The sequence below is a fragment of the Salmo salar genome, chromosome ssa06 (assembly GCF_905237065.1).
Source record: "Salmo salar chromosome ssa06, Ssal_v3.1, whole genome shotgun sequence".
Classification (NCBI taxonomy): Eukaryota; Metazoa; Chordata; class Actinopteri; order Salmoniformes; family Salmonidae; genus Salmo; species Salmo salar.
In genome coordinates this window covers 38,447,277-38,519,365 of record NC_059447.1, presented here as the reverse complement: position 1 = coordinate 38,519,365, position 72,089 = coordinate 38,447,277, and the positions used below count along the sequence as shown (strand labels likewise).

The 72,089-nt window shown below is 42.5% G+C and overlaps 1 protein-coding gene and 1 long non-coding RNA gene across 3 annotated transcripts in view; both read right to left on the bottom strand.

Annotated features, from left to right (window-relative positions):
- LOC106607350 (uncharacterized) overlaps positions 1–1,864 on the bottom strand; it is a 4,361-nt gene extending 2,497 nt beyond the window's left edge. The window contains exons 1-2 of one of the 2 annotated variants that reach the window (XR_006770407.1): positions 1,664–1,864; positions 1,421–1,488 (exon numbers count right to left, since the gene is read on the bottom strand). This is a non-coding gene — a long non-coding RNA (uncharacterized lncRNA). The remainder of the gene's footprint in view (positions 1–1,420; positions 1,489–1,663) is intronic. The other variant, XR_001329183.2, reaches the window with a different exon arrangement.
- A 47,128-nt stretch (positions 1,865–48,992) lies between these two features.
- On the bottom strand, positions 48,993–69,911 carry LOC106607351 (ubiquitin carboxyl-terminal hydrolase 31). The gene is made up of 16 exons (XM_014204239.2): positions 68,378–69,911; positions 68,064–68,195; positions 65,415–65,509; positions 65,218–65,310; positions 63,716–63,851; positions 62,823–62,970; positions 62,480–62,660; positions 62,183–62,294; positions 60,092–60,186; positions 59,093–59,170; positions 56,631–56,760; positions 55,688–55,807; positions 55,174–55,399; positions 54,887–55,045; positions 54,536–54,691; positions 48,993–54,342 (listed from the first exon to the last, which is right to left on the bottom strand). The coding sequence occupies exons 1-16, from the start codon at positions 68,939–68,941 to the stop codon at positions 52,868–52,870; spliced, it is 3,900 nt and encodes a 1,299-aa protein (XP_014059714.2). The 5' UTR covers positions 68,942–69,911; the 3' UTR covers positions 48,993–52,867.
- Positions 69,912–72,089: the final 2,178 nt, after the last annotated feature.

The window sequence follows — 72,089 nt, the reverse complement described above, 5'->3', positions numbered from 1 at the left end:
ATTTAAAAATGACTACCTAGGGCCTATTTGTTTGATGCTGGGATTCGCTGGGATTTTACTGTAGTAACATTGCCAAGGACATGTGCTCATTTGAATGTCCATTTATCTGATCGGTGCTCTCACCCCCAAAAAATTATTCTCACTTTTAAATACCAGCTTGCAAACCAGTCTTCAATGTCTTCTACAGAAAGATTTTCTCACATTTCATAGCTTCACACCACCTGTGTTCTGCCTCATGCCCACCCTATCTGTCTCTCTCACACCCCAGACGATAAGGAGACGACTGCCAAATGATGATGTAAATGTCTCTGACAACTGTGAAACCGCTCATTGGCAAAGTGAGAGCTGTGTCTACTTTTAGGTTATAGATTTAGATTCAGAATCTAAGGTATGGGCTCTGCACCACAACCTGAAGAAAAGAATATCATGGGCGAAGTGTAAATACCCTGTTATTTAAGGTGCTATGCACCGGGTTGCAATGGTAATTTGGGGGGGGGTCTGTCTATGCCTTGGCAATGCCTAAGTATCTAATTGCTTGGGTCCAACAAAGCCAGTTGTAACGTTCTTAAATAACATTGTTGAAAGCGGTAAGAATAAAGGCTAATGCTATTGACAACTGTTTGGTTATTCGCAAGAGATAAATACTGTACTGCTGTTTTGCTGCTAGCCCCGTTGCAATTAGTAGTGTGAAGCTCAGATTTATAAAGGCATTTCTCATAATACAGAGTCATAAACCTGTCATGGCTGTTTGGAGGGTGTGAATAAAGCCTAATCAATGCCATAAACAGGGTGGGGAGACGTGGACTGCTGATGTAATGTCTCATTGACCCGTAATGTGTATGCAGTTAGAGAAAATACATGGATCATTCAGGGGCATAACTGTCAGTAATTGTGGGTCTAATGGTTTTACTCTAGAAAGCAGGAGACCATTTGTTGCAATCAGACCAAAATAAAAAGGCATTCTGATTATACGCGGCAGGAAGTGGAATTATTGTAGACTTTTGCAAGCTATTTTGTTCTCACACTGCTGGTGGTTTAGTATTCCGTATCCAAGCACTTCCCATTGTGACATTTAATTCCCTGCATGGCATCGAAAATGCATTATTCTCATTCTGTTGAGAAGCTCATATCAGTTATTAGCGTAAGTCATACATTCATAAAAGCCAATGGATTAGCATGGGTGTGAAACAGATGTATTCCTATCAACTATGGATTAATAGACCTCCCAGGATATATTATTAACAATCTCTGTGGTTCTGTCTGCTGTTAATATCCATTAAGGCAAAGAGGCCATTTCACTTTGTTGACAGGACTCAAAGTTGAATAACTTTTCTGTCAGTTTTTCCCCACTGATATTGACAACTATTTAATTACCAAGTAATTATCAACTTCAGTAAAAAGACAGAAGGAAACTGCTCACCTCGTGATGAATCCTAGTCCATTCCACTCTGATTGAGCTCTGAGAGAATCCGTTTGTTTCCTCATGCTCTGAAAGGAAAGCAACACAACCAGAGAACCTGTCCATTTAATTACCAGTGATTGCGCTGTATTCTAAAATCCATTATAATACAGGTTTTTCAAAATTGGAAATAGAATGAATAAAAAAATGTATTTTATAACATAAAAAAGTAGTATAGTAAAGTAATCACTATTCAGATATTACCATTGGAACTACTTTATTGAATAACAGGTCCATAGTTTTTGAAAACAAACATTCCGTAGAGAGAAAGCGGCCTGCCTGTGTTGTTTTTCAGGCGCTGAAGAGCCTAGCATATGGTCGATAACTGGAGAGACATGGCGACCGGCCTTAAAAATGGCCTGAGTAGCGCAGGCAGCACCGCTGAGCATAACAGAAGGTCAGGACCAGTACTTTATTTATAGACCCACATCACAAGTTCCTGTAAGTAATACCTTATCAGTCACAGGTCTGGAACATATATACAGTGGAGGACAATGCTGTATCATTTCCTCATCAAGGGGGCTTTAGCTCAGCTGTGAGCAAAGCACAATAGTTTGTAATTACAAAGAGGCTCTGTAAATGCAAAAATACATCAATCCAGAATATGTGACAGGTGGTACCAAGCAAGTTCCAAAGATAAGCAGATATTGCCAAGAAATTAAACATGAATATTTGTTGACATAATTGGGACTTGGGCTCCAGTGGAACAGCCGGAGTTTGTGTTTGTCATTTCAACATCCCGGTGAGTGCAGTGAGTAATTAAAAAGGGCTGTCAACCATTTTAATACAACATAAGTTGAATATAGATCAGAATGTGTCACAGCATGATTACTATAGAGTATACCCATTCATTTGTTGCATTTTATGTCAAGGGAAGCCCAGGCTCCATTGTTAATGTCGGTCTGAAACCAGAGTCAGCAGCGGCAGAGTCATTCCCATACCAGACACTTACTGAGATATGTAAAACATGCCATGCGTGTCTTAAAAAAGGAAAGGGTGATGAGGAAGATACAAGAATTTGCACTCCACTAAGTATTATAGGATGTTAATGATTGATATTCTCACAGCCTGTCTCCATTTCTCCTCTGATCTCTGTGACAGTTTTAGAATCTTCACAAAGTTTGGAGAGGGACGTTAAAACTGAATTCTAGCTCTCGAACCATGGGAATCTGAGTCCTATCACTTTCACTACGACATTCAGAACGTCAAGGGCAGTTGTGAGTTTTTTCTATTCCCTGTAGGTATTTTTATTCTCAGAAAGTGTGTGTTGTTAGCAGAGCTTTGACATAGACGAAGTTCTCCTGTAGGCTCTGAAGTGAAAGTCTTACTTTGTTTTTCCGAGTCAGCATGAGTCTCCCTTACTGCTCGGGTGGATTTGAAGTGGTTTCAGGCTGTGTTTTTCTCTCTCTCACCAACAGTACGTCCAGTATGTGGTGCATAACAAAGTGCACCATCAGACACTGTGACTATATGAGACCAGGAGTTGAACACCACTGATCCTGATGCCAGAGGCTGTGGGTTAGATGGTACAAAACAGTTCTGAAGTAAGTTCTTCCCTTTGTTCTCTATTTGAGATGTACCTTTAACACTGGAAAAAGTCTGGCCTTGAGGGACCCCCCTTCAGGCCAAAACGAGTCATTTTGACTCCAACATTCTAACAGTCGAATAAATATATTTCATATACCGAACACTATTCCAAAAATTATATTTTGGTTGTGTTCATGAAAGTCTTGAGTAGCATTCCATTAATACACAATAGCATTTTCATTCGTGTTTTTGTTACTGTAGGTTATCTGTTGCCATGTGCTGAAATGTGTAGCGCCCGGAACAGTGGTTATTCTTGGAAAAAGTTCTATTTTGAGAGTCATTTGGCAATGGTAAGTGTTTTGGAAACCTCAGAATCTGCTCTTTCTGATACTAAATATGAATAAAAATGTCTTACCTGCATGTGACTCTGTAGGAGGATTTGAAATAGTCACTTTTTGGTGTCCTCTTAAAACTGCGTATAACCCAAATTATGTTTGTGTTATTGAAATTCTAACATACGTGTGTGAAATAGATGTATTTAGGAAATGTCGAAGACTGAGGGGGGCATGAATTAAAAATATATTTCAAATTTAAATTCATATTGAGTCAAAATCACTCACTTGGCTCTTTTAGTGTTGGAGAGATTATTATGTTTTAATTCAATTGCATCATCTGGTGTGCATCATGTGATTTGTGATTTCATGTGGATTTAAGTCACGATGCCAGATGATGCCATTGGAAAAACGTTTCTTCCTCAGTCTTTTTTAACTACAAAACATAGAAACGCGCCATTTTCACCACGCTGATGTTCGGGTAGTGCAGGAGATGATGAATACATTTCCCTTTAAATGCTATGCTTGGCAAATTTACTAAAGACAGATAGTGGCCTTTGGGATACCCCAGGTTTCTGTCATGCGTCCTTGCACCGAGGAGGGCTGAACCTTCTCCACTGCCAGACATTCCCAAGACAAAGCGACATGTCAGAACTCATGTCCCCAACAATTCATCACAGAAAGGTCACACATACTGTAAGGAAGCATTGACAAGAATCTGGAGACAGTGGTGAGGAGAGAGAAGCTATATCTTAATACAGGTTTCGAAATTGGGTTTTCAGATCATTCTGAATTAGAATTTGAATTAGAAAAACTTTATTGTCCACACAATGTGGAAATGGAAATTTGTCTTTGGCTTCGCAACATGGAAACAGACATTAAACACCATCAGACAGATATCATCCTTGAGATCATGAATTACACCATACAAAGTACAAAAGTGCTACAGTGCACGTGCAGTTTCACGTTAGTATGTATTGCGTCATCACTGGTCTAAAAGCCATCATCGATATCAAGATTTCCTAATTAAAATACATCATCATCTTCATCCCATCATTAAGACGGAAGGGCACCTGGTCATCTAGACGATCGTTCCTAGAACACTGTTTAGAAACACATCTTCCTTTTCCAGCTATGCAGAGGTCTGATTTATTCAGTGAAGCATCTTGCCTTTTTTCGTAGAAGATGTTGTATTAGTAATTTATCTCTGTTTGGTAAGCCTGCCAACACAGCCTCAAATAAGACCTGAAAGCAAAGCGCTGTTATTTAGCATGGTGTCACATACTGGAATGCTGACATTGTCATTCCTCAGTTTGCAAGCGGACAGAATATAAAAAAGGTTATCCTCAAACAGCATCAGTTGGGACGAACAGTGTAATTTAAAACCCTCCAGCTCCAAGTATTCCATATCTACACAGAGACAGACATATAATGTGTCAAGGGGTTATGGAGATTCTCTCTCTGGTATGTGCATTTGTCTACTCGCATTTGTGAGAATTTGAGAAGAATACCAAACAGTATTTGCCAAGGGCAGTTTAGCCATTCAATATCAACTGACGTCCCGATGTACTTGAAGTTCTGCAGTAGAAAAAAAGGGGGTCTCAAGCCACACCCCAAAAAAAGTTTTCTATGTGTCATCTACTAAGTATAAAATGGATTGGACACTCCAATGCAGTTTAAAGGGTCAAACGTGTCACTGAATCAGCAATGCTCGAATTCAGGAGGCTTCAGCAGAAGTGCCTTCAGCTTCAAAGTGAATCAGTCCAGCGGTGTCCTTTTTGATCACTGGAGACAATTGATCTTTGGTCTTCAAATAATATTTATGCTTAACTATTATTTTTTTCTCCATCCCTTGCTCCAGGCTTTCCTGTGGAACATTCCACGCAGCGTGCCTGCCATGGAGTGTGTGATTGTGTTATCAATGTCATGGTGGATAGGAACGATTAACTTTACAATCTCTAATGAGATTTATGTTTGGATTTATCACCAGCTACAAAATCCTACGAGGATATTTGCTGAGCAATGCAGCTCAGGCTACAGCTCTACTGATAACAAATAAAGTTTACTACAGACCAGAGTGGCAGAGGATAATGGACTCTAATGTTATTACTATAGGCACTGCAAGCCAGTAGCTAAATTAATTATTGAAAGTCTATGCAACAACAACTGATTTTGTATTTAAAACATCAGAGCTCCGTGACACTGAAATATGTGTTAAGCTTCTATGGTATCCTTATCGAATACATAGATTATCCAAAGGCAGACCTATTTGTAATTCTCTTTTTTGTATTCAAGCATTGGACTGCCTCCAGCAATGCCCCCATAAAAGTGATAAGCGGTTCTGAGAATCTGAAAAATATATTATTAATTTAATTACGTAGAGGAAAGATGTGTTAACTTTTTGAATTGAGGTTATTATTATGGTGCTCACTGCTGTCAAAGACAGAGTCATTTGTAGTTCATTTTGTCCGCATGGTCTGATAAACAACACCCTCATGCAATCTTGATTATGTTTTGACTGAACTTGACTTCAAATCCAATGAACAGGATAAATAGAATTGTTGAAATGCAGTTGGGAATTCATGTGAATCTAATTTGCCCTTGGGCCTCAGTGCATTCAAATCTAAATGTTCCATAAACTGTGATATACACCACCAATACATTTAATAATATTACCTCTAATAATAGCAGCTTTAAATCAATAATATACTAATTAAACACTGTGAATGGAGGCAAAGCGTGACTTCAACCCATTCTTGGAAAGCGGGATACTTTTAAGAAGCCTTAGGCCTTGCCTTTCAACTTCATTTTCTGCCACTTGTTTGACATGATCTTTTTTCTCCCTTTGTGTTATCCCCAGTCCTTACCCTTACCTCTGACTGATAAACTGTACCACAGCCAACTTTCAAAAGCTTTGATTGAAAAAGTTTCCATATGTCGGAGTGAAATCCAATTCTGTAGTAACCTTCCCAGCTTACAATGTCTGCATCCTCACAAGAAATGACTGCTGCTTGGGATCAGAGGAATTAGTATTTTACCATCTCCCACCACATACACAAACACACACACTTGCAGGCGCTCACAAACACACACACACGCAGGCGAACACTCAGGCGCACGCAAACACTCGCACACACAAACAAATACATACTTACACCTGAGAAAAGATTGATACCTGAAACCTGGTCTGTTTCTAAATTCCGGACTGAATCAAGTAACGAAGAACACTGCTCATCTGAGGTAATTGAATATGCATGTCTGACACAGAACAATAGAAAGACCTCTAAAAACAATCAGAGGGAATTGCATTTGGGATTAGAAAATAGCATTGTTACCCTCTGAAAGCAGAACCTGGCTGCACACCATCCCTTCCACTAGCACTCACTCCGCTCATCTGATTGGACGAGTGATGTGAATTGCAACAGGTCTGATGGATATTCACAGTTTATTTGTACCAGGGTTTGCTCCGTTATATCCCTGTGTGGTAACACTTTCCCCTTGTACAAGTAACTGTAACACTAATTACTGTAGAGACAAGATCGTACTTATGTGCTGTTATATAATAGTGTAGTAATTACTTTGTAACTTCACACAATTGAGTTCAGTGTGGTAAATACGGTTCCTTGTCTTTCCAACTGTTTCGTATTCCACTTGTTTTTCCTTTCAGTGAGTGGGGGTTGTAAGTAACCATTCTCACATACAGTAGGTGTGCTGTCTGGGAAGAGGGAGATTCCAAGGATGAGGTGTATTCGGTGGACCATTCCAAGGATGCTTTGAAGACACCTCAGGGACTTTTCCTCATGCAGCAGTGTCCCTTTTGGTCACAGTACCCACAGACCACCAGTGACACTGACCTACAACCCCTGGCACCAGCCCCTCCCAGAGCCCTACACGGGCATACAATTTAAGCCCTACCCATGCCCGTGACATGCAGGTCCTACCCTACCCAGGCCCGATTGCTTCTGCCAAGTTTAAAGCCCGGCCCTGCCGGAAATCAGAAATAACTTCCTCCATTAGTAAATTCATTAGCAGCTCGTCTGTCTGTCCCTCGCTCCCTGCGCTGCTCGCTCTGCATGCGCTCTGTGCATGGTTCTGCTTGTGTGAGTATAGATAGAAATGCCTCTGCTCTGCTGTTCTGCTCCATGACGAGACAGAGAACAGCTAGCTTTTAAACAACTTTTCATCACTCTAAACCCCACCATGACAAAACTCCATTTAGTGATACCTAATCCCTACCCGTACCCTAGTTATTAATCAAAAACAGGCCCTACCCAGCCCTACCTCGATGTATAATGTCGGGGCCCATCGGGCTCGGGTCGAGTAGCAGAGCTCCTGCCTCTCCACCCTCAGCCCTCCATCCTATTTTGCGTAACATCTCCAGCGGGGAGACACTTACCAAGCGTGTGAGCCCTGGGGCCTGCAGGGTCAGGAGTGGGTGGAATTATTTTCACGCTTGGTTTCAACATCTGGTCTGTTGTGTGACAGGTAATGAAAGCAGCCAGCCAGCACTCGCATCACAATGTAGATTCTCCCTATCTGTCTGCCCCCACACTTCACTGATAGACCAGTGTATCATGTACTTTGTGGTTTTATGGATATATTGCATGATTATAATGCCATGTTGTCAGGCATTTAAAGGGAAATACATTGTAGCTTTTTTTAGGGAATAGAGAGGGGTCAATTATGCTGTCTTAAATTTAGCATCCAGAATGTCATATTGGTAATTGGGTTGCCTTATGCTATTTTCTATTAAGAGAGAAAATATGGTTAAATACTATTATATTAAGAAAAAATTCAGCATCACTGAGTGGATTTGATAGGATATTAAATACTGTTTACTAATCAATAGGGGGCATTCAAAAGATCTCAAACATACTGTCCACCGCCAATGCCTCTGAAGCTCTCTATCGCCCTCCTGTGGTAAGCATTCACTGCCACAATCAACAGATGAGGATCCAATGTTCGTAATGAAGTCTGTATCTATACGACATCTAATGAGGGTTGATCATTCCAGAGATAGATAACTGTTCCAGAGAGAGAACGTTAGATAACTGGCTAAGGTAATAGTCTGGGGGGTCAAATACCTCTCTTAACAGCTTATTCTAAACCTCAAGAGACGAGTGGAGGATAGAAATATAATGCACTCACTAAATTTCTCATTATTCTCCTTTTCTCCAGCAAACCTGAATTGTCTGTCCTTGGCCCTTCATAGGGTGTGATGTGAGTGAGAGACTATGCAGTTGAAGGCTACAGCAAGGTTTTCATGGTGGAGATTCAGCACCATGGAAAGCTCCCGGACTGCCGCACCATGCACAGCACAGACAGAGGAGAATAGGCACCATACAGAGGTTAGGTACAGACGGGTCAGACCACTATTGTATGCAGTATACTGTACATGCCCTCCAGTAATATGGATCTCAGGCAGGTTATTGATCAATCGTGCATTTTGTTAAGATGTGGGACGTGCTGATGCTTAATACTGTAAGCATCTGTTTCTTGCAATGGTTGCTGTAGATTGTGATGATGATGATGAAAATTGAGTTCAATGTATCCTCATTATCGACATTGGAGTGGAAGTACTGGGCAAAGAAATGTTGCAACAATTTACAGACCTTTTCATTGTACTAGGATCATTGGTTACATTCAGGGTCCCTTTTTCATATTATCAAAAGAAAGTGCTTTGGGGGAAATATTACCTAACTTAGATTTAACCTACTTAAAATGTATTGGAACAATTTCATACCACTAAACGTTTGGAGCTGGAAGGGAGTGCTTTACTTCCCTGTGAAATCTATGTCACGAGTGACTGACTGAACTCAATCAAGCAGGCACATGACTCCCAGTGACGCATTTATAACCATTACAACTGTATTACAAGCACAAAAGGGACTATAAATATCATGTTAACTTTCCCCTTATTCACTCCTATTGAGACATCCATCAAACAAACAGCCTTTTACACACCACTGTACCATGGCCAGCAGACGCACTCCACATTCAACATGTCAAGAGAAATATGATAACCTTCAAGAATAGATTGCAGGACGGATTTATGTTAGGATGGATATAAAAGACATGTTAGTAGAAAACTATTCAATCAAGACTAAAAACACCTATTAATGCTTTTGTATAAACGATTCGATTCTCTAAACTATTTCACACAGAAATGCAAGTGTATTGATTGCTTTTCTATTAGATTCATTTGAGAATATGCACAATACAGCAATCTGTAAATACTGCAGATCTAAATCATATTGACTGATACGAATATTCCGAGGATGTCTTCTAAAACAACTATGAATAATACAGTACAGCTAACCACAACATATTACTCATTCTGTCTTCATCTGAATCTTTTAGCCCAAAGCATCCACTGTCATTCATGCATGGATGAGATATTCTTATTCATATGTTAATGTTCACAGTTACTCTTAGATGTCATAGTGCTTCCTGTCTCAAAGTATAAGCACTCTGTATGTACACATTACATGTTCTTATCGAAAAGATGATTTAGACAAATGTGTTCTTGCTCTTGTAAGTGCATGATATTCTTAGTCCCAAGTGTGATGACATTGTGATAGTTGATCCTAGAAAAGAGGGAGCACATGGAAGTGAACCCAGATGTAGCAGTCCCATTTATCCCTGTTGTATTTGTGATACAGGCACCTACATTTATGTTTATTATTCTCTTACCCGGGGCACTGAGACACTGTTACAGCTGTGGCATTGTAAATCTCCCAGCCCCCACCTACGAAAACGTCATTATTGAAACTGTTTGAATTTCATTTGTTTGCTTTTGTATTCCAGAAAAAAGGTCAAACCCAATTACTGATATTGTGCTGCAGGCAGTGTGTGACTCGTTGAACGATGATGCTTCAGCGCCCCAAATTAAAGGTTGAGACAGAAACAAGGCTAGGAAATGAAACCTTGACACATGGGCCAATTTCAGTAATGCAAAAAAATCTCAGCTGTTCCTGTGCATGTCACAGAGCCTTTATTTAGGTGGGATCGTTAGGCCATGAGATATGTCATTCTGATCAAAGAATTATTATCACTTTCCCTCCCACTAAGTCTCATGGCAGAGGTGACATACACCACAGTTGGGCTAGTCACTTCTTCACTGCCTATACCTGCAGCTTAAGAATGGACAAAATACTGTATGACTGAATGTGTTTTGAACTGGATGAAGATAACAGCCTGTGAGGAGTACAGGACTTGAAGAAGCCGTGCTGGTGGGAGAACTGTAGTGTTCCTGCCACGTCACTGACCCAATGGGAGTCCTGCACTACTGGTGCGTTTAAGAGTCGGTAATTGTCCAGTAAATAACGTGTTTTTCATGGCACTGCCTCAGGTGAAAGGGCGCAGCCAGTGACGTCTTACTAACTCAAACATGTACCTTACTCCTCCACCCTCTCCGCTCTGTCACATAGGGTACAGTGAGGAACCAGGTGGGGCTTTGTATAGGTGCTCTATGCAAAAAGCAGAGGAAAAAAGACGTGAAATAAGACTACTCCATGTTGGTGATTTCACAAACACTGAAAAACAGTAAGGTTTCCCACTTGAAAATCCAGGATTTCACCATTCTCTGGAGAAAGCGCCGCTGCCTCCCTCCCTGTCCATCTATTTTTCTGTGTGATCTAGTTGTATATTTGTTTATCTAGTCATGGCGTGGGGTGAATAGGAAATGAAGTGAAGATGTTGTATATGCCACAGTTTTGTTGTTGAAGACTTGATGAAAGAGATATCTCAAAAAGGAAACAGTCGTGTAACTTGTCGCCAGTTATTAAACTGAATAGACATGCTAGTTTGACGTTCAGAAGGTCATATACTGTATATTAAGAGATGTAAACATTTCTGCACGTCTCTATGAGACATGTTCAATTACTGGATGTAAGTGGCAAGGTTTTAGAAGGACTTGATACAAACCATTGATTTACAAAGTGTCTTGGTGACTGTAAATTGATAGATTGACGATGCTGGTAATGGTCGTGTTCTATAACTTTTACGAGGCCAGAGATAGGAGTTGCTCTCAGCACGACAAATGGAACGGAAATATTGTTTGCGCTAGACTAGCTAGAGGCTGCCAAAAACAGTCCCTCACACACACACACGGACACAAACATGCAAAAAAAAACATACACTAGCTCTGTCCAGTGAGCCAAGAGCCCTTTTGGCTGGGATCATTTCATTCAAAGTATGCAGGCTGTTTAGGTGTCAGTATAAATCCAGAGAGAAGAGCTAAAGTAAATGCTTTAAACAGGATTACCTCAATAATTACAGCACGGCTCATGTGGACTGCACACACACAGTATATATATATTCAATTTCCCTGCTGAAAAAAACAGCATTTGTGCATGTCTCCACCCCCCTCCAGGTGTCGCCCATCTTCCTCATTATCCCCAGTGTATTTATACCTGTGTTCTCTGTTTGTCTGTTGCCAGTTTATGTTTTCAAATTTTCCCGGTTTTGACCATTCTGCCTGCCCTGACCCTGAACCTGCCTGCCATTCTGTGCCTTTTGGACTCCGATCTGGATTACTGACCTCTGCCTGCCTTGACCTGACGTTTTGCCTGCCCCCTTTTCTAGTAATATACTCTTGTTACTTCGACGCTGTCTGCATCTGGGTCTTCCCTGAAATGTGATACATATGCTGGTCCAGCATAGGTGTTGTTTTTTCTGGTGACCATCATTTGCTGTGTTTTTGCTGGTGCCTTCTCTGCGTTTTTGCTGGTGCCTTCGCTACGTTTTTGCTGGTACCTGCGCTGTGTTTTTGTAGTGAACAGCCTTCGCTGTGTTTTTGCTGGTGACCAGCCCTCGCTGTGTTTTGGACACTGGTGAACAGCATCAAGTCACGTAATGCTGGCTTGCAAAGTGACATTTAATTCCTATTGGAATCCAGCCAAAGTGGGGATATCCAACAATTATAACTTTTCTTTATCCACAATATGAATTCAGAATGATGCCAAGGTTAGAAAAATGTATAAATGAGACTTCCTAAGCCATCTAAACTGGAACAACCATTTCAGTAACGGGTGCAATAAGTCCAACTAACAAATTGGATTAGTTTAGAGAAATATATGTTATTTAGCATAATATTAATTAATCAATCAATGTACATGCAACAACACAGCAAACAAAAAAGATATTGAAACAAACATGATTATTTTGAAATCAACTGCAGAAGAGCATGCTAAGAAATATGATAACGCCCTTTCGGAGGCCCGTCGAGACCTCACTCAGTTACTGTTGAGAGTTAGAATAATAGAATAGACAAGGTGCAATTTCAAAATGTGGTTGTTCATCAGCAGTTTTTCTCTTGTTATCTCAGTCACTGACAGTCACTCAATTAGCCCATGCCAGCTAAAATGTTTTAGATTGGTAAGTCTAGCGTCCAGCTATGTAAACTTGTAGTATTCATGGTCGAATTACCGACCGGGGAGGCCCCATTGATTTTATTAGTCACTCTCACTCAGATATATTAAAAACTGAAAACATTTCTCTCTGCCCCATGGCAAAATGAGTAGAATTGCATGAAACTAGTTACACAATTGCAAAATGTGTAGGATTGCAGCAAACTTGCTTTAAAACTGCTACATTTTCTGTATAACCCATGGCAAAAGCCAATCCGGCCTGTAATGATGAGTTCATATTTTTTGTGGCACCCACCCCCATCAAAGTTGCCCATCCCTAAGCTAGACCATGCTTGTCAGACCAGCTTGACCAGCATCAGACCTGCACTGACCAGCCTGTTAGGGCTAGGGGGCAGTATTGACACGGCTGGATAAAAAACGTACCCGATTTAATCTGGTTACTACTCCTGCCCAGTAACTATAATATGCATATAATTATTGGCTTTGGATAGAAAACACTCCAAAGTTTCTAAAACTGTTTGAATGGTGTCTGTGAGTATAACAGAACTCAAATGGCAGGTCAAAACCTGAGAGATTCCTTTACAGGAAGTGGCCTGTCTGACTATTGTCTTTCTTTGACATCTCATTCCATTACAAAGGATCTCTGCGGTAACGTGACACTTCCCACAGCTCCAATAGGCTCTCAGAGCCCGGGAAAAACCTGAATGTCGTTATTCCAGCCCCAGGCTGAAACACATTATCGCCTTTCTCAAGTGGCCGATCAAGGGACTGTGGGCTTAGGCGCGTGCACTGGCCGCCCCCGTCTTTGTGTTTTTTCCTCTGTTTGCCAAAAAGGAGATTCCCGGTCGGAATATTATCGCTTTTTTACGAGATAAATTGCATAACATTTTATTTTAAACAGCGGTTGACATGCTTCGAAGTACGGTAATGGAATATTTAGACATTTTTTGTCACGAATTGCGCCATGCGCACGACCCTGATTTACCATTTCGGATAGTTTCTGGAACGCACGAACAAAACGCCGCTATTTGGATATAACGATGGATTATTTGGGACCAAACCAACATTTGTTATTGAAGTAGAAGTCCTGGGAGTGCTTTCTGACGAAGACAACAAAGGTAATAACATTTTTGTTATAGTAAATCTGATTTTGGTGAAGGCTAAACTTGCCGGGTGTCTAAATAGCTAGCCCGTGATGGCTGGGCTATGTACTTAGAATATTGCAAAATGTGCTTTCACCAAAAAGCTATTTTAAAATCGGACATATCGAGTGCATAGAGGAGTTCTGTATCTATAATTCTTAAAATAATTGTTATGCTTTTTGTGAACGTTTATCGTGAGTAATTTAGTAAATTGTTAGTAAATTCCCCGGAAGTTTGCGGGGGGTATGCTAGTTCTTAACGTCACATGCTAATGTAAAAAGCTGTTTTTTGATATAAATATAAACTTGATTGAACAAAACATGCATGTATTGCATAACATAATGTCCTAGGGTTGTCATCTGATGAAGATCATCAAAGGTTAGTGCTGCATTTAGCTGTCTTCTGGGTTTTTGTGACATTATATGCTAGCTTGAAAAATGGGTGTCTGATTATTTCTGGCTGGGTACTCTGCGGACATAATCTAATGTTTTGCTTTCGTTGTAAAGCCTTTTTGAAATCGGACAGTGTGGTTAGATTAACGAGAGTCTTGTCTTTAAATAGCTGTAAAATAGTCATATGTTTGAGAAATTGAAGTAATAGGATTTTTAAGGTATTTGAAAATCGCGCCACTGGATTACACTGGCTGTTACGTAGGTGGGACGATTACGTCCCGCCTAGCCCATAGAGGATAAACCAGCATGAAACAGCTTGAAATGTATGCTGGTCTATGCTGTTTTTTTCAGCAGGGTTAGTTTCAGTAAGAGTAGCTTTCATTAATCAGGCAGATGAAATCAATTAATATGATATTATTAATCATGACATCAAACACAAGTCAAAGAGTATTTCGCTTGAAAATAACTTGTGCATCACAATGCATGGTGTCCATCTAAATAATACTTTAGGCTCCCTACCCTAAAAGGTCTCATGAAAACTAGAGCTATTTTCCATTATTTTAGACAATAGGCCAGTGCATAAAACAGAGTTATAAAACTTTGATGATACTGCAGAGCGAGGCTCATTCACCAGGGCAGATGAAAAGACTAGAGGCACCTTCTAATTCATATCACAACCTCATGGGTCCGAGCCCCACTCCTTATTCATTATTGAGCGTGATGATCTTCATCATTTCAATAAATAACAGAGGCAACCCATGGTTAATGTCTCATCTGGCTCCCATAAAGCACATCAAAGCTGATTTGATTCTCTCTCCAGCAACACAAACGAGTGAGGAGGCCAATTACACTTTATAAGCCACTTTATAGCTACAGACTGTTGCCACTTTGAACAGAGGGTAATCAAAAATACTTAAAGTTGAAGGCGGAAGTTTCCATACACTTAGGTTGGCGTCACTAAAACTTGTTTTTCAACCACTTCACAAATTTCTTGTTAACAAACTATAGTTTTGGCAAGTCGGTTAGGACATCTATTGTGTGCGTGACTGTCACGTCCTGACCAATATTTAGGTATTATTTCTATTATATTTGGTCAGGACGTGGCAGAGGTATATTTGTTTTGTATTATGGGGTTTTGTGTGTGGTGTAGTGGGGTGTATTAGTTTGGTATAGGTTCTAGGTTTGTTTTTCTATGTGTAGTTTTGGGTGCTGGACTCTCAATTGGAGGCAGGTGTTTCTAGTTGCCTCTGATTGGGAGTCCCATAAGTAGGTGTGTGTTTGTTTGGTTTTCGTGGGTAGTTGTTTTTGCACTGCGTGTTGTGTGCCTGCAAAACTGTTCCTGTCGTGTATATTTGAATTAAAACATGAGCATCCATATTCCCGCTGCAGTTTGGTCTATTCAACACGGCTCTTTTTGTGACAGAACTACCCACCACCAAAGGACCAAGCAGCGGAGAAGAGGACAGAGGCAAGTGAGGGAGGAATGTTGGAGGCAGCCCCAAGAATTTTTTAGGGGGGGGCACAAGGGCTATTTGGCGGGGCGAGATTACAGCCCCAGGCCAGCTCCCCGTACCCTTGTAGGGCAGACTGGACAGGTCCCGTGCTTTGGGGTTGGGGCTGTGGTGAGGCCTGGGATTTTCAGGCCGGTAGGCAAGGTACCAGCGCCCCGCATGTGCCAGGGCGAAGTAGGCATCGAGCCGGAAGGGGTGATGCCAACCCTGCGCTCAAGACCGCCAGTGCGCCCTTTCGGTCCGGTGTTTCCCGCCAGACGCACTAGCATGGAGGTGCGTGTCTCCAGGCTGGCACGTCCTATACCAGCCCCACGCATCAGGAGTCTAGTGTGTCAACCCAGCCTCGCCAGTCAACAGTCACCAGAGCTGCCCGCCAGTCAACAGTCGTCAGAGCTGCCCGCCAGTCAACAGTCGTCAGAGCTGCCCGCCAGTCAACAGTCGTCAGAGCTGCCCGCCAGTCAACAGTCGTCAGAGCTGCCCGCCAGTCAACAGTCGTCAGAGAGGTCAGACTGCCCTGAACTGCCGGAGAGGCCAGACTGCCCTGAACTGCCGGAGTGGCCAGACTGCCCTGAACTGCCGGAGTGGCCAGACTGCCCTGAACTGCCGGAGTGGCCAGACTGCCCTGAACTGCCAGAGTGGCCAGACTGCCCTGAACTGCCAGAGTGGCCAGACTGCCCTGAACTGCCAGAGTGGCCCGACTGCCCTGAACTGCCAGAGTGGCCCGACTGCCCTGAACTGCCAGAGTGGCCCGACTGCCCTGACCTGCCAGGGTGGCCAGACTGCCCTGAACTGCCAGGGTGGCCAGACTGCCCTGAACTGCCAGGGTGGCCAGACTGCCCTGAACTGCCAGGGTGGCCAGACTGCCCTGAACTGCCAGGGTGGCCAGACTGCCCTGAACTGCCAGGGTGGCCAGACTGCCCTGAACTGCCAGGGTGGCCAGACTGCCCTGAACTGCCGGGCTGGCCAGACTGCCCGGTTCTGCCAGAGTGGCCAGACTGCCCGGTTCTGCCAGAGGTGCCCGCCTGCCCGGATCTGCCAGGGTGCCCTGCCTGTCAGGATCGGCCCGAGTGGCCCTCCTGTCCTCCGGCCCAGCCCGAGTGGCCCTCCTGTCCTCCGGCCCAGCCCGAGTGGCCCTCCTGTCCTCCGGCCCAGCCCGAGTGGCCCTCCTGTCCTCCGGCCCAGCCCGAGGGACCCTCCTGCTCTCCGGCCCAGCCCGAGGGGCCCTCCTGCTCTCCGGCCCAGCCCGAGGGGCCCTCCTGCTCTCCGGCCCAGCCCGAGGGGCCCTCCTGCTCTCCGGCCCAGCCCGAGGGGCCCTCCTGCTCTCCGGCCCAGCCCGAGGGGCCCTCCTGCTCTCCGGCCCAGCCCGAGGGGCCCTCCTGCTCTCCGGCCCAGCCCGAGGGGCCCTCCTGTCCCCCGGCCCAGCCCGAGGGGCCCTCCTGTCCCCCGGCCCAGCCCGAGGGGCCCTCCTGTCCCCCGGCCCAGCCCGAGGGGCCCTCCTGTCCCCCGGCCCAGCCCGAGGGGCCCTCCTGTCCCCCGGCCCAGCCCGAGGGGCCCTCCTGTCCTCCGGCCCAGCCCGAGGGGTCCGTCTGCCTGGCGCAGCTATCGGCTCCACCGAAGTGGGCGACGCCGAGGGTGGAGCAGGGTCCACGTCCTGCACCGGAGCCACCTCCAGGATAGGTGGGTTGGGGAGGGAGGGTGTAGCACAGTGCCGTCGTTGACGGCAGCCACCCTCCCTTCCCTCCCTTATTGTTTAGGGGTATTGCTTTTTGGTTTTGTTGGGGTAATGGGGATTTTTTGTGTTTTTCTTTTAAGGTGCATTCCGGGGTCTGCACCTTTAGGGGGGGTAATGTCACGTCCTGACCAATATTTAGGTATTATTTCTATTATATTTGGTCAGGACGTGGCAGAGGTATATTTGTTTTGTATTATGGGGTTTTGTGTGTGGTGTAGTGGGGTGTATTAGTTTGGTATAGGTTCTAGGTTTGTTTTTCTATGTGTAGTTTTGGGTGCTGGACTCTCAATTGGAGGCAGGTGTTTCTAGTTGCCTCTGATTGGGAGTCCCATAAGTAGGTGTGTGTTTGTTTGGTTTTCGTGGGTAGTTGTTTTTGCACTGCGTGTTGTGTGCCTGCAAAACTGTTCCTGTCGTGTATATTGTTTTCCAGTGGATGCGTTACTCCTTTTTTGAATTAAAACATGAGCATCCATATTCCCGCTGCAGTTTGGTCTATTCAACACGGCTCTTTTTGTGACAGAGACACAAGTAATTTTTCCAAAAATTGTTTACAGACAGATTATTTCACTTATAATTCACTGTATCACAATTCCAGTGGGTCAGAAGTTTACATACACTAAATTGACTGTGCCTTTAAACAGCTTGGAAAATTCCAGAAAATGATGTCATGGCTTTAGAAGCTTTTGATAGGCTAATTGACATAATTTGAGTCAATTGGAGGTGTATCTGTGGATGTATTTCAAGGCCTACCTTCAAACTCAGTGCCTCTTTGCTTGACATCATGGGATAATCTAAAGAAATCAGCCAAGACCTCAGAAAATAAATTGGAGACCTCCACAAGTCTGGTTCATCCTTGGGAGCAATTTCCAAACACCTGAAGGTACGACGTTCTTCTGTACAAACAATAGTACGCAAGTATAAACACCATGGGACCACGCAGCCATCATACCGCTCAGGAAGGAGACGCGTTCTGTCTCCTAGAGATTAATGTACTTTGGTGCGAAAAGTGCAAATCAATCCCAGAACAACAGCAAAGGACCTTGTGAAGATGCTGGAGGAAACAGGTACAAATGTATCTATATCCACAGTAAAACGAGTCCTATATCGACATAACCTGAAAGGCCGCTCAGCAAGGAAGAAACCACTGATCCAAAACCGCCATAAAAAAGCCAGACTACGGTTCGCAACTGCACATGGGGCCAAAGATCGTACTTTTTGGAGAAATGTCCTCTGGTCTGATGAAACAAAAATAGAACTGTTTGGCCATAATGACCATCATTATGTTTGGAGGAAAAAGGGGGAGGCTTGCAAGCCGAAGAACACCATCCCAACCGTGAAGCAAGGGGGTGGCAGCATCATGTTGTGGGGGTGCTTTGCTGCAGGAGGGACTGGTGCACTTCACAAAGTATATATGGCATCATGAGGTAGGAAAATGATGTGGATATATTGAAGCAACATCTCAAGACTTCAATCAGGAGGTTAAAGCTTGGTCGCAAATGGGTCTTCCAAATGAACAATGACCCCAAGCATACTTCCAAAGTTGTGGCAAAATCGCTTAAGGACAGCAAAGTCAAGGTATTGGAGTGGCCATCACAAAGCCCTGACCTCAATCCTATAGAAAATTTGTGGGCAGAACTGAAAAAGCGTGTGCAAGCATGGAGGCCTACAAACCTGACTCAGTTACACCAGCTCTGTCAGGAGGAATTGGCCAAAATTCACCCAACTTATGGTGGGAAGCTTGTGGAAGGCTACCTGAAATGTTTGACCCATGCTACAAAATTTTAAGGCAATGGAACCAAATACTAATTGAGTGCATGTAAACTTCTGACCCACTGGGAATGTGATGAAAGAAATAAAAGCTGAAATATATCACTCCCTACTATTATTCTGACATTTCACATTCTTAAAATAAAGTATTGATCCTATTTTTACTAGGTTAAATGTCAGGAATTGTGAAAAACTGAGTTTAAATGTATTTGGCTAAGGTGTATGTAAACTTCCGACTTCAACTGTATATATACAGTGAGAGAAAAAAGTATTTGAGCCCGTGCTGATTTTGTACGTTTGCCCACTGACAAAGAAATGATCAGGCTATAATTTTAATGGTAGGTTTATTTGAACAGTGAGAGACAGAATAACAACAACAAAAATCCAGAAAAACGCATGTCAAAAATGTTATACATTTTTTTTCATTTTAATGAGGGAAATAAGTATTTGACCCCTCTGCAAAACATGACTTAGTACTTGGTGGCAAAACCCTTGTTGGCAATCACAGAGGTCAGACGTTTCTTGTAGTTGGCCACCAGGTTTGCACACATCTCAGGAGGGATTTTGTCCCACTCCTCTTTGCAGATCTTCTCCAAGTCATTAAGGTTTCGAGGTTGACGTTTGGCAACTCGAACCTTCAGCTCCCTCCACAGATTTTCTATGGGATTAAGGTCTGGAGACTGGCTAGGCCACTCCAGGACCTTAATGTGCTTCTTCTTGAGCCACTCCTTTGTTGCCTTGGCTGTGTGTTTTGGGTCATTGTCATGCTGGAATACCCATCCACGACCCATTTTCAATGCCCTGGCTGAGGGAAGGAGGTTCTCACCCAAGATTTGATGGTACATGGCCCCGTCCATCGTTCCTTTGATGCGGTGAAGTTGTCCTGTCCCCTTAGCAGAAAAACACCCCCAAAGCATAATGTTTCTACCTCCATGTTTGACGGTGGGGATGGTTTTCTTGGGGTAATAGGCAGCATTCCTCCTCCTCCAAAAACGGCGTGTTGAGTTGATGCCAAAGAGCTCCATTTTGGTCTCATCTGACCACAACACTTTCACCCAGTTGTCCTCTGAATCATTCAGATGTTCATTGGCAAACTTCAGACGGGCATGTATATGTGCTTTCTTGAGCAGGGGGACCTTGTGGGCGCTGCAGGATTTCAGTCCTTCATGGCGTAGTGTGTTACCAATTGTTTTCTTGGTGACTATGGTCCCAGCTGCCTTGAGATCATTGACAAGATCCTCCTATGTAGTTCTGGGCATATTCCTCACCGTTCTCATGATCATTGCAACTCCACGAGGTGAGATCTTGCATGGAGCCCCAGGCCGAGGGAGATTGACAGTTCTTTTGTGTTTCTTCCATTTGCGAATAATCGCACCAACTGTTGTCACCTTCTCACCAAGCTGCTTGGCGATGGTCTTGTAGCCCATTCCAGCCTTGTATAGGTCTACAATCTTGTCCCTGACATCCTTGGAGAGCTCTTTGGTCTTGGCCATTGTGGAGAGTTTGGAATCTGATTGATTGATTGCTTCTGTGGACAGGTGTCTTTTATACAGGTAACAAACTGAGATTAGGAGCACTCCCTTTAAGAGTGTGCTCCTAATCTCAGCTCATTACCTGTATAAAAGACACCTGGGAGCCAGAAATCTTTCTGATTGAGAGGGGGTCAAATACTTATTTCCCTCATTAAAATGCAAATCAATTTATAACATTTTTGACATACGTTTTTCTGAATTTTTTGTTGTTATTCTGTCTCTCACTGTTCAAATAAACCTACCATTAAAATTATAGACTGATCATTTCTTTGTCAGTGGGCAAACGTAAAAAATCAGCAGGGGATTAAATACTTTTTTCCCTCACTGTACACTGAATGTACAAAACAAAAAGGAACACCTTCCTAATATTGAGCTGCACCCCCTTTCGCGCTCAGAACAGCCTCAATTCGTCAGGGACATGGACTCTATAAGGTTTAGAAAACGTTCCACAGGGATGCTGGCCCATGTTGACTCCAATGCTTCCCACAGTTGTGTCAAGTTGGCTCTCTACTCCGAATAGCTTGTTCCATCTCATCCCACAGATTATCAATTGGATTGAGATCTGGTGACTGGGCAGGCCACTGCAGTAAGCTGAATTCACAGTCATGTTCATGGAACCATTCATGGACAGTCCTAGCCCTGTGGCATGGGGCTTTATCCTGCTGAAATAAATCATTAGCAGGTGGATATACTGCTGCCATTAAGGGATGCACCTGATGGGCAATGATATTCAGATATCCTGTGGCATTCAAACGTTGCTCCACTTTAGTCAAGGGGCCCAATGTGAGTAATGAAAACAACCCCCACACCATCACACCACCAGCCTGCAATGTTGACACGTGACATGATGGATGCATGTACTCATGTGGTTTTCTCCATAACCTAGTCCTCCCGTCAGCTTGAAACAGCAGGAACCGGGATTCATCAGACCAGGCAAGGTTTCTCCTATTCTCCAGTGTCCAGTGTTTTTGTTCCTTTGCCCACTGCAACCGCAGTTTCTTGTTTTTCCTGAAAGAAGTGGAAATCTGTAAGCTAGTCAGCTGCCATACCCCATTCGTGTCAAGGTACGTCATGTTGTGAATTCTTTTATGGGTCTTTGGGCACCAATGTTGTACTGGACTGTCAGTTGACTAACTGTAACCCATCTGTTGCTCTGCACAATTCGTGTCAGCCTCCTTTGTCCTCTTTCATCAATGACCCGTTTTCGACTGCTGGCAGCCGTTGGCTGGATGTCATTTGGGTGAGAACGATTCTTTATACACCTGGGAAACTGTTGAGCGTGAAAAACCCAGCAGCATTGCAGTTCTTGACACACTCAAACCGGTGCTTCTGGCACCTACCTTGTTCAAAGTCACTTAAATATGTTGTCTTGCTCATTCACCCTCTGAATGGCACACATACACAATCCATGTCCCAATTGTCTCAATCCAGGTGTCAAACTCATTCCACGGAGGGCAGAGTGTCTGCAGGTTTTCGCTCCTCCCTTGTACTTGATTGATAAATTAAGATCTCTAATTAATAAGGAACTCCCCACACCTGGTTTTCTTGGGCTTCATAGAAAAGAAAAATCTAAAACCTGCAGACACAAGGCCCTCCATGGAATGAGTTTGACACCCCTGGTGTATATAAACGCCCCCCCCCTTGGGTTGTGCCGTGGCGGAGATCTTTGTGGGCTATACTCGGCCTTGTCTAAGGATGGTAAGTTGGTGGTTGGGGGTTGTGCTTTGGCAAAGTGGGTGGGGTTATATCCTTCCTGTTTGGCCCTGTCCGGGGGTATCGTCGGATGGGGCCACAGTGTCTCCTGACCCCTGCTGTCTCAGCCTCCAGTATTTATGCTGCAGTAGTTTATGTGTCGGGGGGCTAGGGTCAGTCTGTTATATCTGGAGTATTTCTCCTGTCTTATCCGGTGTCCTGTGTGAATTTAAGTATGCTCTCTCTAATTCTCTCTTTCTCTCTCTCTCTCGGACTTGAGCCCTAGGACCATGCCTCAGGACTACCTGACATGATGACTTATTGCTGTCCCCAGTCCACCTGGCCGTGCTGCTGCTCCAGTTTCAACTGTTCTGCCTGCGGCTATGGAACCCTGACCTGTTCATCGGACGTGCTACCTGTCCCAGACCTGCTGTTTTCAACTCTCTAGAGACAGCAGGAGCGGTAGAGATACTCTCAATGATCGGCTATGAAAAGCCAACTGACATTTACTCTTGAGGTGCTGACTTGTTGCTCCCTCGACAACTGTGATTATTATTATTTGACCATGCTGGTCATTTATGAACATTTGAACATCTTGGCCATGTTCTGTTATAATCTCCACCCGGCACAGCCAGAAGAGGACTGGCCACCCCTCATAGCCTGGTTCCTCTCTAGGTTTCTTCCTAGGTTTTGGCCTTTCTAGGGAGTTTTTCCTAGCCACCGTGCTTCTACACCTGCATTTCTTGCTGTTTGGGGTTTTAGGCTGGGTTTCTGTACAGCACTTTGAGATATCAGCTGATGTAAGAAGGGCTACATGTATATAAATACATTTGATTTGATTTTGTGTGTATAGACCAGTGGTTCTCAAACCTCTCCTCTTGGACGCCCAGACGTTTCACAATTTTCTCGTAGCCCGGAACTATCTCACCTGATTCAACTAGTCAAGGGCTTGATGATTAGTTGACCAGTTGAATTTATTTTTATTTCACCTTTATTTAACCAGGTAGGCTAGTTGAGAACAAGTTCTCATTTGCAACTGCGACCTGGCCAAGATAAAGCATAGCAATTCGACACATACAACAACACAGAGTTATACATGGAATAAACAAAACATACAGTCAATAATACAGTAGAACAAAAGAAAACAAAAAGTCTATATACAGTGAGTGCAAATGAGGTAAGTTAAGGCAATAAATAGGCCATGGTGGCAAAGTAACTACAATATAGCAATTAAACACTGGAATGGTAGATGTGCAGAAGATGAATGTGCAAGTAGAGATACTGGGGTGCAAAGGAGCAAGATAAATAAATAAATACAGTATGGGGATGAGGTAGGTAGATGGGCTGTTTACAGATGGGCTATGTACAGGTGCAGTGATCTGTGAGCTGCTCTGACAGCTGGTGCTTAAAGCTAGGTGTGCTAGCGCTGGAATATATCACATACATGGAATTGCTGGGGGTCCCTGAGGAGAGGTTTGAGAATCACTTGTATAGACAGTTTGGACAGTACAGTATATGAATCGAAAAGGTGTGTACAGCAGTATTTATAGAAGATGAGCCATGACTAGAATAAATTATATACATTAAAAGTGGGTAAAAAAGTATATAAACATTCTTAAAGGGACCAGTGTTCAATGTCGCTCTATACATGGGGCAGAGGTCTCTAAGGTACAGGGCGGAGTACCAAGCGTTAGCTGGTTACGGACAGTGTCACTAGCCGGGCAGAGTACCGGGAGGTGGCTGGCTAGTGATGGCTGTTGAACAGTCTGATGATCTGGAGATAGAAGCTGTTTTAAAGTCTGTCAGTTCCGGCTTTGATACACCTGTACTGTCTCCATCTGCTAGATGGTAGCAAGGTGAACAGGCCATGGCTCTGGTGGCTGAGGCCCTTGATGATCTTCTTGGTCTTCCTATGACTTATGGTGCTGAAGATGTCCTGGAAGCCAGACAATGTGCCCCCGGTGATGCGTTGGGCTGACCAAACCATCCTCTGGAGAGCCATGCGGTTGATGGCGTTGCAGTTGTCATACCAGGTGGTGATGCAGCCCGACAGAATGCTCTCAATGGTGCATCTGTAGAGGTTCGTGAGGGTCTTATGGGCCATGATGAATTTCTTAAGCCTTCTGAGGGTGAAGAGGCGCTGTTGCTTCAGGTCCTTGCCTTGGTGATGTGCATGCCAAGGAACTTGAGGCTTTTGACCCTCTCCACTTAGTCTGATTCAAGGAAAAAATAACACTTTTAATTGGTGTGTTTGCCTTTCTTTCGGGAATTATATTCAGATTGTGCACATTAGATTCTGTTTGCAAGGTTAGGCTGTAAAAGGAGAAGGTAAAGCAAGGGTATTTTATCTTAGATTTTAAAACAAGGTTCAGGGTTGTTTTGATATGATTGTGTGTTGTCAATTTGCAGTTGCTATTACCACTGTCATGATATTGTTTCTAGCTTTGGTTGCTCGTACTATAACTCCAAGATCAACAAGGAAGTCATATTTTCTCTTCACCTATATGATGGCCTTGTGGCATGTCCATGACAAGTTAAATATCCCTCCTCTCCTCCAACCTTCCCTCACTAATTAACAGTGAGAGGAAGCCCTATCTATCACTACCCCCAAACTCTATTCTGCTCCTTTAGCTAACACGAATGAGAATAATATTCAGGCCAGCCAGCAGAATGAATAATAGATTATCTCATATATACTCAGAGGAATAATGTGAGAGCTTTATTACGAGGTCCGTTTCTGTGGGCATTTACCTTTGATCTAATAGGGTGTAATGAAGGGACACACTACTGTAAGACAAGGAGTTACCCAACAATTCCTTCCTAATTATTCCCGCCCCAATGCCCTAATCATGGTGCAGTAGTGTAGTATGCCCTGTATGTATCAAGCTTTCTCCTTCATTCTCCTCACAATTCCCCAGCTGGCCTTACCCAGCTGGCTTTTCTCAGTTGACATGCACCGCCCTTTGCTTTTTAATGTTACCAATTAAAGAGCAAATATAGCGCCAACTTCCTTTTTGCGATAATTAGAAATACTTGAGACATTCCAGAAGATGCCATGGATACGTGGCTCATAAAGGCTCTCAGCAATAAAATGGCGTGTGATATTATGGGTTGTTAGGCCAGGGATGGGAAACCCCAGTCCTTGGGGGCCAGAGTGGTGTCACACTGTCTCCAAATCCCTAGCTGATTAAACTACACTGAACAAAAATATAAATGCAACATGTAAAGTGTTGGTCCCATGTTTCAGGAGCTGAAATAAAAGATCCCAGAGATTTTCCATGTGCACAAAAAGCTTATTTCACTCAAATGTTGTTAATATCCTTGTTAGTGAGCATTTCTCCTTTGCCAAGGAAATCCATCCACCTGACAGGTGTGGTATATCAAGAAGCTGATTAAACAGCTTTACACAGGTGCACCTTGTGCTGGGGACAAGAAATGGCCTCTATAAAATGTGCAGTATTGTTACAGAACACAATGCCACAGATGTCTCAAGTTTTGAGGGAGCGCGCTATTGGCATGCTGACTGCAGGAATGTCCACCAGAATTGATTGTTAATTTCTCTACCATAAGCCGCCTCCAATGTCATTTTAGAGAATTTGGCAGTACGTCCAACCAGCCTCACAACCGCAGATCACGTGTATGGTGTCATGTGGACAAGCGGTTTGCTGATGTCAACATTGTGAACAGAGTGCCCCGTGGTGGCGGTGGGGTTATGGTATGGGCAGGCAGGCATAAGCTACGCACAACGAACACAATTTAATTTTATCGATTGGCAATTTGAATGCACAAAAATATCGCAACGAGATCCTGAGGCCTATTGTGAGGCCCATTTCTTTTAAGTTATCTGTAACCAACAGATGCATATATGTATTCCCAGTCATATGAAATCCATAGATTAGGGCCTAATGAATTTATTTCAATTGACTGATTTCCACATGAATTGTAACAGTCAACTCTTTGAAATTGTTACATGCTGAGTTTATATTTTTGTTCAGTATAATTGCATTCTAAACTGAAGATCATGATTAGTTGATTATTGGAGTCTGGTTTGTTAGCTCAGCTTGGATCAAAAGTGTGACACCAATCAGGCCCCTGGAAACTGGAGTTGCTCATCCCTGATTTAGGGTATGGTTTATGTTTGTATTTCACACTATGTAGAGGTATAAAATGGAGTATAATGATTGTATGGAAGTCAACCCCAACACATCTTCATGTCATCATTACTAATCAACTGCATTACAGTTTAAAATGAATTTAACTACCACCACCGATTTTTGTACGCTAGCTATGCTACCCAGCTAATACGAATGGTTGTGAGCATTTAGCAGTCACTTCCTCTGAACTTCTACATGTTATGCAGCGAAAAAAGAGACAATACATAAATCATTAAGGATTTGACGAATATCCACTTTGTTGGATCAGATTTGTTGAATGTGCCCAATCTGGACGTTCCATTGACTCCTTTATCAAATCTTTGTATGTGTAGTCTTTCAGAGAAAGAGAACATTTTCACCAGCAGATGTCATAAAATGAGATGTACCTACCGTGACTTTGAGATAAGCCATTGATATCTACCTTTCTAATTATGTTTGTGAAGAAAAGAAACAAACTAATTAATAAAATCAACCTACATCACCGATATGTAAACTTAAAAACCGTACAGCTACCCAGGACGATTTTAAAGTTCTTCCTTTAATATATTTTTAATTGGTAGTAAAAAAAAAAGACAGACAGAAAGTGAACTCCACACAAAGTCTTGACATGTAATGCAGAGGCAATTTACAGCAATTTAGCAGGGCTGGAATCCAGCAGACTCTTCCTCGGGCTCCTCTTTTATTTTCCTAGAGGATCCCAGAGACAGTAATGAATCATAGTTAAGACCATACTGCAGTGTAAGCTCCCTGTTTATTAAGCAGTCAGCAGCTCATTGCTTTTCATCCTACCGAGTGTCATTGAAATAGATTACGGGCTGACATGCTGATGTTTTCCAACCTATCCTTCCTTCTCCTTTCTTTTCCCACCATCACCTGTCAAACTTCATATTGCGGTTACAGGAGACCATGAGATAAACACACACGCACGTACGCACGCACACGCGCACACGCACAAACGTGCCCTAGAGCAGAGCAGAGCTGGGCTTTGGAGTGTGTGTGTGTGGTGACCTTGACTTGTGATCTCCCCTGTGTGTTGAGGCTGTGTGGTTGAAGGGAGGAATTTAATCACCTCATACTCTTGTCTCTTAGACAGGTTCACTCTGACATTCAGGGGAAGGACAAGGGATATGCTATAGGAGGGTGTTTTTATAAGTAATAAGCAGGGGTTGGTACCAAAATTATTTTCCATTTGTTTCGTTCTGAACAGAACCACATTTTTTTTCATTCCATTACACTGTTTCCAACCAGCAAAATAAAGTTCTGAACCAGTCATATCATTCCTTTCTGTTCATTTTTTAACCTGTGAAATCAACAGCTTTTTACATATAGCTTATCATTAAATTATGATGGACAGACAAGTGTAGCCTATGGCGCAAGATGTGACTGACATATAGTAGGCCTATAGTATCCTTAACTAGAATTGAAAAAGTGAATCCATTCTTCTCTAGCTAATTAAAAATCTCTCTCCCTATCTTCTGAATCACGATTGTAAAGCCAGTACAGTAGCATGTGGTAACATCAGTACAGTAGCTTGTGGTAACGTCAGTATGGTAGCCTGTGGTAACGTCAGTACGGTAGCCCGTGGGAACGTCAGTACAGTAGCCCGTGGTAACGTCAGTATGGTAGCCTGTGGTAACGTCAGTACGGTAGCCGGTGGTAGCCCGTGGTAACATCAGTACGGTAGCCTGTGCTTCGAAGGGGAGAGGGGCAAATAGCCTAAACACGCACACACACTGGCAAAGATTTTCAGCTGGCAGGCAGACACTGGAATAAGTTTTCTGAGTGACCGAGTGAGGGCTTTGCATAGGCACTTTGTTGAGTTTTTTTGTGGGACAGAAAGAAATGCCTAGAACGTTATTAACCGGTTCCCATGCATTTAAAATAGCGGTTCTGTTCCGGAACAGTATGGATTACTTTCGTTCCATGTTCCGTTTCTGTTCCTTGGCAGATAGCCTAGCGATTAAGAGTGTTGGGCCAGTAACCAAAAGGTTGTTCGTTCAAATCTGCTGTTTTGCCCTTGAGCAAGGCAGTTAACCCCCAACAACAACTGCTCCCCGGGCTCTAATGACATGGACATCGATTAAGGCAGCCCCCCGCACCTCTCTGATTCAGAGGATTTGGGTTAAATGCGGAAGACACATTTTGGTTGAATGCGTTCAGTTGTGCAACTGTCTAGGTATCTCCTTTCCCCTAATACATCACATATGCAACGTACAAGTAATACGTCACATAAGTGACTAACTATGTATTTTTTTATTGGAATGTATTAATTATGCTGCAACGCAACCTCCAGATATTACACTGGTAACACAAGTTGGCTCATGCAGGAATGGAATTTGCCACCCATGTTTTGCCCAGCCACTTGTTGATGTGGATCTATTGAAATAAGTGTAGAAAAGGTCCACTACACCCCTGGCTAGCCTGGCAACCCATGAGTACTCTGTCTCTCAGCGGGAGAGAGGTGAGCTGTAGTGGCTGAGAGGAGACGCACAGCAACAGGAATCAAAGGGCCAATCTGCTGCCTTTTCACCATCAACTACAGTACACTACAGATGTAGAATTTTTACTTACATTTACATTTACGTCATTTAGCAGACACTCTTATCCAGAGCGACTTACAAATTGGTGCATTCACCTTATGATATCCAGTGGAACAACCACTTTACAATAGTACATCTATATCTTTTTGGGGGGGGGGTTAGAAGGATTACTTAATCCTATCCCAGATATTCCTTAAAGAGGTGGGGTTTCAGGTGTCTACGGAAGGTGGTGATTGACTCCGCTGTCCTGGCGTCGTGAGGGAGCTTGTTCCACCATTGGGGTGCCGGAGCAGCGAACAGTTTTGACTGGGCTAAGTGGGAACTGTGCTTCTGCAGAGGTGGGGGGCTAGCAGGCCAGAGGTGGATGAACGCAGTGCCCTTCTTTGGGTGTACTTGATCACACTAATGCCAGAGAACATTCCTGCAATGCAGGAAATGTAAAACTTGTATTTGAATTTTAAAAGGATTTTGAAGTTTGTAATTTCCATTTTGAAATTTAAGACTTGACTTTCCCTTACAAAAAAATGTATCAACCCATAAGAAAATGTACATTAATTATAATCCACAAAATAATTCACATTCCTTATTGCTGTAGGATTATTTTCCTGTTGTAGCAAACCAGCTCAAATTAAGATCCTACATCTGTATGCCTGGAATCAGCTTTCATTATGTCCAGTTACCCCTCTCTCTAATGTGTTGTGAAGGTGGCTTGGTTTTTTCCACCTTCCAAGTTGAAGATGCTTATTAGTGGGCTGGGTAAAGTCAGCATTGATGTTGCAAATTGGTATATCGGTACTTAGTATGAAGTATGAAATATGGCTGGTAGACTGGCAATCCGGTGGCTGCTGGCAATCTAAAAAGCTGCTGGAATAACTCTGACAGAGTACCTCCGGGCTCCAGTTTCTGTAACTCCAGTTTCTGGAGCCGGTAACTCTAGAGCTCCACAGATTTGCCTGATGTGTAATTAATGATGATTTATGGCAAGGGGACAGCGCATAGAGATGAAATGTTGTTGAATTGTTGAAATGGAGTCTATATGGGTCTATCAGGGTCAGGCTGAGATGTGTTGGGACTAGCAGCACTAGATGTGTTGGGACTATACAGCACACGTTGGACCTGTGCTGTATAGTCTCTCTCCTCTCTGAGGGAAAAGGGGCTGAGCAAGGACAGCAGGGCTCCCGGCAGGCAAGCTGGGAATTTGTGTCATCAACCTGATTTTTGCACACAGAACGAGGAATGAGGGCAGGGGAAATTACATATCACAAAGCCGCTATGGCGTGATTTTTGTGATTTAGGGTGTACAGTGACAATGCATTGCTTAAATGATCATGACACCTGAAGACTGTCATGGTTATTCAAGAGACTTATATGTTTGCTATCGTCAAAGGTAGTGTCTTCCCATTGTGGCAGATCTGTTGCAGAGATGAGTTAGTCACTGTGATAAGTTTAGCCCCGTGAAACATACAAACCACCTTGTTAGAGAAGGACTATCACTCTATTGCGTATGATGCGTGTCAGGTCTCCGTCATGAGATGATGCTGGTTATAGGTAATAAATGCATGGTCCAGCATGGCTCTGATCTTTATTGCCAATAAAAAGACCACAACCACAATACGGTCATGATGTATTCCCCATGAAGGATGTTGTCGAGTTGAAAGAAATATGAGTTTCAGAACCCAAACACAATCTTATCTGCCAGGTTTCCATAGTCCCGACTGAAGGGGTTCCAAGTTGGATTTCCATAAGATAATAGATGCTTGTTTCACTTAGTATGTGTAAGCTTTTCAGTTTTTATGGCATATCATAGCTCATGCAAATTGTAATCCGATTTTTGTGAATACCCATAAATATTGGAAAATGAATTACAAGCCCACAATGTTTCAGACATGAAATATGTATTGATGTAAAGTGATAAGGCCTGCTGTTAGTCAATGTGTTGCAGACAGCATTACAACCAAGACTGGAATCGGAAGGTCTTTTCTGTTGTTGCCAACATTAAACCCAAATGGGATGAATGTGGCATGAAATATGGCCCTGAGCGGGAAGAGCAAAATCGACTGGAACTAGTGCTTAAGTTTAATTGCAGACATTTATTGATTTAAATCCGCTCTACAGAATCCATACACAAAAGATTAAAAGTCAAGCATTTAAATGTCCCACAGCAGGAGGAGGAGAAAGGAATGCTAAAACATGCAGTGTGGTAAACACAGTGAAATCCCAGTGTTTCATAAAGCTTTGCTTTCACTGTGTTCAATAAGAGAGAAGCGAGCCCCACTTTATCAGAGTCTATAGGCCAATCAACATGTATGCCCATCTCACATCATGTCACCAATCGCTCCTTATGGTACAATAGTGATTTGCAATTAAATATTCCAGAAGTGCTGATTGAGAATGATGTGCTGATTGATGAAAGGTGCTATCTAGAACCTTTAAGGGTTCTTCGACTGTCCCCATATTATTACCTTTTGAATAACCCTTTTTGTCTCCAGGTCGAACCCTTTTGGGTTCCATGTAGAACCCTTTCCACAGAGGGTTCTACATGGAACCCAAAAGTGTTCTTCCTGAAACCAAAAAGGGTTCTCCTATGGGGAGAGGCGAAGAACCCTTTTAGAACCCTTTTTTCTAAGAGTGTAGCTAGGTAACAAACATCTGTCATCTCTTCTCCTTTTCTACCAATGAACAGCCAGGTGCCTCAGGTTCAAATGTAACTGTAACTCAGCTGTTAAGAGAGAGAGTGAGAAATATAAAGGAACAAAAAGGACAAAACCTCTTGAGGATACCCTAGGATAGGGGGCGCCACAGCGCATTTTGAAAAAAAATCGTTCCCATTTTCAACGGCCTACTAATCAAACTCAGAAGATAGGGCATGCATATACTTATTATATATGGATAGAAAACACTCTAAAGTTTCTAAAACTGTTTGAATGGTGTCTGTGAGTATAACAGAACTCATTTGGCAGGCAAAACCCTGAGACATTTTCTGACAGGAAGTGGATACCTGATGTGTTGTATTGAGTTTAAACCTATCCCATTGAAAAACACAGGGGTTTAGGAATATTTTGGCACTTCCTATTGCTTCCACTAGATGTCGCCAGTCCTTTCACAGTGGTTTGAGCCTTATAGAGTCAAAACTCAGTGAATGACAGGAGTTTGAAATTGGTCACAGGGGATGGGCCATCACCATTATGACGCCGGCGGCCATGTCTGCCCCCACCTTTGGAAACGGTTTTAAAGGCAATGAAATCATCCCCCTCGAATCTTATTGGCTCTCTTGGTGTTAGAGGCCCTGAACATTTATTTTATACAACGTTTGACATGTTTGAACGAACCTACATGCGCGAGGATTGCTTTCAGTATGAAGTGCAGAGCTGCGTTTGGAGAGAGCCATAGGACGCGCTACCAACATCAGGCTAATGGAACGTGAAGTATGGACTTTTTGACCGAAAATACATCTGTTGTGGACCTGGGATGCTTTCTGATGAAGACAACTAAAGGTAGGCGATTATTGACAATATTATTGAAGATGAGATGGTTCATACTGTTGCGTCCAAGATGGCGCCGAGCACTGTATATTAGCTGATTTTCTGAGTATCGCATCTCCTTTTATCGCAAAGTGTGATTACCCAGTAAAGTTAATTTAAAATCTGGTATGACGGGTGTTCTCAAGAGATATTCATCTATAAATGTTAGATTGACAATATACATTTAAAAAATCGTTATAGTATAGCAATTTATTGAAACGTAGCATTGTTTACCGGGACGCTTTTGAGGGGAAATTAGGTAGTCAACGTCAGACAGAGATGTAAAATGCTGTTTTTATATATAAATATGACCTTTATTGAACAAAAGAATGCATGCATTGTATAACATGATGTCCTAGGGGTGCCATCTGATGAAGTTTGTAAAAGGTTAGTGCTACATTTAGCTGTTTATTGATAATATGTGATGGAAGTGGTTGGTCGGAAAATGGCTATGAAGCTGCTTTTTACGATGGACTCATCTAATATAATCTAATGATTTGCTTTTCCTGTAAAACCTTTTTGAAATCGGACGACGTGGGTCGATTCAGGAGAGGTGTATCTATAAAAAAAAAAAATATATATTTTTTATTTTTGTAAAAAATTATGATAATTTTTTAATGCTAATTGGCGATATGATTTTTCGCTGGATTTTGATCCCGCTAACGGAATCAGATGCTCAAGAGGTTTTAAAAAGGATAAAAGTCCAGTATTTTACAGTTAATGTCCCTGATGTATATTAATGTAGTACATAGGATTAAGATGTAAGAGACATGGCATATGAATATTTATTTTACCCTCGTCTCTGCCAGCAAGGTTCTATGCATTCTTACTCACTCTTAATCTCTCTTTCCCTGTTCTTGGCTGACTATCTCGCGACACCTTTGAAGTGGCTGTACATTTCTGAGAGTATCCCACCAACACGAAAAGCTAAGTTCGTCTCGCTGTGTCTGCTGTATAGAGACTAGAGAGGGCTAAGCCCGGGCTGAGCATCAGTATGAATGATACATGAAAAGTTATACAGCTGCACCATTGAGAGCATCCTGACTGGTTGCATCACCGCCTGGTATGGCAACTGCTCAGCCTCCAACCGCAAGGCACTACAGAGGGTAATGCGTACCGCCCAGTACATCACTGGGGCCAAGCTTCCTGCCATCCAGGACCTCTACACCAGGCGGTGTCAGAGGAAGGCCCTAAAAATTGCCAAAGACTCCAGCCATCCTATTCATAGACTTCTCTCTGCTACCGCACGGCAAGCGGTACCGGAGTGCGAAGTCTAGGTCCAAAAGGCTTCTTAACAGTTTCTACCCCCAAGCCATAACACTGCTGAACAGCCATTTGCTGCTACTCTCTGTTTTTATCTATGCATAGTCACTTTACCTCTACCTACATGTATTACCTCAATTACCTTGACTAACCTGTGCCCCTGCACATTGAATCTGTACCGGTACCCCCTATATATAGCCTCGTTACTGTTATTTTATTGTTGCGCTTTAATTATTTGTTATTTTTCTTTTTCCTTTTTTACTTCAGTTTATTTTAGTAAATACTTAACACTTATTTGTCTTAAAACGCCATTGTTGGTTAAGGGCTTGTCAGTAAGCATTTCACTGTAAGGTTGTATTCGGCGCATGTGACAAATAAAATGTGATTTGATTTGATGCTGTCTGGTGGGTAGATTGTATGGCTTTACTGGATAACATCTGCTCAATGGGTGTGCTTATGTATGACACAAAGCAACATGTTTATCTCCTTGGCTACAGTGCAGGGCCCCAGAACACCCATCTGTGAGAGAGAGCACAGAATTGTCATCAAATAATGAACACAGCATATTTTACATTTACCAGACATTGTTATCCAGACCGACTGAAAGGAGCAATTAGGGTTAAGTGTCTTGCTCAATGGTACATCGACAGATGCGGCTCAGGGAATCAAACAGGCAACCTTTCAGTTACTGGTCCAAAGCTCTTAACCGCTAGGCTACCTGCCTACCTCTCTGTCCCACTGTTAACCCATAGTCTATTAGAATATTTGCTTTTGGCAACAACTTGATAAGGAAAGGCAACGGAGGTTGGTTTATCCTCTGGGTTCTTATATTGGGGCCAACTGTCAAGTTTTAAGGTTCTGCTATAATTGGGTGAGAGCTAACACTTCTCTCCGATTTACTCAAACTGTGGCAATGTAAAGGCCAATATGCCTACAGTATGTGTAGGTGTTTGAAGTGGATACACCGAAGCCGAAGCACCATAGTGCCCTCAAAGCTCATCACTAAGCTAAGGACCCTGGGACTAAACACCTCCCTCTGCAACTGGATCCTGGACTTCCTGATGGGCCGCCCCCAGGTGGTAAGGGTAGGTAACAACACATCCGCCACGCTGATCCTGAACACGGGGGCCCATCATGGGTACGTGCTCAGTCTCCTCTTGTACTCTCTGTCCACTCATGACTGCACGGCCAGGCACGACTCCAATACTATCATTAAGTTTGCCAATGACAAAACAGTGGTAGGCCTGATTACCGACAACGATGAGACAGCCTATAGGGAGGAGGTCAGAGACCTGACCGTGTGGCGCAAGGACAACAACCGCTCTCTCAATGTGATCAAGACAAAGGAGATGATTGTGGACTACAGGAAAAGGAGGACCAAGCACGCCCTCATTCTCATCGACGGGGCTGTAGTGGAGCAGGTTGAGAGCTTCAAGTTCCTTGGTGTCCACATCACCAACAAACTAACATGGTCCAAGTACACCAAGACAGTTGTGAAGAGGGCACAACAACCTATTCAAATGGCTACCCATTTTTCTTAACTGCATTGTTGGTTAAGGGCTTGTAAGTAAGCATTTCACTGTAAGGTCTACTTCTGATGTATTTGGCGCATGTGACAAATAACATTTTATTTGATCATCTCTCCATAGAGACTTGAGAGGTTCATGAGACGAAACCGTATATTTCATTAATAATGTAAACAACCAGAGACAGAGATAGTTATGGTTGATGACAGGCTTTTTTTACCAAGATAAACACATACTTACATGATGTGAATAATGTATGAAGGATAATATACTCCACACGTATTTCCTCACAGTAACAAGTTACTGTTAATGTGTTGTTTACTTCTTACTCGGTAGACTACTTGTGTAGAACTTGGGGCAACTTACATTTACATGCTGGTAGTTGTTTTTGTATTCAAAAGCATATAGAGCATAAATACATAAACTACAGCAGAACAAAAACATTTCTATGAAGATTTCCTTGTAATCTTTATGGTTTCCTTTTTGGCTTGAGTGACAACACAGTGTTTTCTATAACAGTTTGTATAAAGTGACATACATACAGTTGAAGTTGGAAGTTTACATATACACCTTAGCCAAATACATTTAAACTCAGTTTTTCACAATTCCTGACATTTAATCCTAGTTAAAATTCCCTGTTTTAGGTCAGTTAGGATCACCACTTTATTTTAAGAATGTGAAATGTCAGAATAATAGTAGAGAGAATGATTTATTTTAGATTTTATTTCTTTCATCACATTCCCAGTGGGTCAGAAGTTTACATACACTCAATTAGTATTTGGTTGCATTGCCTTTAAATTGTTTCACTTGGGTCAAACGTTTCGGGTAGCCTTCCACAAGCTTCCACAATAAGTTGGGTGAATTTCGTCCCATTCCTCCTGACAGAGCTGGTGTAACTGAGTCAGGTTTGTAGGCCTCCTTGCTCGCACACGCTTTTCCAGTTCTGCCCACAAATGTTCTACAGGATTGTGGTCAGGGCTTTGTGATGGCCACTCCACCTTGACTTTGTTGTCCTTATGCCATTTTACCACAACTTTGGAAGTATGCTTGGGGTTATTGTCCATTTGGAAGACACATTTGTGACCAAGCTCTAACTTCCTGACTGATGTCTTGAGATGTTGCATTAATATATCCACATAATTTTCCTACCTCATGATGACATCAATTTTGTGAAGTGCACCAGTCCCTCCTGCAGCAAAGCACCCCCACAACATGATGCTGCCACCCCCGTGCTTAACAGTTGGGATGGTGTTCTTCGGCTTGCAAGCCTCCTCCTTATTCCTCCAAACATAACGATGGTCATTATGGCCAAACAGTTCTATTTTTGTTTCATCAGACCAGAGGACATTTCTCCAAAAAGTACGATCTTAGGCCCCATGTGCAGTTGCGAACCGTAGTCTGGCTTTTTTATGGTGGTTTTGGAGCAGTGGTTTCTTCTTTGCTGAGCGGCCTTTCAGGTTATGTCGATATAGGACTCGTTTTACTGTGGATATAGATACTTTTGTACCTGTTTCCTCCAGCATCTTCACAAGGTCCTTTGCTGTTGTTCTGGGATTGATTTGCACTTTTCGCACCAAAGTACGTTCATCTCTAGGAGACAGAACGCGTCTCCTTCCTGAGCGGTATGATGGCTGCGTGGTCCCATGTGTTTATACTTGCGTACTATTGTTTGTACAGATGAACGTGGTACCTTCAGGCGTTTGGAAATTGCTCCCAAGGATGAACCAGACTTGTGGAGGTCCACAATTCTTTTTCTGGGGTCTTGGCTGATTTCTTTTGATTATCCCATGATGTCAAGCAAAGAGGCACTGAGTTTGAAGTTAGGCCTTGAAATACATCCACTCAAATGATGTCAATTAGCCTATCAAAAGCTTCTAAAGCCATGACATCATTTTCTGGAATTTTCCAAGCTGTTTAAAGGCACAGTCAACTTAGTGTAACTTCTGACCCACTGGAATTGTGATACAGTGAATTATAAGTGAAATAATTTGTCTGTACACAATTGTTGGAATAATGACTTGTGTCATGCACAAAGTAAATGTCCTAACAGACTTGCCAAAACTATAGTTTGTTAACAAGAAATTTGTGGAGTGGTTGAAAAACGAGTTATAATGACTCCAACCTAAGTGTATGTAAACTTTCGACTTCAACTGTATTTATAATCTGGACGCAGACATTGCTTTTTCTGATATTGCTCGTTCTGATATTTCTGATATGTTTAAACTTTTTGGATCATGCGTGTATTGTTATTGTATTGTTAGGTATTACTGCACTGTTGGAGCTAGAAACATAAGCATTTCACTGCATCTACAAAAACATCTGCAAAACTATGTTTGCAACCAATAAACTTTGATTTGCTTTCAGTGAGAGGTTACTTTGACAGTATTAATATGTTCTGATTTATCACAACTTCCTGCGGGTCACTTCCTCTTGTTCCTCCTTGTTGTGCTGCAGCGAGCCAGCAGCTGCATCTTCATAAAAGTAATGAGAAAATGCCTCTTACTGACAAATGTATTGAAGTACCAATTTACTGGCCAAGCCTGCTGTAGGTTATGTTTAAGATGCAAATGTGTGAGGGGGAGTTAGTGTTTACGACTGGGTCATTAACAAGGAGCACATTGAGCATTTGAATGTTGAGTGTCTCTGTTTATGGAGGCTGGATGACAAACTGAACATCTTCTTACCATCAACATCCTCCACCACTGACAGAGAGCTCTATCTTCCCGTGACAACATCAACATAATCTGGCTCAGACTGGTTTCAGGTAACAGCATTTAGTGACCTAGTATAGTCCTGTGGGCAGATAGAAACAGGTGGCAGTTACACTATATATACACAAGCCTAAAATCAATGCCAAGCGTCAGCTGGAGTGGTGTTAAGCTCGCCGCCATTGAACTCTGGAGCAGTGGAAACTCGTTCTCTGGAGTGATGAATCACACTTCACCATCTGGGTTTGGCGGATGCCAAGAAGACACTACTTGCCCCAATGCATAGTACCAACTGTCAAGTTTGGTGGAGGAGGAATAATGGTCTGGGGCTGTTTTCATGGTTCGGCCTAGGCCCCTTAGTTCCAGTGAAGGGAAATCCACATAATTTTGATCATGTAGTGTATATAATCCACATAATCAACAAACATAAAAGCAGTTGGTTTCAGTTGCCCTGTGACCTAACATAGGTTAACAACAAAACATGTTGGTAGCAGATAGAATATACTAAATGCTAATAGCTTAGGCTAAAAATAGAGCAGTAAAACATCAAAAGTAAGGTTCAAATAGATCATCTGATAAATGAGTAGACTATGAAAGAAATCAAATACACAGTGAACAAAATGTATATATATATAAAATACAAACTCACTTTTGGTCTAAGACCAACATTTACATTTTAGTCATTTAGCAGACGCTCTTATCCAGAGTGACTTACAGTAGCGAATACATATATTTCATTACATGCATTTTTTTTTTTGTACTGGCCCCCTGTGGGAATTGAACCCACAACCCTAGCGTTGCAAACACCATGCTCTACCAACTGAGCCACAGGGAAGGCTAAGAAATGTCTTCAGGTGAATTGTTTGGTGTGTGCTTGGTGCGTGTTGCCCATCTTGGTTACCTTATGCCCGCCTGACCTGCCAGCTGATTTGGCATTCATCTTGCATAGGCCCCCAGCCACTTTGATAGTTGAATTGATTTTATATTGGATAATTAACAACAGATCTGTTTCTGCTGTCTTACCAGTTCCTATTCTCATTGCTAAAATCGTGACAAATGATAATGGACCTACATTCATACAGTTTCTTGACTGTGTCCAGTTTGCTAATAATCACCAAAATGAAAGCTAGACAGTCAGGGAGCATCGGAAATTCCCAAACTATGGATAGAGGAATTTTTGGGCAGATTTTGATGGCGAGGAAATATAACCAATTTTCAGTGCGGACATTCAAACCTCGCTGAAGACTGAATACGGCCCCTGGGGCATGAGTTTGACACCTTTACTCTAACCAGTGTGGAATTCTGCTGCTCATATTTAGGGGGAATTCTCCAATTACAGTAGTCATGGAGGAATGGGAAAGACAGAAATAAAAATATGATTTAGTAACACCTTTATTCGTTGACACGTAATAATAAAGCAACCGAGACAAGGAATTACAAATACATTAGCTCATTCTCCTAAGCCCTGAGAAATATTAGCACAGTCGGAGAATATACATTTATAAATAAATAATGGTGGAACAGTTGATGAGGAGGGCATCTGGCTTCATATTTGTATTAGCTGCTGCACTCCTACAGCAATGTATCATGATAAAAAGGATTCATGGAGGCAATACGGCACAGCAGTTATTCTAAAATATGGTTTTCCATTCCTCTGGAACAACAATGGAGGAGGAGGGTCGAGGTATGAGCCTTGAGAGCACGACCAGAGAACTTAGAAATGACATCATTCATTAGGCAATGGTTGATCAAATCAATGGCTGCTTCTTTCTATTAGTTTTTCATTAGCCTCAGTCTGTATTTGCAGTGCAGCGACAGTGGTTGTCAGGGTACATACTGTATAGTGCTATCCTTTCATACTGTAGATAAGGATTGTTCTCTTGCTCTACCCTTGCCTTGCATACTAACCTTTCAGTGAAACACTACTATTTTGGTATGTGCTAAATGTTGATTTGTTTACAAGTAAATATTAATCCATCAAGACAGTGCATTTGTTGTGAATCTCAAAGACAGACTTGGCTGCAAATTCACAAAGAAATAACATCCCCATACATGTAATATAATGGGCAAAAAAAGCCTCTAACGATGTGACGGAGTGGGAAAGTTGCCAAGCCAACAGCCACATTGGGTGTGCTGTTACGTTATTGTCAGAACATGAACTCTGTTGTCATAAACAAATCTCACACAGAGGCGCTGACCTCGCCTCGTCTGATTGGCAGGTCCAGGTAAATCTTATCGCCGTGAGTGAGAGCATCTCACACGGCTGTCAAAGCCGTTGAAACCTGATGTCTGAGCAATTGAAAACCTACTGAGCATCCCATCTGTGGAGATCTGCATCCGCTGAGCTGTGTTATTGAGGGTTATCATACCTGGTTGATCGCTCAGCAGCACAGGCAGCATGCTCACTACCAACACAGCAGGAAGAGAAACATGGAACATTAATCCCACGTTGTGTGTACCCAGCAGCAGAATCAATTCAATATGCTCACTGTGTATGACTGTCTAAGTTGGTGGTGGTAGTGAACACCAGAAAGAACCTCTGAAGCGCTATCTACCACACCACTTGGTTGCTCCACTAGACTGGGGAGGCCTGGTAGGTATCCCTGATTGATCACCATACAGCAGACCTGTGTGCAGGAGAGTAGGTGAGGTAAGCCTTAGTAATACACTGACAAAATACAAACCTGGTCTCAGAACATTTTGTGTTATTCTGAACGTAAATCCGAGACCCTCCATTTAGTATGATATGTTACATTTCGTATAGTCTATTCATTTGTGGATGTCCATCATCCATTTCGTATGATATGTTACAAATTTGCAAAACGTATGATATGTTACGAATTCCAATGTGTTGTGGCTAACATTAGCTAGCTGGCTAACATTAGCTAGGCTAGGGGTTAGAGTTAAGGTTAGGTGTTAGGTTAAAGGGTAAACTTCAATACAGGAATATCTATCCTGATTGTCTAGTCACTTTTACCCCTACCCACATGTACATATTACCTAAACTATCTCATACCCCTGCACATTGACTCAGTACCAGTACTCCTTGTAATTTATTGAGTTACTATTTTCTATTTGTATTTGTTAATTTTCATACTTTTTAACTTGGCATTGTTGGCAAAGGGCTCATAAGTAAGCATTCCCCGGTAGACTAGTCTACATCTGTTGTATTCGGCGCATGTGACAAATAAGATTTGATTAGATTTTTTACACATAATTAATGCATACACACGGTTCATTACATTTGAATATATAAGATATGTACTGGCTGAAATGTAATCTTACTCTTTGAGAAATGTAAATTGAAGTGACATTTGGGATTATTGCAAATTTGTGTGTGAACAGATTATTTTCTTTGGCGAGCGTGTTATCTCAAAAACAAACCTCTTGAAAGTAGAACACGATGGCATTGCTATTTGGCCTGTTCATGTGCCAACAAATCTATATTAAAATCAGTCCATGGTTTGGATGGTAAAGATAGCAGTCAGTAACAAACAGTCTGTCTATGTCTCTACGCTGGGTTAATCTTTGTGTATTTGTTTCTTCAGATAACACCAGATAGACTTGTGAAGGAAATTGTACCAGGGCATTATCAAAATGATAATGTTACATGTTGTTTTTGCTAGTGTGGTAGCTCTTTTTCAGGTGGTATAGAGCTTCTGAGACTAGACGTAGACGTAACATGGTAAACGAGAATCAGACTAGACACTCAAATTAGTATGATATGTAACCGTACCAAACGTAACCTAAGACAGAAGGTTACTTATGGCAAAAACAAAAGTAGGGTGGTTGGGTGGGCGTATAACGCGTATAACGCGTCTAGCAACCCAAAGATTGCATGTTCAAATTGCATCATGAACAACTTTAGCTAATTTGCAACTTTGCAATTACTTACTGCTTTTTAGATACTTTGCAACTACTTAGCATGTTAGCTAACCCTTCTCCTAACCAAAACCTTAACACTTTAACCTGTTGGGGCTAGGGGGCAGTATTGAGAATTTTGAAAAAAATATGTGCCCATTTTTAACTGCCACCTACACCAACTCAGAAGCTAGGATATGCATATTATTACCAGATTTGGATAGAAAACACTCTGAATTTTCTAAAACTGTTTGAATGGTGTCTGTAAGTATAACAAAACTCATATGGCAGGCAAAAACCTGAGAAAACCTGAGAAAAAAAAAGAATTTTGTGGCTGTACTATTTTTTTTAATCATTGTTTAATAGATACCACAGTGAGAAAGGATTCATTTCGCAACTCCTACGGCTTCCACTAGATGTCAGCGATCTTTATAAAGTTGTTTGAAGCGTCTATGATCAACAGAGACCGGATGACAAGGAAGGGAAGTTGACCTCCCTGGGATGTCGTCACTTCCATTATTGCCTGCACCTGCTCAATCATGTGACGCGAGACAATTTTCAAATACGTTTTTCAAGACACAGGAGCGGTCGGGTTGAAACATTACTGATGTTTCACGTTAAAAATGGCTCTAAAGATTGATGCTAAACAACGTTTGACATGTTTGAACGAACGTAAATAGATTATTTTTTTAACTTTTTAAACTTTTCGCCGTGACTTCCCACCCCCCCGCCCGCGCTACTTTTGAGTAGCCACCGAAGCGCTAACAACATGGAACAACTTGGAGTTATTTGGACATCAATTATGAACTTTGTCAAAAGAAACCACATTTGTAGTGGACCTGGGATACCTGGAAGTGCCCATGGATGAAGATAATCAAAGGTAAGGGATTATTGACGATAGTATTATTGATATTAGATGGTTACAAGATGATGCTAACCTATATAGCCTAGCCTATTGTTCTTAGCACAGCACCCGGTTTATTGCAACTTGTGATTTCCCAGTAAAGTTATTTTGAAATCTGGCAATACAGTAGCATTTACGAAATGTTAAAATATAATTATTTGAATGACAATATTATAATTTACCAATGTTTTCGAATAGTAATTTTGTAAATTGTAACGTTGTTCACCGGAAGCATTTCAGAGAAGAAAAAAATCTGAATTTCACCGCTACTGTAAAATGCTGTTTTTGGATATAAATATGAACTTGATGGAACAAAAAATGCATGTATTGTATAACATAATGTCCTAGGAGTGTCATCTGATGGAGATTGCCAAAGGTTAGTGCATAATTTTAGCTGGTTTCTGCTTTTGGTGACGCCTGACCTTGAATTGAAAATGGATGTTTGTACTTTTGTGGCTATGTACTGTCCTAACATAATCTAACTTTATGCTTTTGCCGTAAAGCCTCTTTGAAAATCGAACAATGTGGTTGGAATAAGGAGATGTTTATCTTTTAAATGGTGTAAAATAGTTGATTGTTTGAGAAATTGAAATTATTAGATTTTTGATGTTTTGAATTTCCAGCCTTGTTAGCAATTCCGTCTCGGGGTTCATTGCTAACCTGTAGCCCCAACAGGTTAACCTAACCATAACCGTTTAACCTAACTCCTAACCTTAACCCTAAATTTAATCCCTGGCCTAGCTAATGTTAGCCACCTAGCTAAAGTTGGCATTAGTCACCTAGCTAACGTTAGTCACAACAAATTGGATTTCGTAACGTATAAGAATTGCATTTCGTAACATACAGTAATTGTAATTCACAACATATCATATTAATTGTAATTTGTTACATATCATACGAAATGGATGATAGACATCTACAAATTAATTCATACCATAAGTAACATATCAGCCTAATTTGAGAATTCCGTATTTTCGTTTACTATGTTACGTCTACCCCTGAGTCCAGGTTGGAGGTTAAGACGAGGGCCTCACCACGCTGAGTGCCATTCAGTGGTCATGATTAGGGATATCATATGGCCTTCAGCCAGGGGTTCCACACCACCACTGGGAATATTTTCCCACCACACACACACACACACACACACACACACACACACAGCAGCAGCAAGGAGGATGTCAGCCATCAATCTGGGAGCTGTCAGCTGTGACCTGCTGGACCCCGTCACAGAGAAACAGTCCCTCTCTCCATGGTGACGTTTTCAATGGCCAGTGTCTATAGCCATCTTGCTCTGAAAGTCAGCCTGTGAAGGGCTGATTGACTAGTGTTGGGGAAGAGAGGCTAACAAACAAGTAGTGTGAGAAAGTACGAGAGGAGACAGAGAGAATATCCTGACATTGATGTGACAGATTGATGTGGACTAACTAGCAATGACAAGCATTGCTATGGATAGTGGAGATGAGGGAGGAAACAAAGAAAGACTCCTTAGAGAGAAATGAGCAGAGCGTTCAAGACTGAAGAAAAACTTGATTGTACCCAGGGTGGCACATGCTTCCTAAAATCATACATTTTTATTCAAAACTACATTCCCTACAGTAGATCATCTCTATAGATAATCTGCTTTACAAAGTGTTACTGTACTTCCGACCAGCTATGAGCAAGACACTTGGGAATCCAATAAGAAGAAAATGGTTACTTTTTATTTCTAACTTGGCTTACCTCTGGGCCCTTAGTAACTGTGCGCCAGTGCGGTGACCGTCTTTAATAATCTGTAGCTACAGACAGGTTGATGTTGCTGACCTTTAGCTGAGCTGCCACATGCATATTAAGCCCAGGTTCTTGCACTCCTTCACTACTGCCTCTCTGTCTACGTCTTCCCAGAGCTCTTACCGTGAATTCCAACCTGCTACTCCAGCCCTCAAGAATCAATTACTATCGATTTTCTTACAAAGTTCCCCGCACTCTCTAGGGCAGAGTCAAAATACGGGACAAAGGAGATAAAACCGCATGTGAATTACTAAAGTAACTCGCCCTTTACTGTGGGAGACTGATATTATTGAGTGCGAAGAGGAGGACGTCGCTTCCACTCTGCTTCAAAGCACAGAGAATGTGAGTAAATGGCATCCTCTGCTAAGTGTGGGGACATTTTAAATGGCTTGCTTTCTGGAGCTCTGCCAAGCCACAAATCCCTTTTTATGGCATGGTATGACATGGCGTACAGAAATGCAGGCAGATATGCCTGTGCAAAGACAACCAGGAAGGGCTCTTCTTATACTCATCTGGCTTCACTCTGCCATGGTTTTGGCAACCCACACGTTGTTTATTGCAAAATGCTAATGAAACTAGTGTGCCATTTCTCTTCCAGCAATCTCAGCTAGAGGGCAACAAGCACCCTGGGGAGGGCCTCCATTGATCAATATTCAACTCATTTTTCTGAGTTTCAACGTTCGTCCGCCCTTGGATAAAAAACCCAGCACGACAGATTTTTTTTTTTGTCAACACAGTGATTAGATTAGATTACTGGGCTTTTATTTCGATGGGGTCTGGCACTTGTGAGAGTGGGACTCGTTCACAGCACATATTGTTCAAACAACATTTCCATTCACACTTCTATTTTTCTCCCCTGGCGTCACCGTTAAAGAACATCCATCCTGATTCTCTCTCATGCCTACAGCTGGAATCTCAGACACTGACTTCAGTTTAAATGCATCCTCACAACCTGGAATGGCTGACAATGGAAGTGGTGGTGGATGTGTTGTGGGGGGAAAATGTGTAATATCTCTACAGGTACTCCCAGTACATGAAAGGGATGTGGTTTTGTGTTCCAGGGGCATGTAGAGCTGCCAGACAGAGGACAGGAACACAGCGGGTGGTGGGAGGAGGTTGACAGATCATCTGGCCTGCTAGGCTCAGCCCTAATGGTCTGTAGATTACTTCAACAGAAGCTCTGGCCATGGACTGACATCATTAACTACAAGTTTATACTGGCTGAAAGGTAGAGAGGGCTGGCATCTGACTGCCCTGTAGGGAGAAGTCTCAGTGAGCAGAGCTGGTGAGAAAAGAAGAAGGGGGCCGGCCTACATAACACCAAAGTTTGAGTTCGGAGGTAACTTCGGTCAACCCGTGTGGCTTAGTTGGTAGAGCATGGTGTTTGTGATGCCAGGGTTGTGGGTTTGATTCCCACGGGGGACCAGTATGGAAAATAATGTATTAAATGTATGCATTCACTACTGTAAGTCGCTCTGGATAAGAGCGTCTGCTAACTGTCATACGAAAGTGGCTCACCTTTTAGCCAGCCATTTCTATGGCAACAGATGCTTCAGAACTAACCTTCTCCAGGGCAGGCTAACTCACTTACCCTGAATGAGATGACTGTGCCGCGTGTTGTGCACCAATGAAACCAGATTCCCTCACTCACCATCTCCTTCATTTGAGAAAGATGACTGGTTAAATATTATATTAATCAAAAGTGTTTTGTTAAAAATAAAAAATAAACATTAAAATACCTATCACATTACACATTGAGTAATGACAGGATACATTTTAAAGATCATGCACAGTAAAGCTTTTCTATGACAAAAATTATTGGTCACACTTTATTTGGACAGCTCAGATTTTCCATCTGGACCTGCTCTACAGATGACCATAATATCAACAAACGATCTGTTTATAAGCAACTGCTTGCTAAGGTTACAGTTAGGGTCATAATAAGGATTTGTGTAAGGGTTAAGGTTAGGGTAATAGTTTAAGATTAGGGTTAGTAGATACTTCGTTGAAATGTTACTGGACTATCCAAATAGGAGCGGGAAAAAAGATTATCGTGTGCATTGATTAGCACGCCAAAGCACATCAAAGACAGCATTAACAATACGTAAATAAAATAAACTTCTAGCTTATTTCACATCATAGCCTGCTGGATTTGCAAGATACTGTAACTTATCTTTCATGTTGATTTCGACAAAAATGGTTTGATGGTTTCAGCATTGTCTCAACAAACAGTTTGGTCTTTGACCAGCCACTTGCGACATGCACGCGCAGTTACAAGCCTGCTAGAGTTAGAGGCAGGCAGACAAGCAATATCCACCGTCATAGTACGAATGAAGCCTGAGATGGAATGTGAAGCTAACTGAAGCTGGCTTGCTTTATAAAAGCCTGAGTAGATCTAGTTTCATTGGTAGTATACCCCTCGGGCGTTTAAATGTGTTGGATGACGTGAAAATAGGTCTTTAGCCACGCCAACGTTATGGGTTTTGCATCTAAAGAAAGATGCATATGCAGAAAAGAACCCCATAACTACTGTAAAATATGCTGGTGGATCTTTGATATTATGTGGCTATTTTGCTTCCACTGGTCCTGGGACCCTTGTCAAGGTCAACCGCATCATGAACTTCACCCAGTACCAAGACATTTTAGCCAAAAAGACCTGGTTGCCTCTGCCAGGAGGCTGAAACTTGGCCGCAAGTGGATTTTCCAGCAAGACAATAAGCCCAAGCACATATCAAAACCCACAAATGAATGGTTAATTATTAACCACAAAATCAACATTTTGCAATGGCCATCTCTCCGGACTTGAACCCCATTGAAAACCTGTGGTTTGAATTGAAGAGCGCGGTCTACGATCCCTCCCAATGTGTTTCCAATCTCAAAACACTTTTCAAAAAGGCTCAGTGCCATTATCCTTGGAAGGTGAGGTATTTAAAGGTATGGAAAATAGGGGTGCCAATCATTTTAACCATCTTTTTGAGAGAAAAAAATATTACTTGTTAATCATAATCTCTTTCTCTGAGCAATTGTATTAGTATAAGTCATTTTCAAATGTTTTTGAGCATACAATATAGCTCAGTATGTATTATTTCTTTTATAGTATTTTTTGCTCATCTTTATCAAGGGTGCCAATAATTTAGGACCTGACTGGAGATTGATTAACACACACACACACAGAGTGTAAGATTGAAATGTCAGTCCAGTTTGGAGTGGAGGACCTATTGCAAAACAATGAACAGAAGTGATGAAGAAGTCATCAAATTATGAACTTCTGAAATATATTCAGTAAAAAAAGTGTTTAAGTAAGATGCCAAACATTCTCTGAGCAGAGAATATCTGTGAGAAAACATCCTCCCAAGACTCAATAAAACATGTAATCGTTCTGCTAAAACACACGTGTTAATGTGTGATGAGATGAAAGTGGTACCATTTTCTGCAATGTGCAAATTGAAAAGACATGCAAAAAACACTGATAAAAACACATTTACAAGCCCCTCAAGCCCTGACACTTCCCTATTCGCTGCTTGCGATAATAAGCTTCAGAAATAGCTACTCCAGACTTGGAACATAGCACCATCTTGTATCTGTAAGAGCATGAGGCATTGACTTGTGATCGCTCACACTCACCACATCCATACACCACCACCACCCAACATCATCTTTAATGGAAGGGGGGAGGATGGAAGATATGTATAAAAAATATATATATCACGCAAAGAACACCATCAAATGCTGTTCATGCTGGCAATGTTGACTGTTGGGTTCTGAGTAACAAAATGCATAGGCTCTGGATTGCTGCAGGAGTGTAGACAATCCTGCCGATCTGGCTGGAAATGTAACTCCTTGCAAACATCAGGCAGTACTGTAAATATTTAGCAGTCAGCACCCTGCTAAAGGCTCAGGGTTTTTTGACTTAATGGCTGACTTAATAATTCAAATTAATTGCAGTACATGCATTTGATTTGTCCTAATGCAATGTAAGGCGGGGTCAGGGGTGGAGGAATTAACCAGTTATACCCTCACAATGAGAAAAAAAACCTAATTATGTAAATAATCCCACAATTAAGTAGTAGGCTAATTACATGACAGTCAGTAGAATTATACCAAATAAATTCTACTCGTTTTATGCTATTCAGTTGGACAACTGATGTCAAATCAACTGGCTTTACTGTGCAAAGCAAAAACATTCACAGGAGACAAGCTCCCTCTAGTGGGTCACAGTGGACAACATTATTTCATAATACTGGAGATATGTAAAATATGTGTATTAAAAGAAACCATGTACAATACAACATATTGCTTTACATATTTTTTTATTACATTTTACATGTTGTTCTTGCATTGGTAAACCAACATAATGTCTCTCTTTCGAAGAAATGCATTCTTTATAAAATAAAAAGAGAAAAAAAAAGCATTTTAAGTGCATATACGTCATAAACAAAACATACAAATAAATTAACATAAAAGGTTTGACGCAGTCTCATGCACTTTCCCAAACATATTTCATCGTCAAATATTTCCCTGGACTCATTTTGAACTACTTCCAGAAGACTACTGTACAGATAACCACTAAGATAGCGTTATTGTAGTATTGTAGAAACGTGGGCTGCTGCCTGGTACTATTAGCTAATCAGTATCTAAAGTCCAGTGTATCAATCAAGGAGAGAAGAATCAAATTCCATATGACTGATTAATGACATAGTCTTTATACTATCTAATTAGCTACCACTAACTACATCAGATGTCCTAGACCAGGGTTCTCCAACCCTGTTCCTGGAGAGCTACCATCCTGTAGGTTTTCCCTCCAACCCTCATCTAGCACACCTGAATCTAATAATTAGCTGGTTGATAAGCAGAATCAGGTTACAACTGAGGTTGAAGCAGAAACCTACATGGAGGTTAGCTCTCCAGGAACAGGGTTGGAGAGCCCTGCCCTAGACCTGCCCTAGACCCTATATTTACTCTAGTAGTCTGCCACAACAGGTGTCTTTATGGCAACTACGAGACCAAAAGTGTTCTTTAAAAAAAATTGAAAACACTCCCATTGTTTAATAATGACATTCATCCATTAACTGACATGCCTTTCATACCTAAATCTAACAGTCAACCAGTTCATAGAAAAGTGAAATGAGAGCAGAGTGCACAGGCAACATATGAGATGACTGAGCTACAGATGGAGTCAGTCTGTAGTTTCTGTAGTGTTAATAATGAAGTCCTTGCTGGTGAACAAGAGGGCAAGGAGAAGGGTGACAATCTGCTCTTTAAAAAGAGAGCACCCTTTGAACACGTACTCCAGCATAGTGGAAAACAATGAACATATATTGACACAATGAACATGAATGTAAAAAAAAAAAAAGTAGAGACAATCCCTTAAAACAATCATAAGACAAAATCAATTTAGTGTAAACTTAAGTTAGAAAATAACAAGACAAATACAAAATGTTCAGCATCTTAAAGATTTTGGGTTACATCCGTTTCGCAATGTGGTAACATTCTTGCATGTAAAAAAATAAAAAAAGGAATGAAAACCCTAAAATATACATGTGCAATTAAAGCAATGGAAGTCACTAAACATGCTCTCCATTGCTGGCATTTGGAAGATATGATAAATTGTACATTTACTCTCTGGTTCACATAGCAACAATCATTGCATAGTTAAGGACATGCATGCGTTAGAGTTATCATGCAATACTGCTTTCCACAGAGTTGAAATGGTTGTTTCCATCGATTGACAACACAGTGGCACAACCATCTACTTAAAAGCCAAAAAGGATAATATTGTTGCAGGCAGCTGATTTCTCTGTGAAAGCAGATTTCACTAATAAAATATATATTCAAAGATGAGGACGGGCCATAAAATAACAAAGCTTTTCATAACCTAAACGTTGAGAATATTTTGAATGGCCATTTTGTGAAAGATGTGAGAGATGTGGTTAAATGTATTCGTAACATGGCAACAGGGGAATGTAACCGAACAGGATTGGAACCCGGGTCATCAGTGAGACTCAGGATCATGATAAACCAGAGCTTAGGCCAAGACATTACATCTGGAAGTCAACACAAGCCTTCAGAAGGGTAAACTACAAAGCAGGATCATGGAGTTAGCCAGCTAACTTGCATTAATATTCTGATATCTTTCTACAAAATAAAAAGTTACGTTTGAAATGGGTATGCTCTAATTGATTTAATTAACCATAAAATCAACAGTTATTTCTGGTTGCTTATCAAAGTTAGCTGGCTAACTCATCGATTCTGCTTTGTAGTCTACCCCTCAGGTCAAGGCAAAGTAATTCAGTGAACTAGCGCTGCTATTTGTTCAAAAGCCCACCATTTCAACAGTGTTTGTAGCAGCAGCTCACTTAATGACAGCGTAGCCTTGGGCAACAATAACAAGTGACAGGTTGTCAGACTGTTGCTGAACCCTTAGACAATCATTAATGTGTTAATAGTTCATATGTAACAGTGGGGGGGTTTCACTTTCAGACAGACTGTAGCTATAGGCAGCAAAATGTCTGCAGTGGTTTAATATTAAACTTGGTGCGGTAGGTTAGAGATATCAAATCTCAAGATCCTGGAGAAACTGGGTCTCTTACATTGTCAGCAAGCGAAATATGAAATATTACAAAATATGTTAAATTACATTTCAGTAGAAGGGTATCTGAAGATTTCAATATGTTACAACCAGACCAGCAAAAATGTTTACCCTGGTATTTTGAATCATAATTAAAGTTATCATATAAGGTAAGACTGACGAACAGTCTTGAGAACGACTGCATGAACAGTTGAGAACTATTGCACTGAAAGGCTTGGGCATGGTAGATTACTAAATGGGTTACAGCAAGACACAGGGAGAGTTCAGTAACAGGTCAAAGCTACAGCTTGAAAAGCTTTGCAAATATGGGGGTGGCACCAGATCTGACTTAAATGACTCGTCAAACTATCATTCAACTAAGGAGAACATCCTACGCAGGGCCTGACAGTTGTACAGTTATGTAGGTATGCTTCAAGTAAACAGCAAAGAATAGCAAAACGTTCAGTGCAGTGTGCGTTATTTAGAATGAATTGACTTCATCTGAAGACCGGACAAAGGCAAATAAGCACAAATGTTCAACTTAAATGAGCCGTTATGGATTTTATCAGTACTATACAGCAGCCTCTGTTTGCTATTCCATACATGGCAGAAATGTTCATCTCTCATGAGGTACCACAGGTTGAGAGGTGCTACCAGGACTGGTAACACATAGATCAGGGGCAGGCAACTAGATTCAGCCGCGGATGGTTGGGGGGGGGGGGAACATAATTAGAATAATTTGTACACTGCAAATTGACCACAACTAAGCCCAAAAAACAGATTGTATTTGAGAACAATCATTTCATATCTTGACTACATTGAGACATGATCACGTCCCTTTTTTTCTTTTCAAGAAAATACTTGGGAACAGAGTTCCTAAACTAAACAATTTTTTGACCAAAAACTTAATTCCCAAAATATACATATATTTGTTTATACTAAAAACTTTAGGCAGTCCCACAACCCCCCCCCCCAAAAAAAATCACCTCCTGGACGGTTTTGCGCCACAGGACGCCTGTTGCCGACCCCTGACATTGAACGTTTTTTAAATATTTCAGAACCTCAGCATTTTAAATATTTCAAACAGTGCCAGTATTGCCCTTTGAACAGCACCAGGTGTAGAAAAGGAGTAACATTTTAGACTACTCCACAAACTATCTTAAGACTAGTGTACCCTTACAGCCTTAAATGTCAAGTCCTAGACCCGTTACTCTAATTTCACGTGACCTTTTTAAACCATGTAAAAGTAATACATAAAAATTGACAGTAATAGATTTTTTGTTTACTAAGTTACTGTATAGCGTTGTTCTGGAGAAAAATATTCCATACTGTATTTACAAAGTGCTATCTTAAAACATTCCTATTCAGTTTTGCGTACAGTAGTAGACTAATACCATACTTTGCCAAAGGCAATGATTTGGTTCCATGACAGGATAGAAAGGCGCTTTTGATCATTTACATCTTGCTTATGAAAAGAAAAATACAAGTACATATATATATTATATACTCTCTCAATCTATATATATTTATATCTTAGGCACATGGAGAAAAAAATTGCTGCGTACATAAAACAATGAGACTGCTATCGATATATGATGTCATTGAGGCTTCTGTGTTGGGCGTGCAGAAGATTGCATGCTGGCAGAAAGCTTTCTGGAGGACGCCTGCTTCTCAAGAGGCTTTTTCCCATTGGGGGGAGAATTAAGACTGGATTCAGAAGTGGAAGACTTGGATTTGCCTATAACAGGTAACAGAGAGCGTCTGACTGGGGTGGAGGGCTTGGAGGACTCCTTTACCTCAGTGACAACCTCGTTCACATGATGCTCTGAGGCACTGGCCGACCCATCCCCCTCCTGAACGCTCAGCCTGGCTGTCCTCTCAGAGGCCTTCTTGGCCAGGATGCTGGTCTTACCCAGATCGGCCGACCGGCGAGACTCTCTCTGGCGCAGGGCGTTCTTGAAGAACGACAGGCCCTTGTCCTCTGACTTGCTGCTGTGCCTAGGGTCCCTACAGGAGACGCTGGGGGAGCGCAGGCTGGTGACAGAGGAGCTGCTGATGGAACTCCGCAAAAACCTCCTCTCTGGACGGATCCCCTCCGCAGCGGTCTTGGTGGGGGTCCTGGCTGCAGCATTGCTGCCCCAGCGTGGTCTATCAACCAGAGGGCTTACCAACCCTGAGTCCCGACTGCAGCTCCTCTCCAGCAGCTTCTTCCGACCAGAGGTTGTCTTCTCAAGGCCAGAGGCACTCTTCTTTACGGTGGGGGAGGGGGAAGCGGAGGACTGCGGCGTGGAGACGCGCTGCTTGCGCTGGGAGGTTCCATCTGCCGAGTCAGGACCCTTGGAAGACAAAGACTCTTTCTTTTTGGACGGGGTCCTGGTGGGCGTAGCGGTGCTGCTGCTGGTGGCCTTGTCTTTAGAGTTGGTCACCTTGGGGCCCTTCACCACAGGGCTGGAAGACATTTGGGATGGAGAGGATTTGGGGGTGGAGGATGAACACTGGCGCTTCTTGGAGTTTTTCTCTGGCTCAGACTTGATGGAACTCTTTTTGGACCCGGCGCTCTCTAACTTCGGGGCAGATCCGGCGGTGCTGCTCTTGCGTTTCTGCTCTTTCGACAGGGGGGCTTGTGCATTTTGGTCCAGGGCTGTTATCTGGTTGTTGTTGTCCGTCGGGTCACTCTTGGAGCTCTTCTTATCGGCCGGCGTGGGGGCCCTGCAGTAGACTTCGTCTAGGATCCTCCTGCCATGGTCCTGGTCGGTGCTGTTCCCCTCCATCATGGACAAGGGGGCCCTGCCACCAGGGTAGCGCTCGTGCCGGCTGTAGCTACCGAAGCAAGATGTGGATACCTTGTCATTACAGGCCTCTCCCCTTTCTCCTATCCTCTCCAAGGGGGGAGAGGAGCGTGAGTCCAGGGAGAAGCGTGAGGGGGAGTTGGACCTCATATGGAGCTTGGCAGAGAGGGACCAGGAGGGCTTCATGCTGTTATCACTGAAGGCCAGAGGACTGGCGATGGATGACCTGGAAGACAAGCTCTGACGCTGTATGCTCCGAACAAAGGGACGGGTCGAAAACCCACCTAAATAGATACAAATAAATGAGTTTACACTAATGCACTAGACTCAATGAAAGGATCATTTAATGCTCTTTTTTCTCAACTGGGCATAGTAACAGATCCTGTAAGGTTAGAAATAACTAGCTAAAGGAGGGAGAGAGGAGGGCAAAAGAGCTGAAGATGGAGAAAGAAGACAGAGAAACCCAGTGTATCTCACCGTCATCTTCGCTGCGGTCCCCTGTGGTGAACTCCACCGACTCGCCCAGGGAGGCCAGAGAGGCGCGTCTGGACGAGGCCCCGGAAGCCAGGCTGGCCGGCCTGCTGCCTTGGAGACGGTTCACCCAGTGGTCACACAGAGATGAGCTGGTGGAGCCTGGCACAGATGGAGACGACAATCAACCCCTCAGGTCTCTCAAAGATAACCAAGATGTTGATGCTACTGTCCAACTAAGAGTGGACAAACAGTTTTAATGTCACTTAAGGGCATTTCTCCTGTAGAACCACGTAATATACCATCTTAACGAAACATTAGTGTCAGGAAAATCCCACCCTCCAGGTCACCACTGACCTGCTACGGAGCTGTTGGCAGACCAGGAGGGGATGGTGTTCCTCCTCTGGTAGAACAAGATGTAGGCCGTCTGCTGACACACATCATCATCAGCGACGGGCTGGACCTCACTGTCGTCAAAGCAGTACCACTGGCCGTCAACAGAGTTCTTACAGTAAGCTGGGGGTTAGACGAACAAGAGATTTAGGGTGATGGTGAAGATACTGTCATACTGTAGTGTTATTTTCCTATCCATCTACCTCCAGTCAGTGACTACTACCAGCTTACTGCTAAACCACCGGTCTTACCTGTGTAGTGGCCTCCATGCATGTTTCCGTGGTGATTGCAGACGGCGTACAGGTCGTACAGGTAGTCGTCAGGGTTACGCCCCAGGCCGTAGGGTCGTCTCCACGGTGACCAGTGAGAGGGCAGGCTCCAGCTGCTCTGGGACCTCTTCACCATGTGAGGAGCCATGTCCATGCCAATCAGAGGGAACCGCACCATGTTCTGCATCTTCACCCTCCTGTCAGCCTCCTACAGGACACAGCAGTAAACACAGTACCCAGTCAGCTGAACTGGCGCTACACCTGCCTCTTAGACAGGCAGGAGATTGGTCACCGGGTAAGACTGAGTGGCAGTGACTGAACATGGACAAGACAGAACAAGCAACACTGACTGAAGGCAAACCAAGAATAGGAACCGGTCGGGCCGCCCAAAGCATGAGAAACTACCGTTACTAAAACAAAACAGGAATTATTGGACATAATTCTCAGTGGGGGAAATTGGAGGGGGGTGCTGAATGCTGTGTTGCTGCTGCAGTACCTGTCTGAACCTCTTGAGGTGCAGTATGAGCACATCAGGCAGGGTCCACAGGCTGAGCTTGATGTGGCCTTGCTGCAGCTGCTTGCAGTGGGGGCAGCGCCAGGCATCATCCGGGGCCAGCTGGAACAGAGACAGCCCATCCGCGCGCGCACGCACACACACACACACACACACACACACACACACACACACACACACACACACACACACCACGCAGCCATCAAGGAAAAGCTCCCCACCGCAGTGCCTTTAAATCAGTCTCACTCACAGAGGGAGTTCCGGACTAGTCTACTCCATGTTTTCACAGCACCCTCATTTCTGTGACCAGTGCCAGTTCTTAAAGTGACCACCTCCAGCCTCTGCTAACCACAGTGTATATTCAGAGTCTATCTGGTGTCCTTCCAGACAGAGAGAAACCATTATAAAAATGCTGTATTTCAAACCTAGCATTAGGGGCAAAATATCCAGCACCCTCAGCATTTCAACCAAATGAAAGGCTATTGGATATTCAGCTGTGGAATAATAAACAAACCCTCTGGTAAGAAGAGAATGTTCCTTTTTCCAAGTCTCTTTTCTTGTTTAAATACAACAGCATACAAATGCATCGACAGACATTGTGTGTGGCCTTGTGATACCAACACAATGTGTGTGCATGTGGCCTTGTGGTTTCAGCACAATGTGTGTGTGTGTGGTCTTGTGATACCAACACAATGTGTGTGGCCTTGTGATACCAACAATGTGTGTGGCCTTGTGATACCAACAATGCGTGTGTGGCCTTGTGATACCAACACAATGCGTGTGTGGCCTTGTGATACCAACACAATGCGTGTGTGGCCTTGTGATACCAACACAATGCGTGTGTGGCCTTGTGATACCAACAACGTGTGTGTGTGTGTGTGTGGCCTTGTGGTACCAACACAATGTGTGTGTGCTCCAGTGTTACCTGCTCCTCTTTGGTGTAGAGCTGGAGGCACTGAGCGAGGGTGCAGGCCTGGGGCTGATGGTGTTGCTCTCTGTGCAGATACACACTCTCAGCATCAGGGATGTACTCTTCCTCAGTGAGCCCAAACAGACTGCATGGAAGGAGAATCACAGTCAGCCAATCAATCACTCAACACACTGCCTCCTATCCTAACACACAATACTAAATATGACACTTCCCAATAAGTGGGTATTGCTTAGGTAGTCTAATACTTAAGGATTTCATTCCTTTATGTTATCCTGTCTCCAAATGTCTAAAGGCACCCGCATGCTTCCCAGCCGAAACAGTTCCTAAGAGTTTGTGCATATATAATGACGGCATTATGTGACGTTTCTGTTCGTTTTGGAGTTCGGTAAGGGTTTTTTCGGCTGTTCGGGCACATTAGCCGAACTGAGCCGACGTCGGTAGCCGAACTGAGCCGACGTCGGTAGGCGAACTGAGCCGAAGTCGGTAGGCGAAGTCTACACCCCTTCGTCGGTGATTGGTCAACAGTAGGGATTCTTCAATAGAGCCTTTGTCATTCAACGAGAGATGGCTTGTTTTCATGCACATTTTTTTATTCAGAAATAAATACTGCACCAGACATCTTAGTTAAATATAAAATTGCGCGACTATGAACCCCTCTTCAAAAATGTCAAAATTAATGACAGATTTCTTGAGTTATCTTCGACTCATTCTGACTATTTTGTGGAAGTTTATACTAGCTACTGCGTCTCAAAATGGACAAACAGTACTATTGCCGTTTTTTTTCATATTTATCAAGCGAAGGTATTTTAAGAGAGTATGCAAGCACACTCGTTCGGTTTGCCAAGCCGAGTTCGGTAAGGCGCTCGCCGAACTGAGCATGCAGAGTTTTGCCTTAAAAAAGCAAAAACAAACATCAAAGTGCCTCGTCTGCTATACTCTCTCGCCCCTGTCTTTAGACAAACAATCTATTTTAAGTGATGGGCATTTGAAATTATTTCACTATTCGAAAATCCGGATAGTGAAAATGCACACGTTTTAAAGAAAAACGTAACATGCAACAATTTAAAAGATTTTAGTACATTATAGTTCATATAAGGAAATCAGTCAATTGAAATGAATTCATTAGGCCCTAATCTAAAATTTCACATGACTGGGCAGGGGCACAGCCAAGAGTGGACCTGGGAGGGCATAGACCCACCCACTTGGGAGCCTGGCCCAGCCAATCAGAATGAGTTTGTCCCCGACAAAAGGGCTTTATTAGAGACAAATACTCCTTAGTTTCATCAGCTGTCTAGGTGGCTGGTCTCAGACGTTCCAGCAGGTGAAAAAGCCGTAAGTGGAGGTCCCGGGCTGGCATGGTTACACGTGGTCTGTGGTTGTGAGGCCAGTTGGACGTACTGCCAAATTCTCTAAAACAACGATGGATGCGGCTTATAGCGGAGAAATTAACATTAAACTCTCTGGCAACAGCTTTGGGGTACATTCCTGCAGTCAGTATGCCAATTGCACACTCCGTCAAAACTTGAGACATCTGTGGCGTTGTCTTGTGTGACAAAACTGCAAAGTTTAGAGTGGTCTTTTATTTTTCCTGGCACAAGGTGCACCTGTGTAATGGTCACACTGTGCACAACATTTGAGAGAAAGTTTTTTGTGCATATAGAACATTTCTGGGATCTTTCATTTGAGCTCATTAAACATGGGACCAACAATTTACATGTTGCGTTTATATTTTTGTTCAGTATAGATTTTTTCCAAAAGTTATGAGGTCCAAAATGTACCGCTTAGTAGGAATGACCCAGCTAACTTAGTTAGCCAACTAGCGAGACTAATTACGCCAGCAGTGCCCCCCAAGTCCTTGTCTACAACAACTCCATTCAAATTAAACAACAGCCTACCTGTTGGTTGATCATTGTAGCCTACTTACTTACATTTAGCTAACTTCATTTCCTTAAATTGTAATTCCATTTTGCATTGATTAGAAATCTCCAACTTCACTTGGTACACATGGAGCCTTTGATGGTAGTGCGGCTTTGATTGACCGACAATAACAAGCTACACTCGTGAAAAGTGTGTAGGCTACCAGTACGCCTTTTTTAAAATGGAGCGCACTCAGAAAAACTGTTTTATTCAAATGTCTATGTTATGGTCTATCCTTGTATGTAGCAATGTCACATAGATAGATAGGCTAGGCCTATTTTAATGAAAAGGCTGTCTAAAATGTAATTATCTATCTATATAGAATTTATTTTTATTTTTATGAATACCCTCGCAAGTAATGGAATACTAACGTCCGTTTGGATATTCTAATAACCGTCCCCATCCCTAGTGGCTTTATGGGGATAATTCACGGTCCTGTATTTCCCTGCAAGATAAATCTCACCACTAACGTCCAGAAACATGGTGTTTATCAAAGAGATGCAGAGCACCAGCAATATTGTTGTGCAGCGTTCACTCACTAATCCTTGGTCTCTTTGTCCCACTCCACCACTATCTTGACGTGCGGCGGTCCCCCCTGGCCACAGGACTTGTATGCTCTGCCAAGGAAAGATTATGTTGAAGAAAAATGAGAATAAACCAGTTTCACAACTTAAACACATATCAACCAACAAGCTGTATTCCTCTTATCTACAAAACATTACAAATCTAAATGAATTGGATTTACATTACCCGTGTGGCTGTCTTTTTGCCTGCTGTACACATCTACCCAGCTTTTTAGTGTGTGTACTGTGTGACAAACTACCATTCTATTCAACAAACTTCCATTCTATTCATTTGAATCAGCAACTGGGACAAACTATAAACCAAACCTGCTGAGCAAGCAGTGTGTGAAGAAACAGATTGCAAAACATGTAAAGGCACGCCATTTAACGGTTCTGGTGACAGAGCATCTGATCTGGCATTCAAGTGTGGTTAGAGGATTACAAGGAGGCAGTGAACTGTAAACAACATTGTGAATTGGTGAGAGGAGGTGGTGTTCAGTAGGAAGAAAACATTTTGAAAAAGGGGAGATACTACCTGAACACAAATGATCTTTTTCTGGTGAGAAACATTTTGCTATGTGACCTACTGAACATGACCCTGGTTGAGAGCTACAGTTGAATGATAATATAAAATATGCCATTTAGCAGACACTTTTATCCAAATCAACTTACCGTCATGCATGCATACATTCTTTACATACAGATGTGTTTTCTCAATTTGATCACTCTGTTGTCACAGAGAATTTTCATGCACAACAGGAAATGAAAACTTATTGCATTCGAGGTTTAATGAAAAATGTATCAACCCCTACAAAAATGTCCATTAATTAAGATCCACATAATATAGAAACTGGTCAAATGAAGATATCACATCTGTATTGGGGGTCCCGGGAATCGAACACACTATCCTGGAGTTGCACGCGCCATGCTCCACCAACTGAGCTACAGAGGACCAGGAAGAACAAGGAGACTGACCTTTCCACTGTTGGGTGACAGAGAGGCTGCTCCTCTTGGGGCAGGAGGTACGTGATGCCGACCACACCAACCACTCGTAGGCTGAAGGGCCCCACCTGCAGATAATACCAGGACTTTAGTTACTCACTGTCCCTATTCCCACCACCTGACTGCAACGTATAGACATGTTGCCACGGCCGTGCTTTTCAAACCAGACCAACAGCATTCTATCCGATGAGGCAACTTAAACGTCGAACATGCCATTACATGGGAATCAACTGTTTATTTATTTAGAGTCTAAGACATTGGAGGATAGGGGGTGCTAAACTGATATATGGAATTGTTTTAACATGGTCATACTATGGATCATTTAGCTACTTTATTTTGAATTTTAGGACCCTTTTAGGTACAAAAAAATATATAAAAAATGTATCTGATAAAATATTGATTTTGGCCTTAACTACTAAAGCCATAGAAATACATTGAATAACACATTCAAGAATGGCAAAAAGGACAGTCCAAAAATAAATCAAAAGAAACAAGGTTTTGAAGTGTCTGTCCTAAATCTCGGACTTAAAAAAACCCCCAGGAAATATACACTACCGTTCAAAAGTTTGGGGTCACTTAGAAATGTCCTTGTTTTTGAAAGAATTTTTGGTCCATTAAAATAACATCAAATTGATCAGAAATACTGTGTAGACATTGTTAATGTTGTAAATGACTATTGTAGCTGGAAACAGCAGCTTTGTTATGGAATATCTACATAGGCCCATTATCAGCAACCATCACTCCTGTGTTCCAATGGCACGTTGTGTTAGCTAAGATTGGAAAAAAGTGTTATGGACAGACGAATCTAAGTTTGAGGTGTTCGGAACACAAAGAACATTCGTGAGATGCAGAATATATGAAAAGATGCTGGAGGAGTGCTTGACGCCATCTGTCAAGCATGATGGAGGCAATGTGATGGTCTGGGGGTGATTTGGTGATGGTAAAGTGGGAGATTTGTACAGGGTAAAAGGGATCTTGAAGAAGGAAGGCTATCACTCCATTTAGCAACGCCATGCCATACCCTGTGGACGGTGCTTAATTGTAGACAATTTCCTCCTACAGCAGGACAATGACCCAAAGCACATCTCTAAACTATGCTAGAACTATTTAGGGAAGAAGCAGTCAGCTGCTATTCTGTCTATAATGGAGTGGCCAGCACAGTCACCGGATCTCAACCATATTGAGCTGTTGTGGGAGCATCTTGACCGTATGGTACGTAAGAAGTGCCCATCAAGCCAATCAAACTAGTGGGAGGTGCTTTAGGAAGCATGGGGTGAAATCTCTTCAGATTACCTCAACAAATTGACAACAAGAATGCCAAAGGTCTGCAAGGTTGTAATTGCTGCAAATGGATTCTTTGGCGAAAGCAAAGTTTGAAGGATACAATTATTATTTTTAATTAAAAATCATTATTTATAACCTTGTCAACGTCTTGACTATATTTCCTATTCATTTTGCAACTCATTTCATGTATGTTTTCATGGAAAACAAGGAAAAGTGACCCTAAGTGACCCAAACTTTTGAACGGTAGTGTACATATATTTTTTTACACATATTTAACCCCTTTTTTGGGTAGGCACAAAAGTCCGTCATACTTCCATTCCCACAAGAGTCCTGAGACACTTGTGGGGGTCATAGAGCAAAACGGAGTTTGTGGGAGTCTTAACTTTGCATAGAGTGGTCATAATAGTTTCTAGGTCAAACTCTTCGGATGCTACAGACGTTTTCGCGAGAAGAACGATATTCGCGATGTCTCATGGTCTGACAAACACCGCTCTGGCTCTGCCGCCTTTAACCGCAGATGCGGAAGTGCGACACTGGTGGATGCAGTGGATTGAGAGGCATCCAACGCAAAAAAAACATCTCTAGCTTAAACTGACGGATTTTTATGGATTTTTTTGTTTTGTTATTTATCGACTCTGGGGGGTTAAATGCAGTAAACCACAGTGCCTACTAGTGAAAGCCTGCACAGGTTGTAATTCAGACTCTTTTGCCATATCATTATTTACTTTTTTTGACCTGCATTCTGTGGGATTGTGTTTCCATTCACTCTCCTCCACCCACCTGAATGTAAACTCCTGGCCTGAGCAGGTGATGCATCTTCTCCAGGATCTCCTTCTGCAGGATATCCCAGGTCACAGTGCGATCCATGTACAGTACAAATGGAAGACCAAACCTGGAACAGAGGGAATGATATTCTCCTGTTAACAGACTCCAAGTACACATTAATATAACAAATATCATATGACCTGCATGATGTAACGGTTTCAGAGGACAGTGGGAAACACTGGGCTGTAGTACCCATAGAAATAAAATTCCAACATTGCAGTCAATATTATTAATATTACATCTCTATAGTACCTCCTCCCTTGGTGACCGGTGCAGGCTCGGTTACAGATCAGCAGGACCATCTTGTCGGCCCCTGTGTTCCTATTGGTCGATGCAGTGGCAGGATTCACAGCTCCTTGCATGAAAGATGGAGTCCTGCTCATCTCACTCCCAAACTTTAAGTTGTTCTGATTCAGGTTGGCAAGGAGACTCCCTGGATTTCAAATCCCAATCGGTCATTGATAGTCAGTCAATACTTCAATATACATTATACAAAATGCATGACAAGTACACTACCAAAAAAACTTTAATTGAGAAATGCCCAAAACGTATTGAATAATGTGATACCAACAGTAGATGAATAGTGAAGAGGTACCTCTCTTGGTTCGAATGTTCTCTAGTCTGAAGGTCTCAGGCGTCTCAAAGGCAAAGATGGAATCGCTCTCCTGAATGATATCGAGATCGTCGTCGTCATCACAGAAGGAGCGGTGGAAACCGTCGTAGTACATCTCCGTCAAAACAAACTGAATCAGAGGCAAGCGGAGAAGGCCAAAACAAATCAATACGCCGCTGCCATTTAGTCAACACTGAAACCTTTTATTCAGATAAGATGGTGAAACAGATTAGAGTTAGGCCATGCCCATTTCAGTGAATGAATTACAGAACATAAATAAACGGCATCAACATTCTCTACAGTGTATAGGCCTACCTCTTCTGCAAATACAGAACAATGGTAAATATGGAAGGCTACACACTATGACTGAAAACCCCCTCCCTTTCTCCTGGAGTCCATGCCCTATCCTTCAATCATGACAACTTCTCTTATTCAGACCAGGATTCCACACACACTAGTGTTCTGCTTAATGTAATCCAATGACAGCACTGTATGAACGTTTCAGCCACATCAAACCCAAGGCATCAGTTCTGTTGTTCTTGGATACAATGGGCTCTGTTCCAGTGATCCCTTCATCGTGGTTAAAGAGGCTATGATGCACTAGCCTAATAGTACTTACGACAACACTGTAAAGCAGCTATTAATACTGAAATGGGCACACCTGCTGGTACAATCAGTCGAGTACCCTGGGATGAATCATTAAAGGAAAAAGTAGGGTACTCCTTTAATGTTCTTTTCAGATAACATTCCTCTGAAATCCTTAGTAGCTCAGTACCACCAGAACATAAAGCATTCAAGTTAACTTCTGTGTGTATGTAACCTAGTAAGACAGAGCCGAGGCTGCTAGGGATAAGAGAGTAGGAAGGATGCAGCACCTGGTCCTGGGGGATCTTGGTCTCACGTGACACAGCATCTCGGAGTCTGGACACGGTGCTGTTCAGGGGCACGGCCACTCCGATCCTCATACAGTGAGAGTACTTCCCCTGGTAGACCACTGTCACATACAGAGGCCTGGGAAGAGAGAGGAAACATGGGAATGACAGGGATCAAATATTGGCACCATATAAGGAATTACAAAACACCAGATAAAAACCACTGACAAAGGCCAGGAAATAACAGAACGGACAAACTCAACTTTCGCCAAATTAAACACAATTAAGTCCAATAATCAACCTCCTAGGAGAGGACACGTTTCCACCTCCTCTAGTAATGCTGCTACAACACTGTCTAGGGACTACTAATTTGTAATTACTCTGTGAGAGCACTGAGCAGGATTCCTCTGGTGACTGTGTGGATCAGTGCTACTCTAAGCTGACACTAAGAACACAGCCAGCAGGCACAGCAACGCAGCTCTTTCAGGAGTTCAGTTTGAGATACCCCACATTCTGGAGAACCCTCATTTCTAAGATGGTTTCCATTTTTGAGTTTCTCTGTCATTTCAACTTCAGTTATGTGGGATCTGTCTTAACATCAGCTCAACTATGGCCAGAAACAGTGGCATAACAGGCTTAGCAGAACATTTTTATTCAGAGAAATAAACTAGACGCTTCAGACTAGTGATAACTGATAACCCAAAGTTGAGTAACAGGATTGTGTTTCTGGGAGGATAAGGAAGAAGTAGTAGTAGTGAAGGCAGAGCGGTGAGCCACTGAGCCTTGGTCTGGAGGACCATTATTCTGTCATCAATCAGATGACAGCTGGAGGACTAATGGGACATCATTTGCCACTGCGTTTCTCCTAATTTCACCTCATTCTTCCCATCTTTAATAATGCATGAACAGCAATGAATTTAGTGGCTTAAAAAATAATCTGCATCAAACAGGCGCTCTCTCCTTGATGTGACAGCATAACACCACTGTAAAAATAGCATCACTGTATCATGAGGACAAAAAAGGCCATGCGTGCCCCAGGTACCTCAGTTTAGGAGCATTATGAATCTTCAGCTGAATGAGCATAAAGGTGGTTTTGACTGCTAGGCACAAATAATGAAACTCAAAATACTAAAACTATGACAGAGAAGAACCCAACATATTTCTAAAAAGTCATAGGCCTACATCTTCATTTCAGATTTAAAAGTAAGTCCATTTCCCTTTTTACTTTAGCCATTTAGTGTTTTCTGGGCATGTAGCCCTTAAATTGACTTTAGAAATAGAATAGTCCCATAATTACTGGCTTGGTTTGGTCTGCAGATATATGCCATTTTGGAGACTTTGGCCCCAAACGACATTCCTTCTTATTTACTTTGCTTCTGCATCCCTGGGAAATTGAAATGAACCGCAGTCTCAAGTAGTCTCAAGATGTACATTTCAACACTTGTCAACAGTCTTGTTCCTCCCACCAGACCCAATGATGGAACACAGCAGAGGTGTGTACTCACCTTGTGTGAGGTAAGAGGATGGGCAGGGAGATGCAGAGGAAAGGATCAAAGGTGTTGCTCTGTTTTTGGCAATGCGGGCAGGTGAGCGATGACCTGTTGGTAAGAAAGGGAACTAATTTGTCTTAGAAGAAGTCATGAGGAATAAACAGAGAAGAGAATATAAAACTCCTCAGGGGTAAACATCAAATATGACCTACCTGTACTGGGCCTGAAATAGCTCTTGCACAAATGAACCGGTAGAGAGTGGAAGAGAAGGCCCCTCTAGGCCCCCATCATCCTCTTCCACTGGTGGCTAATAGGACAAAACAGAGTGGATGAGCTCTTACTGCATATTAGACGGTGTAGGATATTGAGGCTGTATTCTATTCACTAGGTCAATGAACATCCAAAGCAGTCTGAAAGACATCGAAAGGATAAGAGACCAAAATACAAAACTATCTGTGACGCTGCAGCTCCTCTGACTTATCCTCAAGGAACTATGAGCATTTGACAAGGCAGACTAATCAACAAAGCTCTGTGGGGTCTATTCAGTTCACGTCTCTCACTCTGCATGTCTAAAGTCTTCTTCATGCTTCGGTTCGGCTGGCGCCTAAGGCGATCCAAACGAATGTACTCGCATACTCCCTTAAAAAGACCTTTACTTGAAAAATGAGAAAGCGACAATAGTACCATTTGTCCATCTTAAGACACAGTATAAAGTTCCTCAACATAGTGAGAATTCATCTAAGATAACTCAAGAAATCTGTCATTAATTTTGACGTTTTTGCCGAGGAGATCTAAGTCGCACAATTTTACTTTTCAAGTGAATTTCTTTTGAATGAAGACGATTTGTGATGACAAACTCTACAGTCATGGCAAAAAGTTTTGAGAATGACCAAATATTAATTTCCACATAGTTTGCTGCTTCAGTGTCTTTAGATATTTTTGTCAGATGTTACTATGGAATACTGAAGTATAATTACAAGTGTCAAAGGCTTTTATTGACAATTACATGAATTTGATGCAAAGAGTCAATATTTGCAGTGTTGACCCTTCTTTTTCAAGACCTCTGCAATCCGCCCTGGCATGCTGTCAATTAACTTCTGGGCCACATCCTGACTGATGGCAGCCCATTCTTGCATAATCAATGCTTGGAGTTTGTGGGTTTTGTTTATCCACCCGCCTCTTGATGATTGACCACAAGTCTCAATGGGATTAGGGTCTGGGGAGTTTCCTGGCCATGGACGCAAAATATTGATGTTTTGTTCCCCGATCCACTTAGTTATTACTTTTGCCTTATGGCAAGGTGCTCCATCATGCTGGAAAAGGTATTGTTCGTCATCAAACTGTTCCTGGATGGTTGGGAGAAGTTGCTCTCGGAGGATGTGTTGGTACCATTCTTTATTCATGGTTGTGTTCTTAGGCAAAAATGTGAGTGAGCCCACTCCCTTGGCTGAGAAGCAACTCCACACATGAATGGTCTCAGGATGCTTTACTGTTGGCATGACACAGGACTGATGGTAGCGCTCACCTTGTCTTCTCCGGACAAGCTTTTTTGCAGATGCCCCAAACAATCGGATAGGGGATTCATCAGAGAAAATGACTTTACCCCAGTCCTCAGCAGTCCAATCCCTGTACCTTTTGCAGAGTATCAGTCTGTCCCTGATATTTTTTCCTGGAGAGAAGTGGCTTCTTTGCTGCCCTTCTTGACACCAGGCCATCCTCCAAAAGTCTTCGCATCACTGTGCGTGCAGATCCACTCACACCTGCCTGCTGCCATTCCTGAGCAAGCTCTGTACTGGTGGTGCCCCGATCCCGCAGCTGAATCAACTTTAGGAGATGGTCCTGGCACTTGCTGGACTTTCTTGGGCGCCCTGAAGCCTTCTTCACAACAATTGAACCGCTCTCCTTGAAGTTCTTGATGATCCGATAAATGGTTGATTTAGGTGCAATCTTACTGCCAGCAATATCCTTGCCTGTGAAGCCCTTTTTGTGCAAAGCAATGATGACGGCACGTGTTTCCTTGCAGGTAACCATGCTTAACAGAGGAAAAACAATGAGTCCAAGCGCCACCCTCCTTTTGAAGCTTCCGGTCTGTTATTCGAACTCAATCAGCATGACAGAGTGACCTCCAGCCTTGTCCTCGTCAACACTCACACCTGTGTTAACGAGAGAATCACTGACATGATGTAGCAGACTTGGTGAAAATTAATATTTGTGTCATTCTCAAAACCTTTGGCCATGACTGTATATTGAATAATCCCTACTGTTGACCAATCACCAACAAAGGGGCGTAGACTTAGGCCACAAATTTTGGCTTGCCTCGAGATAAAATGTCAGCACGAACAGCTGAAAAACCCTTGCCTAAGACCAAAACAAACAAAATGTTACCATAATATATGCACGAACTGTTCCAGATGGGAAGCAATCCAGGAAGAGGACACAGAACACCATCACTTCCTGTTCATTCTCCCACAGGAGATGAATCCGTCAGCACACCGTAAAGTAGGGAAGTGAGCTCTCTCCCCTAATTTGTTTGTTCCAGTGCTCTGGAAGATTGATGCCTGATAAGGGACTCTGCGTTCAGAAATGGGTTAGGTCGGTAAATCTGCCCTGCAGGATGCCAGGCCCTTACCCTCGCTCAAATGTTATTCCGTTTGGAATGTCTGAATGAGGCTTCAAAGGACATCACAATTAGTCAGCCACCTCCTGTCACCTCGTCCACTCAGACTGCTGACTCACCTCAGGTATAGCTCCATTCACTGCTAGCTCGAGGTCACATCACTAACTGTCTCGTTGTGCTAACCTGGCCACTACCACTGTTCCTGAAGTTGCATTAGTAGTATGATGCGCAAACAAAAGTTTACCTTAATGGAAGGCCTGTTGTTGGGATGGTTGTTGAGGTCTTCATGTACCCTGTCCAGAAGCCAGAGCAGAAACTCCTGGGCGTCATGCTGAGCATTGCCTTTATACTGCAAAGCGCTCCTTGAGACGGCATTCTGCAACAAACAGCACAAGCAACACTGCTTGAAAATTCTGGTGATAGCCTAGTCTCAGAAGTATGATGTAGCCTAAATGTATTTGACCATTTCAAAGACGTGTAGTATAAGCTGATTTTGCGGGCCAAATGCAGTTCTGTGAGAGAAGCAGTCTTGCTTTATGATACATTGTACCAACTTACTTTGAACTCCCTGCTGTGCTGTGGGGTATATTCAAATGTCCACAGGGCCCGGACCAGTCCAGACAGCTGCTCTGTCACCTCGCCTTTGTCATGAGGGTCCTTCCTCCCCAAATGCACACCGTTTGTCTTCGGTTTCTCCTTCTCCTCATCCGTTTCCTCGACTCCCCGGTATTGTTCCAGTGCCAAATACTCAGCAAAGAGTTCAGTGTTACTCAGGCACTGGAGGATGGCATTCATGAAACAAGTGTTACCATGGTTTTTGAGACCAGACACTCCAGGGACCTTCTCTCCGAGGAAACGGTCACTATCATCCAAAGCTGGTGAATTTTTGCCTCCAGTTTTAAATAATGTGAACCCCCCGTCGTCTTTGTCACCTTCAATAGCATGCCCATCTGATCCAAAATGGGACAAGGTTGACAGGGTCCTGAGGACTCTGCCCATAAAACTACCCACAGAGCGCACAGAGCCTCGTCTGAAGAGTTTCTTGCTGAAGCTACCAGATTTCTTCTCTTTAGTCGTCACTTGACTAGACATGATTGCCTGACTTGTTGGGCACCCCCTCATGCAATAAATGTCAAAATACAATCTTTCCTGTGAGGAATGAGCTGAGCTAGCAAGCAAACTAACTTTCAGCGGTCTCGTGCTACATCTTAATTGGGAAGTCAAGTTACATCTCAACCCATCAACTAGCTAGTTAGCTAACGTTAGCTAACAGTAGCTTGCTGGGATGTATTTCCCATACTAGGGGTATAGTATTGACTACCATTAAATACGAGTCAACACATTTTCAAAGACAAGTGTTATGTTGATCTAATTGGATAGCTAACCTTAGCGTGTCAGCTAACACAAGAACAGCAACAATCCATAGCTAGCTAGTTAGCTAAATTGGCTAGCTAGCTTGTAAACTATGCATTAATCCATCTTAAGTGATTGGATTTAGTAAAATACACAAATTACAATAAACTGTCGGAATGCATTTGTATATACTAAACAAGTCAGCTTATTCGCTGACGTTCATGCAAATCGTTTCTTGTCGCTAGCTGATTGTTTTTATAGTTAGCATTTGCACATTAGCTGGCTTTGCTAGTCAGATATCTAGCCACTGCATAAATGAGTCCCTTGCGCAGAAGTGTCCTTCCATCCCATCCAAAATAAAAATGTAGTTACCAAGCAGAGACGTTTAACTCCGTGTCCTTGGTTAATTTGAGTGGGATTGTAAAATTTCCTATGCTTTCCAAGCTGAAGTGTTCTCCTAAATCCGATTTTCCATTGCAAGGGAGTCCGTTTTTCACACTTTCAGCTACACAAATACGGACACTGCAGGACAACAGCGAAACAGCTGACGTAACAGAGTCAACGCCAAAATACAACTGGGGGAGAGAGGGGTTCCACTGTGCCTTTTTTTCCCATAAATCAAACGTTTTGTATCAAAGTTTAAAAATGTGCACTATTGAAAAATAAAGAAAATGTTTTTTTTTCTCCAATTGTAAGCCTATCCATAATCATGCAGTTGACAATTAAGGAAATACTTCCTGATCTATGGACAGTCCAAAAAAATATTGATTGTAAGACTGACATAAATAATAGCTTTTTTCGGGGGGGGTTGGGTCTCCTATAGTACAGGGTGGGGCCCTATGATAATGGGGTTAATGAAATCTGAGAGGTGGTATGTTTCAGTTCCCACTGAGATCCAGTCTGACATCAAGTTGGTCTACTGGTATTTTAATGCACCACAACATACAAAATGTACAACAAATAGGATGGTGGAATCAATCTGTGACGGCCACGTCTTGGCTGAATGGCCTTACCATATAGCCTATATCATACAGTGATGGATTTAGCTTTATTGAATTTTATGTAACCTATCACATAAACATATTAGCCTATCAAAATACAACATTTAGCTCCCTGATCTACTAAAACGCAAAACACAGAGACATAGTAAAACAATATATATTTTAGATTGATGTTAGAGGAAAGAGAATCAGTCTGATGAGGGAATCAGCAGTCAAGGTCACCAGCATAAAACCAATTGTAATTTGAGTCTTCATTGTGCCCGCCTCCTACTCCTTACCCACCAATCAGCATGTCTTCTGTCGTATAACACAGAACGAAATTAGCCTAATGCAATTTGTCCTTTATATTCTCTTACAGCGAGCTTTGTAATATATAGCCTACTTTCAGACATCAGACACAATGTCAAACATTAAATGATGTAGGCCTAATGGTTCATGCATTTCCCTTATTGTTTTACACTGAACGTAGTACGGGTTTGACACCTACAAATGATGCCGACCTAAAAATGCAAGGATGTGGTGAGTAAATGTGTGTTTTTAATTATAATCCCATGAGTCACTTTCCTCATCAATATCTTTCTTGGACCTTTAGCTAGCTATTGGGTTGGTGGAACTTAGAAGTAAGGTAAAAGTAGGTTACCTAGATAAAGATCCTAGAGGTACAGATTAATCCATATGCTGCCTCAACATGCCCAGATCATTTAGTTCCCATATGCTCGGGTATGGCTTAATTTCCTGTTCTTTTAAGCTGACCTCAGCACACACAGTGACTAGATACTGTGCATCCCAGCAGCACCTCTCATCATTAGGATATCTATCCAATTACATCTCTCCCAAGTAGCTCAGACTAGAGTGCAAACCATAGACCTTACATAAAAGAAGGGTGTGTAGACCATGCATTTTACTGGGAAACATTGTATGATGATATCATTACATTGATTTCCTTCATTCTATCTTATCCTGGTGTTCAGTGCCTCTGTATTGTACATGTTAGAGCAAACTATTTAACGCAAAATTTAATGCCAAGAAATAAGCTTCTATTTTCTACAAAATTATATAAGATTCAGCCATGTGACTACTGCCCTCTGCTGTTTGGAGAAAGGAAGTCAGCCACCAAGTAAGATTTTGAAAATAATGAATTATTTCCACTGCAGTGTAGACTACATTTCTTGGAAATTAGCACCCCCACACCACATAATGAGAAAAATCTCCATAGATTTGAGCGGCAAAGATTAATTTAGCTACAGACAAATGATTATTTAAAAATCCCCACATGTATGCCTAATATGACCTACAGTGTGGTTTTATAGAATGGTTTGATTCATTTGATCATTTTGTGACGGCAAAATGCATGCCTGTGCACACACTCGCGCCAATAGGCTTACTTTTAGGCCTAGATCCACTTTTAAACATGTAGGCCCACACTGCTAAATACTCCCCTTATTGCTAGCAAGTGCCCCAGTTATCTGTGATTGAAATGAAGTAAAATGCTCAAAATGTAAGACAAAACATACACAGGAAAATAATCCACTGGGCACGGATGTCAATTCAAAGTCTATTCCACGTTGGTTCCATGTATTTCATTGAAATGATGTGGAAACAACATTGATTCAGTCAGTGTGTGCCCAGTGGGTATTGTTTACCATACATTTAGAGCGCCAGTACTGAAGTTGACATTTATATCACCTGGCACATGCGCAAAACCATGTAAAATTGGAGTATAAATGCATCACATGCATGTACTTCCGTGTTGTGCAAGTGCCTTAGGTCATGAGCAAACACATCTTGATTTGGAAGATTGATTTCCATTTTATTTGGGATGGCAAGCCAGACAAAATTAAAAGGGCCTATATATATATATATATATATATATATATATATATAATGAATATGAATTCGAAGGGCAGAAATGATTA

Bases quoted from the DNA above. Each gene is read 5' to 3' on its own strand.
- LOC106607351 (XM_014204239.2), bottom strand. From the start codon at position 68,941: ATGAGGGGGTGCCCAACAAGTCAGGCAATCATGTCTAGTCAAGTGACG. The intron at 59,171-60,091 runs GTCAGTCTCCTT...TTTCCTTGGCAG, and splicing joins TGTCACCCAACAGTGGAAAG to AGCATACAAGTCCTGTGGCC. The intron at 55,046-55,173 runs GTAAGACCGGTG...TCTAACCCCCAG, and splicing joins GCATGGAGGCCACTACACAG to CTTACTGTAAGAACTCTGTT.